At 36.6% G+C, this 65601-nt stretch overlaps 2 protein-coding genes across 3 annotated transcripts in view; one reads left to right on the top strand and one right to left on the bottom strand.

Moving 5' to 3' along the window:
* Nucleotides 1-9885: 9885 nt before the first annotated feature.
* Nucleotides 9886-44015, bottom strand: LOC106872765 (basic salivary proline-rich protein 1). Of its 2 annotated transcripts, XM_014919856.2 has the most exons (8): nucleotides 43265-44015; nucleotides 28310-28386; nucleotides 25716-25797; nucleotides 23622-23763; nucleotides 23266-23289; nucleotides 16722-16859; nucleotides 15875-16216; nucleotides 9886-14185 (listed from the first exon to the last, which is right to left on the bottom strand). In XM_014919856.2, the coding sequence occupies exons 1-8, from the start codon at nucleotides 43343-43345 to the stop codon at nucleotides 12933-12935; spliced, it is 2139 nt and encodes a 712-aa protein (XP_014775342.1). In that variant the 5' UTR covers nucleotides 43346-44015; the 3' UTR covers nucleotides 9886-12932. The 2 variants fall into 2 exon arrangements, with proteins under 2 accessions (XP_014775342.1, XP_014775343.1); XM_014919857.2 differs by lacking the exon at nucleotides 23266-23289 and having other exon boundaries at nucleotides 43265-44014.
* Nucleotides 44016-45686: 1671 nt separating this feature from the next.
* Nucleotides 45687-65601, top strand: part of LOC106872768 (proteasome subunit alpha type-7) — a 23870-nt gene continuing 3955 nt past the window's right edge. The window contains exons 1-5 of the mRNA XM_014919862.2: nucleotides 45687-45919; nucleotides 48317-48443; nucleotides 52461-52585; nucleotides 54788-54910; nucleotides 57364-57546. Coding sequence (XP_014775348.1) covers nucleotides 45818-45919; nucleotides 48317-48443; nucleotides 52461-52585; nucleotides 54788-54910; nucleotides 57364-57546 — 660 coding nt within the window. The 5' untranslated portion in view covers nucleotides 45687-45817. The remainder of the gene's footprint in view (nucleotides 45920-48316; nucleotides 48444-52460; nucleotides 52586-54787; nucleotides 54911-57363; nucleotides 57547-65601) is intronic.

The following is a 65601-nucleotide window of genomic DNA, read 5'->3' as shown; positions in this document are numbered from 1 at the left end:
GGCACATAAAAGACACCATTTCGAGCGAGGCCGTTTTCGTGCGGGTGACACGTAAAAGCACCCACTACACTCTCTGAGTGGTTGGCGTTAGGAAGGGCATCCAGCTGTAGAAACTCTGCCAAATTAGATTGGAGCCTGGTGTTGCCATCCGGTTTCACCAGTCCTCAGTCAAATCGTCCAACCCATGCTAGCATGGAAAGCGGACGTTAAACGATGATGATGATGATGATGAATGATAGTGCTCCTCCATGGAAATTTGCTGTTACTACTACTAAGAACAAATGCAGTAGTTTCTATACTAAGGGAACAAAATCTCTTTAGTGTCCAGAGTGAATTGCAAGTGCATATGTACTGATAAAAATAATGAATCTTTAAGTTGAAAATGTCGATTTGCAGTGGGAAAGGAAAAAATATTATTTCAAACTTCATGCAATAAAATTCTTAAATAATAGTTCTCCTGCCTTTGGTGTGACAACATAAACACGACCAAGTGTTTCTTCTTTGAAAACGTTCAAATGGCCTTCAAATTTTTCCTCGCTTTCTTCTTTGCCATTCTTTGTTACTATTGTTCCTAGTGAAATACATAGGTACTTCAGCATAAAATAATGTTTTTGCAAAGTCATCATTGATGCACAATGAAGAGAATTCTGTCAATGTTGTTTTCATAGGTCACTCATTAACAATCATATATATCCTCATAATTTCTGAGCAATATTTTTGTTGATCTGGTAGATTGAACTTACAGTCTCACTATTGGAGGTGCTCTTTCATGAACTGAAAATACTAATATAGATGCAACTGTTTCGGATGGTCCAATATACCTACCAATTAGATATTCACTAATCCCATTATCATAGCAGCTTGGTAATTTCCTTTCAGTGTGTACTTCATGATATACTTACTGAGGCAATGATTTCAACATTGTAGTGGCATGTTTTTAAAAGAGTCTCATTATGAGGTACAACCCATTTGTTGTTTGTTTTTCCATTCTTATGAGATTCAATTCCTCCCATTGCAACTAATCTTTGTCTATAAAGAGATAGTCTCTCTGTCTGGTTTTCTGCCTTTTGATTTAGATGATAAAGATTAATATTTTTGCAGCGTGGAAGGTGTTTATAAGCCATTTAAAACAACACACAAAAACCGTTAGATTCACTTCAACATTTAAATTTAATTTGTCAAAATATTTTCGTTGCTTTGAGACCATGACAGTGAACAGGTCGCGGTCTCAAAGCGACAAAAATATTTTGACAAATTAAATTTAAATGTTGAAGTGAATCTAATGGTTTTTGTGTGTTATTTTAAATGGCTTATAAACACCTTCTACGCTGCAGTTGTTTTCGTTCCAGCACACGATCTCAGATCAGGTCACTTGCTATGCATGTACATCTCCGATTAATATTTCATTTTAAATAAAATAGTAATTTTATCAAGTACCCATGATTCAAAAATATAGGGAGAATTTATCTCTCAAATTTACAGCACTTGCAAAGAAAAAAGTATGAAAAAAGGACGGATGGCTGTAGCTGACTCTTTGAAGTGTTAACATTTTCAACTTGATTTTTTTTCTTAAAGGGGAAATGGCTATTTTATTTGTAATCTTTATCATCTTAATCAAATGACCAGAGAACAGACAAACTTTGAGTTTTAGTATAATATAGATAATATACTTCTTTGTCTTAGTTTTACCTACTCTATACAGGGCACCAAGTGACAAGAAATGGTTGCAAGCTCTTTCATGAACTTGTCTGCTCCCTGGTAAGGTCCTCTTTCAATGTCACAGTCCTTAAACAGGTCTTCAAAGGTCTATCTTACATGTCTCTTTCAAGCTTCCACTTGAAAAAGGCTCTCCTTCATCTTTTCATGGATATGTGTAGCATATGGCTGAGTCACTTCCACCATCTCAGGATGATGGTATCCTGTATATTGAGGGTACCCAACAACCAGACTAGAAACCATTACTTGATTCCATGCCAAAAAAATCCAATTTTTTTTTTTTTTCCTTGGTGAAAATTGTGTGGGTGAAATTTCCGAGGCTTCCACCTCACCCCACCCCGTTTTCGGACCCCGAAAAGGGTTTTGTAACATATTAGGTCACAGGAATTCATTCAATGAAAAAAAAAAAAAAAATTTCCAATGATTCTGGGATGGGGGGTCCCTTCTCTCTCCCTACCCCACTTTTTCCCAGACCAAAATAAGGGATTTGCAACATATTAGGAGGTCAGGGTACTTGATTTCACACAAAAAATCCAAGTTTCTTTATTTTACTGAGTGAAAATCATGCAGGTGTTAATCTAAAAATTTACCCTTTGTTTTTCTTTTGCTCCATTGCTAGACAGGGGACTTAACTTATGTTAGCAAACTTATGGATTTCACTGACATGGAAATTGGTAAAAATTATGGTTGAAAATTAATTCTTATCACTATCTGCGGGTGCCTCAGGAAAAATAAGTTGACAAAAACACAGCCATGGTCATGACCAATGTCCTCCTAAAATTGGAGCGACATGTATGCTAATTTGTGGATGTGCATAAATTACATTCATGTATACACACACACATATTCCTGCCTTTTATAGATATAGATTATTGTTTTGGTTCTTGTATTTAATATTTGCCAATACTGGCCAACACTAATTTCCTCAGATTCTAGAATTAGAAGTAATTTGTTTGTTTTTTCACTGATAATTTATGTAAGTTACTCTCTCTTTCAAACCCATAACATTCATCCCCATCACCATTACGGAAACTATTTTATTTTATTATGTTAGTTTTTATCATAGCTATCAATTTTGAAACTATATTAATCAAGACAATCAACCCACTTCCCAGTCAGACTGATCTGGGAGAATACCAAATGGTTAAGGACATTGAATAACTTCCTTAGAAAAGTGGTATCAAAATAGTCTTTACCTCAATATATTCTGTTCAAGTCTGTTGGTCATGTATACTTAGAATTATTGTTTTACAGTGTTTGATTGCCGATCCAGTACCTGTGACGTTTTGTCTCCTCATAGGAAAATATGAACTTGTCACTATGAACCAATGTGACATGTTAATCATATAATGATATCGTTATAATTCATGTCACCCTTTGGTATGACTTTAGCTTGCTTAACAGTAGTAATGAGAGCTAAGCTAAAGGTTTTAGCTAATAGAACATGTGTACATAATTTGTTCTACAGGAGGTATGAAGTGAGTCATCCCAGTATATTTTTAGTATACAATATGCTTTCTGATACATGTGCAACAATTTTGAGATGAAGAGGGGTTAGATGATATAGTCAATCTCAGTACTTGACTGGTATTTTATTTTATTGACTCCAGAAGGACAAAAGGCAAAGTTGACCCTAGTGGTATTTGAACTCAGAATGTGAAGAATTGGAAAAAAATAAAAATACTGCAAAGCATTTTACTAATGCTTTAACAATTCTTCTAGCTCCATCCACCTGAAATACTGCACATCAAATACACACACAAAAATATCTTCTAATAATTCTATATACACCTAAAAACATAATATGCATTCTTAAGATTTAGTAAACTAGGAGATGTAGGAAGCAGAATTAGATGTCTTACACAGGAATACAATTGTAGTGATATCTGAACATATGCCATGTGGTCAGTAGTCAGCACCTTAATATTAACAACCAAATCTCTCTATGTATCCACCACTTGAACAAGACATCTGTTAATGTCCCTCTATCATACTTGCAAGAACTTCGTGACCTCACTAGTGCTGGTGCCACAAAAGAAGCACCCAGTACTCTTTGCAAAATGGTTGACATTAGGAAGGGCATCCAGCTGCAAAAACCATGCCCAAGCAGACATTGGAGCTCAGCACAGTCCACTGGTTCATCAGTTTTTTTTGTTGAACCAACTGACCCACCCATACCAGCACGAAAAAAGTGAAGTTAAAAATGACGACACAGATTTGTCTGTGTCCTATCACCATGAATAACAACCTCTATATGACACTGTCATTCAAATCATTTTCATGTGTAAATGACACAAATTTGCATATCTCTCACAATTTCCATACAATGGTCTCATTTAAAAATAACGGCCATACATGTTTTATGTTCAAACACTTCTATTGCCTACTTGTCTGAAAAGTTGACTGTACATTAGTCAATACACCGATCTTTCTTCCTCCCATCAGCTATAATGACTCATTCTCTACTGACACGAATTAAATACTTCACCCAATCTACCTTATAAAAAATATATCTCTAAAATTTCCTTCATAGCTACATTTCTTCCCCTCCCAATAACTAATCAACAATAGACTGGACAGAACAAAATATCTCACTTACTGCTATTTCTCAGTCTATAAGGAATTTTTAGTTTGTGAATTATCTCTTCTTCAGAGCAAGAATGATTTCTGACATGGATACAAGGCTATTTATTAACCCCTGTGATACTAACTGTCAGAAACTACCCTTGGTTCTATGATGATACAAATTCCATTTTAAAGTGATCTAAACTAAAACCTTTCATCTAAATTTCATGTTATATTCCAAACAATAGCTTAATAATGACAAAGTTATCATAAATTCTTTGTTATTCTCAAAATTAATTGAACAAAGGCAGTCTTTTGTCTTTTACTTGTTTCAGTCATTGGACTGCAGCTATGCCTTGAAAGATTTAGTCAAATTGAGCTCAGTAGTTATTTAAAAGAAAATCTGGTACATATCCTATCAGTCTCTTTTGTAGAGCTGCTAAGTAATGGGGTTGTAAACAAACCAACACTGGTTGTCAAGTGGTGATGGAGGACAGATACATACACATAGAAGCTTCTTTTAGTTTCCATCTATCAAGTCTACTCATAAGGCTTTGGTTGGCCTGGAGCTATAATAGAAGATACCTGCCCAAGATGCCATGCAGTACGACTGAACCCTGAACCATGTGGTTGGGAAGCAAACTTCAGTGCATTTCAACATAGATATGGTAACAAAAGAATTATTTTTTCTTTTAACTGCAACTTTAACATGTGAGAAATTATAGCTTATGTAGATTTTCAAGACTATTCCAAATGATTTCTACATATAGAGAAAAAAAAGAGGTTAAAAGGTAACTAACCCTAACCCTGAATGAGACACCAAATGGTAAAACGAAATATTTTCACAGTATAACTGTCATCAAAGTAGATATAATGTTGAAGTTACACAAGATAAATACTACCAAAGATTTTTCATTTTACTATCTTACATCTTTATAAAATAGGAGCAGTGGTTTTCAGCTTCTCTACAGATAAGGTACAGAGTTGCAATACACTTAAATCTTTCTTCAATTTGTTCAGTCAAAAATAACTAATTTAAAAAATGTTAGACTGAAGATCTGAATGTCATTAGCTTTGGCATAAGGTAGTTATTAATTTTTTTGATGAACATGCCCCAAGTGGCTGCAAGCAGTAAAAGAGTAAAGGGATGTTACTCTGAATTTATTAGCATTAATTCCTGTTTCTGTTTTTTTAAAATCTTTTGATCAGGAGGGGAAGCAGTTCTCATAACACTTCAAAGGGCCTACAAGACTGGTAGGAAGGAAGGAAAAAGATAGCCTCAAACCAGAGACTTAGTCTGAATGCTTGCAACAGAACAGATTTTGCTAAGGTAGTGATAAACTGAGCAATAGATAAAGTCCACCACCAATGAAAAATTACTAAAAAACTTAACCAAAATATTTTACTCGTGCTCCAATCAATGAAAGTTCAAGAGTAGAATATAAACAAAGTTCATTTTAATTCCTGTTAACAACAACCTTTGACATGTTAGTACTGAATGTTCCCACCAACAAAAAATTTGAAAATTTTTCATTGTAAAAATAACTGATATTTTATACTTCTTCCATCATAATCAAGATTGGGTTTCTCAACTACAGTTACATCAAATAGCATCTTTATACTCCAATATATAATAATTGACAAACATTTTATCTAGCAGTGTGAGTTTAGATCTTGGGCAAGTGTCTTCTACTATAACTCCAGGATAAACAAAACATTCTTGAATAAATTTGGTGAATTTTGTAGAAGAAACCTGTTATATATATATATATGGATACGCATAAGAGGTTTTATGTTTTCCTGACTCAGCATCATGCAATAGCTGTAAAAAACAAGGGTGGTGTTGTTTGTTTCATTTGTGAAAACAAGTCCAGCCATAAGGAAATATTGATTTCAAATTTTGGCACAAGGCTAGCAATTTTGGAGGAGGGGATATGTCAATTACATTGACCCCGAAAGGATGAAAGGTGAAGTCAACCTTAGTAAAATTTGAACTGAGAATGCAAAGATGGAAGCAATGCCACTAAGCATTTTGCCAAGTGTGCATACAATTCTGCCAGCTCACCACCTTTGGCCACAAGGGAATATTACCTTGCTTAGCAACAGGAAGGGCATCCAATCATAGAAAAAACTGGCTTCAACAAATTTTATCTAACCTATAAAGGCAAGGTAAAACGTGTCAAAATGATGATGATAATGATAAATAACCTAAAAGAAATTTTATCATATATTTTCACTGTTGATAAATGTATCTGATGCTGAAAAAGAAATACAACTTGTGCATCTTACGTGTAGTTAAAACATAGTCCTTGAAAAGTAAAGTTATAATTCGAAGTAGACTTTTTACCTTGTCATAAAAAGTTTGTGCGATTTTGCGACAGGAGCACTTGAGCCTTTTACATGATTTCAAAACAAAATATATCCGAGGAAAAAAGAAAAAAAACCCCACAATCTTTCATCTGGAATAAATTTAGGTATGTATGTAAGCATAAATATGAGTATATTTACACACACATCCTATAAACTGTCATGGATTGAATGCCTTGAGACTATGGAGAAAACTTAGTGACCACAATAATACAATATTGTTGTTAGAGGATGGCTTGTAATTCTAAAATTCCAAGTTACAAATACTACTATATACCTTTAGCCTAAACTAGCCAAATCAGGCCCAAATATTCAACCTGTTTTAAGTTCAAAACGGCCAGATCCAGCCTCTCACACCTACAGTATAATGCCATTCTAAAAATAAACAATCTCATCATTAAAATCTTGAAGCTGAGATATTGCATGATCAATTCAAAACAATGTCAATAAATATTACGTGTGACAGAATAATCTAAACGGCAAGGGAATATACGTAAAGAAATGCTAAACATTGTTCATGTATTGATTGAAAACTGCTGCAGTGCAAACCTGTAAATGAGTGCACAGCAGACTAAGCATATATTGTGTGCAGTATATCATGTACAATCAAATATATAAAATAATATAACTAAAGATGTATGTTCAAAATTAGAATAGTGAAATTTGGGAAAAGGGGACTGAGAAAATTATATAAGGAAACAACTCAAACAAGTACATATTTACAAAAGTACACTCACACACACATATCACTCCCACAACATAACCCCAGATAATGTATTTATGTAGTTGGTACAAAATCCTAAACAGGTCACTGAATGTAAGGCAAAGAGGATTGTATTTCTTGATGAAAATATTTTACAAGAAAGGCCAGTGATTCTGAAACAAACTCCCTTCTCCTTATATGTTAGTATATTTATGTTGACTAAGTCCTCCCACAGAATATATTAGTTTCAAATTTTGACACGAGGCCAGCAAGTTTGGGGGAGGGGGTAAGTTTATTATATCGACTTTAGTGCTCAACTGGTATTTATTTTATTAACTCCAAAAGGATGAGAGGCAAAGTTGGCCTGGGTGGAATTTGAACCCAGAACGTGCAGATGGATGAAATACCACTAAGCATTTTCCCCGGCATGCTAAGATTCTGCCAGCCCACTGCATTACTTACCCACAGAAAATAGTGATCACAATAACACAGAGATGTCAAAGTAGGGCTATATATAAATATATATGTACTTGTATACAAACCCTAACTGCTCTTTTATATATATACACACACACAAACATGTTGACAAATGGAAGGAAGTGGCACTCAACACATTTTGTAGAAGTTACATTTTTAATAGCAGCTTGTCTCAGCTTCATATGAGTTAAAAATCTATGAGCATGTCCATCTCATCAGTAAAAGGGAAGATGAGATAAATTCAAGATAGCTTCTAGATGTTAGGCCCCTATTGGTCAGCTCAGGTCACATGGTATTAATGCTGGCATCACTTCCACAACACTGTGACCTGGGTTGATCAAAATAGAAGCCTAACATTTAGAAGCTATCTTCAATATGTCTTAAATCTGTAAACTCTTCTGATTTGCTGAGATGGATGCATTCTACATGCTCACGAAACTTTCAAAGCCATATGGACATTCGTCAAACTGTTATTAATATATATAGTCACAATATATACCAGTGTTGTAGTGCTCTAACACAAATTACCAAGCTAATGATAATAATAATAATAATAATGATATAAATAACAACAACAACAATAATAATAAGTTAGTTATTATTGTAAAAAGATTATATAAAAAAAAATTATGTACAGTTACTGTACAATTTGCACAATATTTACAAAGTTATATTTAACCACATGGAAATTTAGAATTTTAGAAAGAAAAAACAAAAAAAAAACAAAACAAAAATAAAAACTAAAGGATTCACTGAAAAAAAAAATACCCAGTAAAACTGCCTGACAACCATATATACGAAATGTCACTTACATACTTTATTTGGTCTGGTAACCTGAAGCTTGCATGGTTTACTTCATATCTTATAATATACATGATATATATGAGAACCATATATATATATACATACATATATATATATATATATATACATATATATATATATATACATATATATATGTATATACATATATATATATATATATATATACATATATATATGTATATACATATATATATATATATATATATACATATATATATATATACACACACACACATATATATATATATATGTAAATATATAAAAAGTTAACAGAATGAGATAAAAATCCAAGGCTGTGAAAGATTTCAGAACATTTATAAAGAGAAGGTCTTATAGCTGTTTCCGGGATATTTTATATATCCCTTCATCGGAAACAGTGCAAGAAAATGGTTAAGCAATAGTTATTCTAGATCAGATATGAAATAGAGAGTGAAGTGGAAGAATGAAAATAGATGTGAGATATGCAGGGATATTGTATCTGCAGATCCATTATTTCAGCACAATGGTATACATATGTTTCCTGTACCTTGTGTGTAAGTTCCAATAGTATTTAAAATTGGTCATTCCAAGCATAGAGTTTGTAAATGGCGTTACTGAATCAAGGCTTTTTTTTTGAAGTGACTAAAAAGTTGGGAATGTGTTTCATTCCCAACTTTAAGAATAACCATTTTCTTGCACCATCGCTGATGAAGGGACATATAAAATATCCCGGAAACAGCTATAAGACCTTCGCTTTACAAATGTTCTGAAATCTTTCACAGCCTTGGATTTTTATCTCACTCCGTTAATTTTTGATATATACGCATGCTGATATATGACTGATGTTGGACTCCTCATTCACATAATCACCGAACCTGGAGCTAAACTATAGTCTATCCATAGCACTTACTCAGCATAATGCGACACCTTTGGGTCTTCTTGACACCAATACCTCCCTTACCTATATATATATATATATATATATATATATAATATTATATATATGTGTATATATATAAATATACATATATCTATATATAAATATACATAGACATATTATAGATATATATATATATATATATGTATAGATAGATATACATATATATACATACATACACATCTATACACACACACACACATATAGCATACAATTGACGGAAAGTACAACTTTTGTCTTTCCTAATATTTTTTTACACACATTTTTCAAAATTTATTTTTTCAAAACCTTATATAAATATCATTGAAGAAAGATGTTTTGTATCAGGAAGCACAGTTTTTTTTTTAATTAACTTTATTATTGTGGAAATATTTTTTTTGTTTTTACAAGAGTCGAGGCAGTATGGAGGTGGAGTAGAGAAGAAAAAAATATATAATTGGTTCCTGGCGGTTAAAAATTAGTTGGGAAATGATAATGTATTAATGGAAAATGGGAAATATTAATAATAAAATAAAAATATAAATTTGCAAAGTCAATAGCGACTCCACATTGAATTTGAAATGAAATGGAGTCCTTAGATTCAATTAAAGCTGAGTTTATTAGATTTCAATTTTCAAATTTTTTTTTATTATTAAAACTGATGTTGACCAACTCTGGCAAAAGATATAGTTTTAGGTTCATAGAGAAGCCCACCTACAATTTAAGTCCAGCACATGTTGAAGGCTAATTACCAATGAGGATGATGAGAATGATGATGATGATGATTATGATGATGATAATGAAAATGACAATGATAGTGGTTGTGATGTTGAAGATATCGAACCCATGTATCATAAATTCATTCATTCTCCCACCCAAGCCATAAAGATAGAACAAAAAAAGTTGTTTTTATAGTGGACTGTTAGAGTTAGTATGCCTGCCCATAAAAAAAAAAGAAAAAAGTCTCCTCCATGCTTGTTTGCTATTTATCTGGTAGGCACTGTGTCTCCATTTGGTAAGAATGAGAAATCTCTGGTTCCAAACAGACTGTACAACTCATGAGCTATCAATAACAACAAACAAAAAGACAAAATACCATTCCTAAACAAGTTAGGATTATTGCAACAGCTGGCCAGAGCTGTTTTTGTCTAGAGCTTTTTTTGCAACCTGGTGACACCCATCCTTTTTTGCCAGACCAAGACAAACAAGCATGAAGCACTTTTCCTAAGGACAATACAAAGCTTGTGATGAAATCCGAACTCATTATTCATGAGATGAGAGGCACACCATATCCACTAAGGTGTTATAAACTTCTAAAGACTACAGAAATAATAACTACTAATAGTAAATAATGGAAGAATATAAGATTTCTCTCATTTCTGCTCCTTTCAAAAAGTCTTTCTTATCAAACAATGCTGTTTAGGATAGAAGCAGCCAAACTGACTAAAAATATGTATTAGGAATGAAGAGGAAAAATCTTTTATTCAATCATTGCACTGTCAGAAGAAAATATAAAAATTTTTCTAAATGGATAACTGATATTAAAAAAATGATTAAAATAGTCACACACACATTTATATACAAACATACATGGTAACTCTTTGGAGAAAGGAAAAGCATTAAAAAAAATTTAAATTTAAAAATACATTTAAAAATCTCAACCCATATTCTTCTGTTTCAATAATCAGGGGAAAAAGATCTTTCAAATATATAAATACTCGCATACATTCTTTACCCACCCATGCTTAAATGCAAATAAGCTTAAAAGTTTCAAATATTAAAAAAGAAAAATAAATAAAAATTAGAAAAAAAAAAAGCTTTTAAATACTATAAATACTTTCACACTTAACTCACTCCCCTTTTAAATGCAAATAAACATAACAATTCCAAATAAAGGAGGGAAAAGAAAAACACTTTATGTAAGACCATAAAAAAGTTTTGAGCTGATTTTAAAGATAATTAATTATACAAGGCAACTGTGATGTTAATTGGTGATTATGAGAAGTTTTTTGTAATGTTTCTTTTGTGTTTATGTTTTGCATGTGGACGTGACTTGGTTAGGGTAAAATGGAATTACACAAAAAAAGGGAGTGGGGAGAAAACCTGTACAGTTTGCACTGACAGTATTACGCACAACTGAAATGCGTATATACACACATACCCATAATGCTGGTGATCACAAGTACTTCAAAACCTTTGCATTAGATTTCAGAGTCACTTTGTTTTGTTTTGTATTTCCTAGCAACATCATCACAAATGATCATAGAAAGAGAAATATATAAAAATACCTGAATGGGCCAAATCTGAGAATGTAGCACAATTAGCAAGCCATCTGAGCATGGTGCTTCAGTCCAGATCCCAACTAGGGTGTTAGTTCAGCCCCTTCTCCTCATACCACCATACAAGTTCAACAGCTTTCCACTTTCCCCACCTTTCTCGGTAAAAGTTTTAAAATGTTTAATTCATTCAGTCGTAGTAACACTACAAATAATAATGGTTTATTTTCTCTTGGCACACAGCCAAATTTGTAGGAAGGAAAAGTATAGTCGACTGAATAACCCACAATGTGCCGTTTGGTCCTGGTGAGATGAAAGGCAAAGCTGATCCTAGTTAGATTTGAGCTTAGAACAAGGCATTGAAGTGATACCAAAAACAGCCTATCCAGCTCTCTCAAGCAACTGCACCATTACTATTTTCAGTAACAGCAGTGATATAACAATAATGAATTCTTAAAGCCTTGAATTTATTGCAAGAGAGGAAAATGAATGTGGAAAGAGAAATGCCTTTTCCTTGATCCTTTATGAGGGAAATGAAACCAGGATGCACATGTAGTTCTTTGAGAACCAAATTCTGCAAACTATGGCACTCATGACATTACATAATAATGATAATAGTAATTCTCTGGATAGGCATTAGCCCAAATTTTACCCATTCCTAATATTTTAAGTAATTATTTCATCAACACTTACAGGATTTGAACTTTGAAAAGAGAGATACCAAATCCAACATTTAAAGCATCTCTTCCAGTGCTTTACCATCTTTAATAATAACAATAATTTTTCTCAAGATACATCATCAATACTTTGTAGGAAAAGTATAGGGTTGAGCTGAGATTTAACTGACACCAGTAAAATTACATGTGCTTCATATTTTACACCCCGTCCCACCCCACTAGGGATGAAAGGCAAAGTCAACTCTGGTGGGATTTGACCTAGAGCCAAGACAGCTTTTAGTCAAGTGATACTACCACTGTCCTGGCCATTGCCTTTAATTGTCCTTTACGAGAGCCATGGAAGGGAAGGTCAAAAAAAAAAAAAAGTGTGGTGAACGAGGTCAAGTGGAAGGAGAGTAGGGCATTGTATCAAACACAATGAGGTTGCTACATTAATACTGGTTTTGGTTGTAAGAGTAACCTGTCTGACCTTGACTAGACATCTGGCTATTAGGCATGTGTGATTGACCACTGTTGCTACTTCCACCACCACTGCTATTACTGTTGCTGCCAACACCACCGCTGCCACCACCACCACCCCCTCCACCCCCTCCTCCGCTAACACTGTTGCTCATACTATTTGACTGTTGCATTGAATTACTTCCTGACACTGGCATTTGGTTTTGTCCACCCATTTGGTTGCTGTTGGGATTCATTTGCCCACCACCACTAGGCCCCATTGGACCAGACATAGAAACTGGAGTAACAGACATAGAACCAGGAGGACCAGACATGGAAACAGGAGGACCAGACATGGAAACAGGAGGACCAGACATGGAAACAGGTGGACCAGACATGGGACCTGGTGGACCAGACATGGGTCCTGGTGGACCAGACATAGGACCTGGTGGTCCAGACATGGGGCCTGGTGGCCCAGACATAGAACCCGGTGGACCAGACATAGAACCAGGTGGGCCAGACATAGATCCTGGTGGGCCTTGCATGGATCCTGGTGGACCTTGCATGGGACCTGGTGGGCCTTGCATGGACCCTGGGGGACCTTGCATAGAACCAGGTGGGCCTTGCATGGATCCTGGTGGGCCTTGCATAGATCCTGGTGGGCCCTGCATGGAACTTGGTGGGCCCTGCATAGAGCCAGGTGGGCCTTGCATAGAGCCAGGTGGGCCTTGCATAGAGCCAGGTGGGCCTTGCATGCCTCCAGGAGGACCTTGCATGCCTCCAGGAGGACCTTGCATACCTCCAGGTGGACCTTGCATACCTCCAGGTGGACCTTGCATGCCACCAGGTGGACCTTGCATGCCACCAGGTGGACCCTGCATGCCACCAGGTGGACCTTGCATGCCACCAGGGGGACCCTGCATGCCTCCGGGTGGACCCTGCATAGAACCAGGTGGACCTTGCATGGAACCAGGTGGAAGAGGTCCAGAAGGTGGCATACCTGGTGGACCCTGAGGAGGTCTATTATAGGGATTATAGCGTGTTTGAGACTGACCACCGCCAGGATAGTTTGTGTACTGCGACTGTGGAGACATGTTGGGTCCAGGTGCTGGACCTCCACCAGGTCCTGGAGCTTGACTGTAACCTGGTTGTTGAGTGTAAGACTGCTGTCCTTGACCTTGAGTGTATGGTGGCTGTGAATTATACTGCTGCTGGGCGTAAGCTTGCTGCTGACCATACTGCTGACCTGCCAAGAGAAAAAGAGAATTGCATTAAGATAAATTTGATCAGCAAAAATTCATTCTCAATAGGTTGACACATCATCTACATAAAATTTTGCATTTTTACGGCATACTCCAAATAAATATTGATATCTTGGAACAAGTTTGTCATTTCTAAAATAATTATAAATGTCACAGTTGCTTGATGAGACAGAGACACCCTTAAGAATTAGAATTTACTATTTCTAATAGCTAGGGCATAAAATTTCACCAGAGTGAGGTACAATTGTCTTGTTTGATGAGACCCAGCAGAAGCAGGTTTTCAACTTGATTCATGCAAGTACTTGCTTAAACAAAGTGACAGTGCATTTAATGTTGAAATGAACAACTCGTGCAAAACACATACAAATGTCACCCTTTCTTCTTTGCTTTTCTTTCTTTTTAAAACAATTTCCAATCTAATGAACAGTTCAAAATTCATTGCCACCTCAATCGACTTTTAAACAATATAATGTTGTCTATTAAGAAATCTTCAAATTCCTGCATCCTTTTTGATTAAGGATATAAGTACTAGTCCAGAGAAATCAAATAATTTGGTAATATGAAATTATAGCATAAACATATTTCTTTTAACTCAAACTAAGTTTAATTCAGGAAACTAGATTTAAGTAAAAGATTTTACCACCTCAATATTTTCTGTAAACAAACAATAATACTCAAGTTTCCAAGAATGAAGAAGAACTAGCAGTTTTTCCATTATAGTTAATTATACTTGACTCTATATAGCTATATATTTTTTAATCATTTCATCAGGAGGGAAGGGCATTGACCATGATCTTTTACAGGATCCCCAAGACAGGAAGAGGAATGGCTACAACAGAATGGATTGTGCTAACGGCATACAAAGACCAGGAGATATTGTGAAAGTAGGCAATAGATTCAATCTACCACTCATGTAAACCACAACAGGATTTGAATTCTGAATGCAAGAAACCAGAACACATAACACTAGGCATCCCATTCGACATTCCAATGATTCTGTCAGTCCACTGCCCAAGACTGGGAGTTTTTTTGTTAACTCCAGAAGATGAGTGGCAAAGTTGACCTTTGCAAAATTTGAATTCAAAGCACAAAAAGCTGGAATAAATACTGCAAAGCATTTTGTCTGGTGCTAACAGCTAATTTATTGCCTATAAAACATTAGATTTAATCTGTGAAATGATTGCATTACTGCCAATCTCTAGGGGTATATTTCAATCCCCAAATCATACAGAGTAGGAGAGAGTAACAGAGACTTAAAAAAAGTAATACACTCGATATGTGAATATCTGTGCTACAGAAAATTTAGGGGCAAAATTATGCAGACAAAGCAAATTTAAAGGAGGATTGTTTGTTTATTATCAACTTTATGTGACTGCTTACTCTTTTAGATCCCGTAATTTCCCACAAGTTACAAGGACATGTAACTCAGCATAAGAGAAAAGATAAAGTGACAAGAGAGAATGAAAATAGACCAAAGACTTGTCTCTCTGAACTTATTTTTAATTTGATTCCAGTTAAATAATTGAAAGTAACTAGCTAATAAATACTTACAAAAAATAAAAATATTCCAAAATTTTCCAATAAAATCACTTAGGATTAGCAGGCTTTGATGGAAAGGGAAAATAAAAAGACAAATGTGTAAAAAAAAAGAATTTTCTGAAAGTGTCTTTCACCTTGCATATTGAGCCTACCCTGAGATGGTGATCTCCTATAGGCATTGGGTGGTGGCATTGCTCGCGATCCCATTGGTTGATTTGAAGGTGGCGGTCCTGGAGAAGGCCCACTCATCATAGGATTGTTGCCAGCTTGACTCTGTTGCATCATTGACTGCTGTGGTGGCATAGCCTGACCCTGAGACATTCCTGGAGGAGCTGAAGAAGATTGTGACATCATAGGCTGTTGAGGACCTGGATAACCCTGTGGACTTTGGGGAGGAGGCCCTTGTTGCTGTTGAGACATAGGTGGACCATAGCCAGGTTGATTGTTCATAGCATTTGGAGTATTCATTGGAGGACCTACAAAAAAACATTTAAAAATAACAATAATGCATAGTTTATTAATATATATGTGCACAGACAGAGAGCTAATTTGTTAGATCAAAACAATAATTTTTTTCTTTGTTTACATTGACTTTATTTATTAACAACCTGTAATAGTTGATCTTCAAGCTACCATAATCTATTCTTAGGTTAATGACGAGTATATCAATAATTACATTCTCCCACCAAAATGCCTATCAAAGAATCAGACACATGGACTGGATGATTTGTGTTTGGAAAAAGTGCTCTAAGGAGCTAGCAGTGGCAAGGGAAGAGTATCTAGAGTATTTAGGTGAAGATGTTGAATTCAAAAGAATTAACAAATAGTATATACAGATTGTAGAAAAAAAAAAAAACAACCAAATTCTAAAACAATCACAACAAAAAAATATTATTTAAAATTTGACAAGATGATATTGTTTATATTTTCCCTGAGATATTCAACAACTCACAAAATCAGAAACACCAAATTTAGAATTACCTGCACGTGATTTTCCTTGAGTCATCATAGCTTGCTGTTGTTGATTCATTTGCGGCCGAGAATAGCCTGACATAGACTGCTGAGGTCCATTGTAACCAGGCTGGCCACCAGCAGATGTCATTGGCATACCAGTACTACCTGTTATTGAAGAGTTTAGAGGTCGTTTACAGTTTTACCAAAACAAATTTATTGGGCTTGAGTTAGAATAAACAAAAATAAAACCAGTACAGAGTATACTTTATATGACTTTTTATCCTTTCTTCTTGATTGATATCCATTCTCCCATACTGTTGTTGTTGGCACTCCGTCGCTTACGACGTCGAGGGTTCCAGTCGATACGATCAATGGAACAGCCTGCTCGTGAAATTAACATGCAAGTGGCTGAGCACTCCACAGACACGTGTACCCTTAACGTAGTTCTCGGGGATATTCAGCGTGACACAGTGTGACAAGGCCGACCCTTTGAATTACAGGCACAACAGAAACAGGAAGTAAGAGTGAGAGAAAGTTGTGGTGGAAGAGTACAGCAGGGTTCGCCAGCATCCCCTGCTGAAGCCTCGTGGAGCTTTAAGTGTTTTCGATCAATAAACACTCACAATGCCTGGTCTGGGAATCGAAACCGCGATTCTATGACCGCAAGTCCGCTGCCCTAACCACTGGGCCATTGCGCCTCCACTCTTCCATACTACCATGGCTGAATTTAATTTTGTATATTTATTCTCAAACCACTAATCCATAAAGTTAGAATGTTTTCCAATAAATTGCTCATAAACTGTATGTATTAGTTCACACATGAGTTAATGACTTTTATTGGGTTGGTGCATAATTAATGACCAGTTTATTTTTTTATCAATTGTTAATTAAATTATAAAATAGTCATTAGTTATGCACCAATCCAATAGATAACAGCTGACTTCACTGCTACTGGTACATAAATACAGTATCCTATATCATGCTGATCGTTTCTGATGAACAGCATACATAAAAGATTAAACATTGTATCCAACAAAATCAAGAATTTATTCCTTAAAGCAAAAACATGACACTTTTAGGTTGGACTTCTTAAAGTCTTCTGTACTTAAATTACTTCCATCAATAAACATTTTACAAAATGGATACAAAGCACCCTACTTTAAAAGAGATAAGAACTTAAATGATATCTAACAAGTACACAGCCATACATTTTGAAACAGGAACAGGTGATTATAGCTAGTAGGTACCTGCTACTTATTTTATTTACAACAGAAAGATGGAAGGTAAAATTAGCTGTGATGGATCTTGAACTCAGAAATATAAAGAGATGTAAATAAAAGCCATCAAAGACAAGACTGTCCAACACTGTATGGTTCTCAAATGCTATTCAACAGATTAAATGAGGTAAATATCATGGAACAGCTGCTGCGAGTATATATCATACCACCTATCAAGTTCGTGGTAGCTGACAGCAACTATAATACTTAAATCTTCAGGTTCTGTAACATATGCATTCAAAATTGCCAATGCTAAATGCTTAGTAATAATGGCAAAATAACTTATATATAAAATAATAATAATAATAATTAATTCTGGTTTATTGGCCACAAGGGCTAATATAAAATCAAAAACATGAAAGGACAAACACAGGATGATAAAAACAAAGGTCCGTGTAAACATATGATAAGAGAAATTTAACAAGTAAAAAAAACTCCCAATAGGAGGAGGCACTTTGAAAGGTTACTCGTGAAAAAACCCATAAAAGCCACAGGAGCCTGGTCAAACGGGGAGAGAGCCCCTTCTCCCTTTATATTCCTTCTTTTACAGGTTTAATCTCAGAATTGGTCTGTTCATACTGGCTATTTTACCAACATTCACCCACCTTTCAACAAATTTGCTACAAGACAGAACTTTCCTCTCTACTCTCACCTTCCTTTTCAAATGAAACTTGAAAAAGTTGATGAGGCCTTGGCCAAAGAGGAAAGTGTCTGACTTTAGCCCTTTCAAATGGGTCCACCGTACCACATCTTTCACTACAGCCACCAGACAAATGAAAATTGCCTTGCCCTCCCAGTTAAAGGAGGTCGGCAGGACAATCTTCACTACAGATTCAGCTGATAGCTGGATCCGTCCTACATGCAAAAGTAGCTGTTCGACATAAATCCACAGGTCAGCAATACTCGGGCACTGGATGAGTGCACGAAGAACGGTTTCGTCGCTCTGAGTGCACCTCGGGCAGGCTTGGCTGACGGCACTTCCGTGCTGGTAGAGTTTATCCCGAACAGGCAGCGCCCCTTGGTAGCATTGCCAGGCTAGGGAATTTTGGAAGTTATCCATGGGCCCTGGCTCGAAAGTTCTGCCAAATAGACTGCTTAGTTGGTTATCAAAGACGCCTAGAGTTTCCCCGAGAACATCGTTGCACTTTTCCTGCACTAACCCTCTATAGAATGCTAGAGTGGAACTACTACCGATCGCACATTGCCCACCTGGCAGAGGGCGGTGAGAGCTTGATGGCACTCGAGGTGCCAAGCGCCCTTTCTCGGTCTACGTTTAATCCAAGATTGCAGCTCAGTCAAGTAGACGAGCTGTGGAAAGGAGAGTCTGACGAACGGCAACCACACCTGCTCACCGTCCAGGAAACGCTTGAGGTGCCGTAGCCTGAGCACGTCTGTGCATCATCAACCATGGCATGCCCAAGCCTCTGTTCAGCGGCTGTTGACAGCAGATGGAGTGCCTGACCAGTGGTATCAGACCCATCCACAGAAAGCCAAAGAGCAAGCGCACCAGCTTGGTCAACCAGTAATAGATAACAGATGTAATGTATGCATTCGCCACCTCCGCTTGACCTTTCAGAGACAGCTTTCTCTTGGCCTATTTCTGGGTGAGATTAGCCACCCTGCTCATCACCTCGTCCCAGTTTTTCTCCACATGGCGGTCTGGACTAAACCAGACCCCAAGTAATTTAACGGGACCGTCTGTCCAGCACCCCACAACGCTGTTGGACGGCATGGACTTGCCCCTCCAGGTGCCCAGTTGCAAGCCCACAGACTTTTCTGCATTAATTTTCATACCTGTCACCGCTTCGTATTCGTTTAGCGTCTTGCCAATCAGGTCGATGTGCCTGTGGCACGACACCATCGCGGTGACGTTGTTGACATAGGCAGATATGCTCCTTCCACATCCCAGATCACGCGGGACACCCTTCAAAACCTCCAACTTCTGCAGTAATGGCTCGAGAGTCATTATATGTACAGGAGGGAGGAGAGAGGGCATCCTTGGTGGACTGAATGCGAGATGTTGAACAGTTCTGAAAGGTGACCGTTCACCCGTATGACCGAGCTGATGCCGCTGTACAAAGCAGTGATCCAACCGCAAAGGAAGACCGGACCGAAACCGGCTGCCAAGTATCAATGGTCGACCCTATCGAAGGCTTTAGGCTGATCTAAATTGATCAAAGTCCCACCTGTGCCAGCTTTGTTACCCACCCTTTCTATGATGTAGCGTATGAGATGGAATTTATCGAGGATAGACCTGGTCGGCATGGCGCATGTCTGCGCCTTGCCAATCAGCTTGTCCATGACAAATGCCAACCTCTTGAACTCTGCCTTGAGCAGAGTGATGGGCCTAAAGTCCCTATCACATCCCACTTGTTTGGGTCCTTTCTCAGCAGTGCCACCACTCCTCGATAAACAAAAGCAGGAAGTCTTCCGTTTTGTCGCCAGTTGCAGAAGATATCCGCCAAGAGGCCCGCAAACAAATCTGGCATTGAAGTGTAAAGCTCGTAGGGTAGACCATCCAAACCTGGCGATCTACCTCTCGTGCAGCTTTTCATCACTTCTTGTACTTCCCAGGCAGTTATTGGTCTTTCGCAGCACTCCGCCTCATTGGCCGAGAGTCGCGGCAGGCTATCCAGGTACACACTGGAGTCTGTCCCATTGTCTGTTCCACCACTCGTCCCGAACAGTTGAGCAAAGTGCTGCTGAAAGGCCACATACATCTGCTGTGGTTCGGAAACCTCACACCCGTTCTGGTCCACCAAAGACCAAATGGTCGCTTTGTTGCCGAAATAGCGCCGCAGCACCACCACCGCCCGCTCCTGGCTGACACAAAGATAGAAAATTTTTCTATTCACCAAAAAGGGCTGCAAGTTCCCACGGGTCAGAGAGCCTGGTTTCGCTAATGGCTGCTACATCCACACTCTAAGACCTCAGGTCGTTTAAGAGGTGACCTTGTTTCCAAGGCGACCTGAGGCCTCTCACATTTATGCTACCAATTCTGAGCACAACCATGTTTCAAAAGATTTATGCAGGAGAAAAAAAGCTCTACTTACCACCGTTGTCAGGTGGGGTAGCTCCCTTGTGCTTTTATATGGGTATTTCCACCAGATTTCTGTAAAGGTTTTCTAGAAACTTTTCTTGAGCGACCCAACATTGTTTGGAAATTTGTTTCTTATTTTCTCGTAGTTCTCAGATATTTTAAATGTAAGTATGTGTATTGGTGGTGTGTTGTGTGTGGGTATGGCAAAATCTGCCAATGTAGTGTCTGTATTTTCTTTCAAGTATGTGACAAGGTGTTCATTGTTCGTGTTTATTACTGTGACATTGATATTGGTGGTGATGTCTGTATGTGTTGTAATTTGTGTTGATGTCTGCGGTGGTAGTGCTGGAGAAGGGGTTGATGAATGTTGTTGCTGCTGTTGTTGGGAAGCTCTAGTTTCTTGTGCCTCCCCACTTTGTCTGTTGTCTCTACACTTCTTTCTTTTCTTTTTCAGTGACACTGTGTGCCACTCCCCTTTATCGATATTAGTGCTCGCACTGTCCGAGCTGATTTGGTTGGGAAAGGGGATGTCTTTGGGGTCCATTACAGTTTTTTGTAATGCAGTTTTATCTGTTGTTTTTGTTGTTGAAAGTGGTGTTGTTGTTGTTGGTGTTGGTCTGGTGATGTCGCTTTTGGTTTTTGCGTCTGCTGCATTTCCTGTTGCTGTTGCTGCACTGGAGATGTCTCTGGCAACTTCTTTTTTCTCTATGCCTCCATTCTTTCCTTATAAATGGGGCAATCCACTTTTAAATGCTTTTCGCTGCTGCAGAAGTAGCACTTTGGTCTTCGCCCCTCCACAGCAACATGCAGCCTTGTGCCGTTCTGCAAATTTATAGAGTCAGGTATGGCATTTATGCTTCCTTGGTCAACTTGAACAAGGAGCTGCATACCCATACCCGACCAGTTTTGGCCGTGCAATTTGTACATTTCCAAAATAGTGGCAGTATCTTCTATGTCGAAGAGGACAGCTGCCATTAGCCAGCATATATTTAGTTCGGGCGGTACTTGTTCAATTATTATCTTGGTCAACACGAGCAGCAAATACTCAGTTTTGAGGGGTATTGTTGAATGTTGTTTTGCATCCTCTTCAGTTGGAAAGCGAACTTCTACTGTTCCAAATCGCTTCCCCTTAGTAACGAATGATTTTTTTGCCCCATATGGGCTTCAGTACTATCTCCAATTGCTGTGGAGTTGTCCTTTCAATTTTTTTATGTTTGATATTAAAGATTTTGTAGATTATTGTCATTTTGTTGGTCTGTTGTATTAATTGGTGTGGAGCGTTAAGGAAGACATTGTTTCCCTCCTTCCTTAACAACTCCTTTGCCTTTTTTATTTCATCCACTGTAACCTTGATTTCCTCCGAGCTTTACTTAGCTGCGGATGCGAAACCGTTACACTGGGTTTTGTTGTTGGTCTTGGTTTCTTTGGTAGTCATGCTATTTCTCTCTTCCTCCTTCTCCGGTGTAGGACCAATAGTGATGGTGAGAGCAGGGAATGCAGATTTGAAAGAACAGCCTTCATTTTCATCAGGAGTGCTGCATGAGGTGGAACGCTGTTTCTCTTTACATCAACATCAGCAATATCAAAACCAAATCAAATGGAAATTGTAGTTGTGAGCCCCGTGCCAGTAGCACATAAAAAGCACCACCCAAATGTGGCTGATGCCAGTGCCGCCTTGGCTGGCTTCCACGCCAGTGGCAAGTAAAAAGCACCATCTGATCGTGGTCGATGCCAGCTCCTCTGGCCCCTTGTGCCGGTGGCATATAAAAACACCCACTACACTCTCAGAATGATTGGCGTTAGGAAGGGCATCCAGCTGTAGAAACACTGTCAGATCAGATTGGGGTCTGGTGCAGATTCATGGCTTCCTAGACCCCAGTCAAACCGTCCAACCCATGCCAGCATGGAAAACGAACGTTAAACGATGATCATGATGATGATTTTCTGCTTTTTAAGGCGCCAATTGTGCAGAGCGTGTTTACATTTGACATATGACTTGACTTGTCGTCTGTTTGCAGGGGGTGTGGTGGACAAAGAAGGGAACAGCTAACTGTTCTCTTCAAAGACATTCTGGCAAAATATCTAAGTTTCAATACAAAATTTCAAATTTTAAAATGAAAATTTCGCCCCTAAAAGGGGAAAACTCCACCTAACTGACTAGCTCAACAAGAGCCCAATCAGCTTCGCTACACAAATATTCAAAAATATAAAAGTGTTAAACAAAATTTCCAATAAAAATTGGCCAAAAACTCACAGCTTCTGGAGACACGTCCGTCCGCTTTGAAAAAAAAAAAATAATAGTAATAAAACAGCAGCAGCAGCAACAGCAACAACAACAAAAATTACAATTCTCAATAGTTATACAACTGTTTGCCTACTTGGGGCCAAGTTAGATTTTTCGATATAGGTTATTAACAAATAATTGTTGGAAATGGGTCTTGTACTTTTTCGGGGTGGGGGAAGAAGAGGGGCAGGTAGATTAAGGAAAACAGTTTTATCTTGAAATAAAAGCACAATGGCTGTAACATTGCTTGAGCTGAGTTATTTATGACACACCATCGCCTCACAATAACTGAGCAACATTACTTAAAGCAAAAAACAAAAACTGACCTGGTGGCGGAGCATTCATTTGGTTTGGAGGCATATTTCCTGGCCTTGGCATCTGATTCATGGGAGCTGAGTTATTAGGAGGAGGTCCACCAGGGTTTTGCCCTCCAGGCATACCTTGGTTGGGATTCACCTGACCAGGAGCCTAAATATATAAAAGTTTAGTCATTATCACAGACTCAATGCATTCATTAATGAACAAAATTAAACAACATAAACAAGTTCTCGCTGTTTGCTTTGTTTTACTGCTTTACATTGCCATAAAAGTTAAGTGATAAAACAGTTATGCCCATTACATCTTCTAGGGGGACCATGCGAGCTGACGATATATGTTCCTTTAAAGAAAAAAACTGGAACTTTATCAATTTAAAGTTATCTATTACTGAAACAAATTGAACAAAATTCTAAGACCAGACAAACCTGTACCATTGCTTTGTTGATTTGAGCAAAGCATTCGATACTGTTAATCGAAATGCTCTATGGCTAATTCTAAGGAAAATAGGTTGCCCAGAAAAATTTGCAAACATGATCAGGGCTTGAAAAAAAAAACAGTTGTAATGCATCAACCTGCTGTTTGTAGCCCACTAAAGTTTTTGTTAAGGGTAAGTTACTTGAGGTTGTCGATTCATTCATCTACCTTGGAAGCTCTGTACAAAAGGATGGAAATCTTGATACAGAAATGCATCTGCAAATTTGCAAATTCAAAGGGCAGCAAAAGCATTTGGTTGCTTGGAGTCACACGTTTGGTGCCAGTGACATATAAATAACAATACAAAGCTGGCTCTTTACAAATAATTTGTCTTATCATCCCTGTTGTATTCTTGTGAAACATGGACTTGTTATGAAAGGCATTTTAAACTGTTAGAACAATTTCACGAAAAATGCCTTCATTGCATTTTAAAAATTAAATGAAGTTCTTTCACTCCAAACACAGATGTCCTTGCATCTGCAGGTATCACCTCAATTAAAGCTATGATTTTGAAAAACCAAATGAGATGGTGTGGCCATATTGTTCGAATGGCAGATGAACGCATGCCCAAACAGCTTGCAGAGGGGAAATGCTATTGGCGTAAACCTAAAAAAAAGGTTTAAGGCATAAGGACTACTATGAAGTCACTTGGAATGGATCCAGAGGACATAGAAACCTTTGCTTCAGATCGAGCTGGATGGTGAACAAAAGTGAGGAGTGGAGTGAAAGTGTTAGAAGAGGCCAGGATAACGCATGGAAGACTCAAAAGAGATTTAAGGAAGAATGTTACAATTGAGAAGGTGAATTGCAATGACCTTTTTGTGTGCAGAGTTTGTGATAGACCATCCCTTTCATTTGTGAAGCCATGGAAAACGAACCTCCTCCAACTATTCTGCCTATATGTCTGTGCACACCTTTGAATGCAGTGTATGCCAGAAGGTTTGCAAATCTAATGGAGGCCTCAAAAGACATTTTAAGATCCACAAAGATCAGAACTTATCTGCAACTCTTGGTGGTCCAAATCAGATGCCATGATGGTTCTAAAGTGTAGGTACAGGAGGTGGTCAATCTCTGCATAAGGAGTAGACAACCACCATATATATATATATATATAGGCCTGACTAGCCAGCAGGGTGGCATATTCAAAAGCTAAAACAAGGCAAAGTGCATTGTGACCAGCAGTGTATAACAATATCTGATAGTCTTGTGATATACACATATATATTATTAGAAGTTACAAAGTGACTCAAAGGTTGAGAGTTTCATTTACAGCACTTTCCTATCACCAACCCTCACCCGTTTCTCTATGGCCAGACATGTTTCTGCAGGATACTGAAAATTAATAATATTCATTTATAACAATCATGCAATGTCAAGACAATGAGACACAAACACACAATGGGTTTCTTTCAATTTCTAAGACCCAAATCCACTCACAAGTCTTTAACTGACTTAGGGCTTAGGTAGCAAAAGACATGTGCCCAATGTCCAAGGTGCCATGCAGTGGAACTGAACCTGAAGCAAAATGGTTGGAATGCAAACTTTTTAACCACACAGCCACACCTGCACAAATGTGCGTGTGTGTTTGATAATGAACAGAATAGGATAAAGACAAAGCCTAGACTTACAGGTAGTACTGCCTGGACATTTACATTGGAATCAGCAACAGTTGCCAAATATACAAGGTTCCGGTGCAGCATCACTTGGTATCTAAAATAAACAGTTGCAAAGTAAGTCGGCATCAAATATTACTAAAGCCTTTCTTAATCAAAGAAACATACCAGCTGTTCAACAGCATCATGTCAACAGTTTTACCACCAAAAATAAGTGTTTTGTTTTGTTTATCATTTAAGTCAATGTGTGATTTAACCCTTTAGCATTCAGATTATTGTCGAATGTAATGCTAATGCATTCACAAAATTTTACAAATTAAACATGTATTATCTCGTAGCTTCAGAATAATGTAATTATTATTTTTAGGATAACATTGTAGGATAGGTGTGAGAGGTTGGATCTGGCTGGCTTGAACACAGAACAGGTATAAGATTTGTGCTGGATATGGCAGTAAAGGTGCTAAAGGGCTAAATCATCTTCCAGAAGGTTTGCAATACTAAAATACACTCCATCATTTAACTGAGTAAATAATAACAGAAAGGAGTAAAATTGTCAAGCAACTATAGAATCATGGTAAAAATGGTACATTTCTAAAATTAACATTTTTAAAACCAAACCAGAATTTATTAGTTGCAATCTAAATTGTATTTCAAGTGAAAATAACAAAAAATTATGTAATTTATATATTTGCTAATGATGTGTTTTCTACACGCGCACACACACCTCATTTACAAAACAATAAGCAAGATTCAAGTTAGAGAGGGCTCATTTTTCTAATTAGGAAACTGCAAAGAAATCTTCACCATCATGATTATCATATAATGTCCATTTTTCCATGCTTGCTTTCCATTCTGTCCAGGTTGGACAGAATTTGTTGAGGTTGATTTTCTACAACCTGATGCCTTTCCTGTTGCCAGCCATTGCTTGCTTCCCATGACCAGACATGTTTTCATAGAAAATTGGAACTAAAGGACACTGCTTGTAAGATGTAAACATCAAAGCAAAGAGGGATTAACATACACACACACAATGATGGGCTTGTTTCAGTTTTCATATACTAAATCCACTCACAAAGCTTTGGTTAATTTAGGGGCTTTGAGGGTGAGACAAAATGTAATGCCAGTTTTATTTCATGTGAAGCTTTTGATAAAAATAACTGAAAATTTTCCCAGTTATAAATGATTAAATCATAGCAATGTATGCAGGTGGATCCATCGTCTGAAAGATGAAAAGGTGGGAACTGTGAGTGTAGCCGATAAACCCTGTTCTGGCTGTCCATCCGCTTCTGTGAATCCTGCCAATAAAGCAAAAGCAGATGCTCTGATCAGAGAAGACTCGATCAGCATAACTCTTGATGAGTTGACAGAAATCCTTGAAGTGAGCCATGGGAATGCTTACAACATTGTTGAATCACTTGGCTTTTCAAAAGTGTGTGCCTGCATTGAACTTCTTGAACAAAGTCAAAGAGACAACACCTTCTTTCGAAGGCTCATAACAGGTTGATGAAACATGGGTTCATCATTATGAACCGGAATCAAAGAGGCAGTCAATGGAATGGTGCCACTCTACGTCACAACCACTGAAAAAGTTCAAGATGCAAAAGTCAGCTGGAAAAATCATGGCAACTGTTTTTTGGGATGCTCAAGGTGTCATTCTGGTCGATTTCTTGTCAAAAGGAAAAACAATAAACTCCGAGGCTTACATTGAGACCCTGACAAGGCTCAGAGCAAGAATCCAATGAGTAAGACCCAACTTGCCAATCGACAATTTCCCCCCTTCTGCATGACAACGTTCGACCACACAAAAGCATCAGGACAAGGGAGACAATCGCCTCATTCGGGTGGACAACTTTACCGCATCCTTCATACTTGCCAGATTTAGCTCCCTCTGACTATCATCTCTTTGATCAAAGGTAGTCACATTGAAGGATGTAGGCATAGCTGTCTGATGAAGATTATTTCACAACCATGTAGCTCTAGGTTCGATTCCACTGTGCAGCACCTTGGGCAAGCACCTACTGTAGGCTAATCTGAGAATAGAATTTAGTAGACAGAAACAGTGTGGAAACCTGTTGTATAAGTGTATGTATCTTTCAGCAATGCATGTTATTGAAAATATATAACCAGTAGCAAGAAGCAAAAAAACTAGTGCCACTTCCTTTTTTGAAATATGGTACAATGTAGTCAGAGGGTAGCTTGTTTTATTGCTGAGCTGAGTCCTGGGTGTATCATAACACCACAACAAATCTTAACTCTTCACCTAGTTCTAAGAATCAGCTTAATATCGCTGGTGCCAAATAGATATCATCAACATAAGATATTAAGCTTAAAAGAATAAATAACATAGCTTGATCTTTTCTAAACTGGGTTTTGTGTTAATAATGGAATGTATCCATAACAGAAGAGACCAAAAGAAACTTAGAACTAATTCAGACTCGTGAGCAGTAGGCTTAAAAAAAAAAAAAAAAAAGCATCCAGCTGTAGAAGCCAAGCCAAAGCAGACTGGGGCCTGGTGCAGCTCTCTGGATTACTAGCATGGAAAGCAGAGGGGCTAAATGATGATTTCATTTTAAACTTATGCAGTTAAAAATGCAAGAAAAAAAGCTTACTGTGCACATTCTGAAGCTCGACCCTTGTTTTGGTAATCAAGAATAGCCTGTATCAACTGTATGTTTTCATCAAGCATCTACAAAAAGAAAAATTTGATGAGTAAAAACAAAAACAGAAAGATATTTTATACAGGAATTATCCCAGGCTGACATAGATACTCTTGATCTCTTTCTCACCTATTACCAGTGGCACATTGCAACTACCCAACATGCAGTCACATACTAGACAGAATCCTATGGCATTACAAACCAGATGACTGGCCAAAACCCTCAGTTTTATGCCAAATATTCCTAGCAACACATGTGCTTCACTTCTGAGCCATCAAAAGCAAGCTAGACTGGTAAGTGAAACTATTGTTTTTAGGCATGTCCCACATACAACAAGAATTCAGTGCCTGAAGTACTGAAGTACCCCAATTTGTTCCTTCATAGCTGCAGAATAGCTGTTCAGGCAAAAAAAAAAAAAAAGAGCCTAACTCCAAAATTGGATGGCATTCATCTGGCAATGCAACATTTGCAAGACCATTATCCAAACTGCAAAAGATGCCTCAAGCTATGGTTCCTCACAAAAGAATAAAAGGAATTACATCGACCAAAAATTTAGCATATATTCTATGGCATGGTTCCTCACAAAAGAATCTTTCTCCATTTCTCAACAATGGTGGTGCACCAGCATGACCGCAGCCACTTGGCTGAAACACATAAATAAATAAATCATTCTGTAAACAATAATGCTGTAAGGAAAGCCTCTACCTTCACTGCTTACTTTGCTGCATTTAACTCTATACTATACACTTGGCAAATCGTTTCTAAATCTATCCCTTCCATCTAACCAGGGTCTTTACACACATACTAAATGCTAAAATACTTCTGGTTGTTTCTAAGTAACAAAATTACTAGTCCTAACAATATCCCTTCCATTTCACTGAAACATTGTGTACCAGAGCTTGGCCCTATGCTCACCAATCTTTTGCCTTTGTTCTCCATTCTCTTCCTTCTTTATATCAATAACCTACTTGCTGCCATGTCCAACAATGCTCATTCTTAAGCAGATGATATCACCAATTATTCTTTCTAAACCTTTCCCAGCCATGTGTTATCCACAAGCAGCCTAGATACCACATGCCAAACTTGCATTGATTCCATGAATGGAGAACTTGAAAGTGTCCTTTAGTGAAGCTATTGCGAATCTTGTCTCTTTCAACAGCAAAAGAATACAAGCACTACTCATATAAAAAGTAAAAATTAAAAAAAACTTGCACATGAGTAACACTGAGCAGGAGCCAGCAAAGTCTCTTGGAATGTTAAACCTTACTTTCAGTAAATATCTCACCTAGTGACAGAATGTCACAGTTAGATCATGTTCCAAAAACTGGCATTTCTGTTTAATATTAAAAAAAAAATTCCAGTAACCCATCTACCTAAGAAATTACTGACACTTTACAAAGTTCAAATAGGGCCCACATGGAGTATTGCTCCCACATCTGAAATGGTGTAGTTGCTGCATACAGAGACATTCAAGATCACATCCAGAGAAAGGCCACTCAACTGACTGGTATAAAATCACTGACAGATATGCCCCAACCTCAAACCCCAAAGTGTGCTATCTTCTCTCTCTGGTTTTTATACTGTTACTATAATGGCCTCTGTTCCTTGAAGAAGCTGGTCTAATGCTACTGCATTCAGGCACTCTCAACCCACTTGTCTCTCTCTTATCACCCATGATGTGTTGAACCCCACCAAACACTACACTAATCATGACAGCTAGCCCTTCCCCACTCAAGAATCTTCTCCCTTTTCAAAAATTAATAATAAAAAAATATATATACGAAAAATATAAAATAATAAAATTAGAGCACATTTATTATCATCATTGTTTTAACATCCACTTGTCCATGCTTGCATGGGTCAGACAAATATATTGGAGGCAGATTTTCTATGGCCCATCCTGTTGCCAACCTTTACCTGTTTTGTTCTATGGCCAGACAGGTTTTTGCAAAATACTGGAAAAGAATAACAGTTTTGTAGGTCAATGGCATTCATTTACAACCACCACTTTGTATCATGACAAGGACACACAAAACATACAAACACACATATATTATGACAGGCTTCTTCCAGTTTCTGTCCTGCAAAGCCACTCACGAGGCTTTGATCAACAGGATCTAATGATTCAGAAGACTGCACCGAGCCCTAATGTTTGCTTTCGCATGCTTTCTACAGCTGGATGTCCTTCCTAACACCAACCACTTTACAAAGTGCAATGGGTGCTTTTTTTTGTGGAACCAGCACTACTGAAGTAACAAAGTAACTGGCAAGACAAAACTGCTTGACAAAGTTGAGGTGCAGTATTGAGGAAAGTGACTTTGTGCTGGGTGTTGAGAGACTAAAGTACAATAGAGGGAAAGGAACAACTGCCTTGGTGTAGAGGAAATATATGATTATCCCAACACAAAAGGAAGAAAGGATGCTGGAGATGAGTGTTGGGGCATACCCTCAAGGTACTAGAATATATTATACAAATATGATACTTTTTAAACTTCCCTACATATCCCTCCACATTCTCATAGTTTCACATATGCATGCCATAGAATATATACTAAACTCTTGGTCGATGTAATTCCTTTTATTTATATCCCTAGCATTCACTTGAAAATATTGTCGCAATTTCTTACAGCTCTTGACTAAAATCTGATTCATCCCACAAAATGTAGAGAACATTATTCTATGGAAGCAAGCTTCTTAGCATACTGAACTGAAGCTTTTCTGGGTTGCACCACATCAAGCAGCAAGTAAAATGCAACTCTACGGATTAGAAAGCTAATTTATCTCAAGTTTGTTATCAAAACAGTTCCATCCCAAAATTATGAAGCAATTCATTATTCTATTAAACCTCTTATTCCTTTAGCATGGAGAGTAATAATAGATTAGTAGGAAGTTCAGGAAGAGGTAAGTAGTTTGTATTAAATTTTCACAATGGTGTCAAGTCTGTGGTCAAGTTACCGAACTGATTTGATTCAATCCTACTTGCTGTACATAGGCACTGCAAGGTAAGAACACCTTAATGCATCAAGCATGTTGATTTGACAAGTAAGTGATTTATTAAGCTCACCACACCAAGTCAACATCCTATCTGAGGTGAGGGAGTTTAACTCTCATTTGCTAAATGATACAAAAACTGTAACAAAGTAGTAGACTTATGGATAACTTATTTAAGAATTTAGCTCCATGTGCTGCTTTTTGTAGTCAGCTGGGCATCTATTTTAATAATCCTTATGAACCTTAAAGTAAAGTGATCTAGGCAGAATCTGCACTGGAAAACAAAAAGCCTAGAATCTGTGATTTGCAAGTACTGTTACCAAATATTGTAGTAACTAAAAACTATAGTTTTATTACATTATCGTTAGACAGACATACTGACTGGTTTCAAATTTTGGCACAAGGCCAACAATTTCGGGGGGGGGGGGAATTACATTGACTGGTACTTATTTTATTGACTCCGAAAGGGCAAAATCCAAAGTCAACAGAATTTGACCTCAGAACGTAAAGACAGATGAAATGTCGCTATGCATTTTGCCCAGTGTGACAACAATTCTGCCAGCTTGCTGCCTTAAGTTGGACAGTCATAATCAAGTGATAAACTACTACAATAAATAATTTATACTCCTCATCAGAACAGGTAAAGGTAAAGACCCCCTTCTGTCATGAATGACCATGGGATTGCAACCAGAAAGTCTCTGAAGCACAAGGTTGTTTATGGAAGATCAGCAGTGCCCATGCATACCAGCCTCCCCTCTCCATACTACTAATGTTATCCAAGGGAAAGGCAAAGACCGATACAGTTTGGCATTAGTGATGTCGTAACTCATTTTTACATTTGCATGAACTGAAGCATCATGAAATAAAGTGTCTTGACTAAGAACACAATATACAGCCCAATCCTGGAATCGAACTTACTATCTCATGATCGGGAGCCTGATGTTCAAACCACTGAGCCATATGCCTTCACACTAGTTAGAACAATACAATATATAAAGTAATAACTGAAATTTTCATATAAATATTAATTAGTTTTCATTTGTAAATATCATTTGAAGGAAAGAAAGAAAGAAAGAAAGCTACAATTTCTTTGACAAATATCATAATAGTCAATAGACACATGATACCCCAACAGCAACATGTGTCGTTGGATTCATTTGATTAAACAAATACTTCAAGAAATCCATAACAATTAACATTCGCAAAATAACTTGAGCCGATTCCACATTAAAAGCACCCAGCTCACACTGCAAAGTGGTTGGCATTTGGAAGGGCATCTGGCCGTAGAAACCAAGGCAGATCAGACTGGAAACTGGTACATATGAGCATATGCATGTATACATACATATATGTACATACCTACATCTACATGTATATATAGATGCATATCTGGGTACAGGACGTCAAAAAACGTGGACAAAAAAGGAACGGGAACATAAACAAAGCACAAAAAACGGACTTTTTTTGCGGACAACAGAATGAACACATAGGAAAACAGACAAGCCACATATGGAACTTTTCCTTCATCAGCTGCCTCTATTCTAAACTAGGCGTTGCGAAGATAGAGAGCGAGAGATACACAAACATGCACACACATATAGCAACAGGAAGGCTACAGATAATGACTAAAGAAATTCCGTCTGATCCAGGCAAGCATGGAAAAATGGACGTTAAATGATTATAAAGATGATGACATAAGTGTATTTAAGACTATAATCCAAAATGTCTTATTAAATTTCTTCCAACTACTTCAAATTTCAAATTTCCACCAAAATTTCATCGTTAATTTCTAGGGAAAAAAATGAATGTGATTTTTTTTGTCATCAGCAAAACTATATATATATATATTTGAAAATAATCTGGTGAGAATTTGAAATAAATCAAGTGGTTGAGAGAAATTTAACAGGATCCAAGTCTTTTCCAGATAAAATAAGTTTCAGTTAAGATACTTGAAGATCGATTCAGTTAATCATACCCACCTCCACAACACCAAAGGAAAAACATTACTTTGTGCCCAGTCAAAAATAAATGTTTTAATAGAAAAAGATTAAGAATGTCTAACACAGACAATATATACATATATAATGGGTTACTTTGTAAACTTTCATGTTCTAGATCTAACGAACATACGAAGTAATAACTGCGGTTTCAATGTCTATTTTGAACAGTAAACAACCACTTGATTGTTTTATGTTTGTTTACAACAGTTACTTGTACAAACAGGTTGCAATTCAAGGCAATCAATTTTCCAGCCAATGACGTGTACTCGTTCGTTTCTAGCTTAACATTTAATGTTATACTTTTCGTATATATATATATATATATATATATATATATATATATAATAATATTATTAGGGACAAAATCCAAAATTACAGGTAAAAAACTCAATTAAAATCAATTTATAAAAAATTAAAATTAAAATTAAAATTAAAATTAAATTGAGCCTTATTGATGAGTTCTTGAAAATTGGTTATTTTCCCTAAAACTATATATATATATATTCTATTATTTAGTTGAGAGGTTCTCAACAACGTGTCACAAACACTGACTAGGGGTACCGCGAGCACAGTTTCCACTCTCAGTAAAAAACAAAACTCGTACTTGGTAGTAAGAAAAGGGAAAAATGAAAGCGAAAATTCACAAGCCTATTTTTTAAAAATAATTATTTCAACTCTTGCTTGAAGGAATTCAAAGAATAAAGTTAGTTCCCCTGAACTACAATTTCAGTGTAATTTAGTTATTTTGAAGCGGTCGATTTATTTAACACCTTGTTGGCATGCTCTTGGCTTTTCAGAGTAAAATCCAATCAAAATGGATACATTTGTGAAGAAAGTACAATTCTTAAATGATGACAGACAGAACAGTGGAAATGTGGAAGTAGCCCGTACACACGGGTAATGAGCTTGAAAAATGTTTACGAGGGCCAGAAAAGTAGATTGTTTTTCAAATTCTGTCATTCGGTTTCACTTGACGCATGCAAGAAGAAAACTGGTTTGCCGAGAGTCTAGCTAATGGGAAAATATTGAGCAATGAGACAATTGTGCCAAGCAAACTGCATCGCCGTTTAACAAGTAAACATTCATTTGGCGGGAAAACGTTTGATTAAAAAAAGGCTTCTCACAGAACTTCAGTTAGAGTTCGATGTTTTAGAGCGTACTGCCAAGGAAATAAAGGCCCACAACATTCTAAAAAAGCGGAACGTTGAAAACATAACTTGCACACTTGTAAAGGAGTGCAAATTATGTTTTGAGAATGAGGTGGCCAATGAAGTTAAAAAGTTACATCTCTAATACCTAGACTTAAGATATCAGTAGATATAAAAGAAAATATTTAGAGAGGCTGAAGGTACCTTTATATGCTTTTCATACTAATAAAAACAGTAGGTACAATTGGCAAAATGTTAAGAATTAGTTAGATTTATTCAGAAAGATGATACTACCAAGCAATTTTTGTTCCAGAAAAAGCTTAAACCAACTGCTACAGATACTTTTGAAACTGTAGACTTATCTTTTAGATCCTACAAACATCTTGGTGAAAATTCTTTCGGAATTTACACACACAGTAGTGTTCCATATTCAGTTGGTATTCTCAAAAGGTTTACAGTGTTGGTGAGAAACATGAACAAAGATAGAGATATGTCACTATTTCAAACCTTGTAAAGTTCTAATGACAAAGGCTTGAATAATGAATTGTAAGCAGTTGATGACATTCAAGATGGTTCACAAAATCAAAGGCAAATCCCCGAGAAGTCATATCTTTACATAGACAAGTGAGTCTACAGATGCTTACTTCAGATCCCTCTTATACTCTTCTAAAGTAGTAATCTTGAAGTAAAGTTCTGTAATACGTACCTCAACTAATGAAATTAAAGGTTCTTTTCCATAAGTAGAAATGAAACAAAATATTGTGACCTATTCATCAATGATTATTGGTGTGCAAAGCTGGTTTAAGCTTGTTGATATATTTGAGCATATAAACAAAGCAAATCCTCCTCATCATCATTTAACATCCACTTTCCATGCTAGCATGGGTTGGACGATTTGACTGGGGACTGGCAAACCAGACTCCAATCTGATCTGGCAGAGTTTCTACAGCTGGATGCCCTTCCTAACGCCAACCAATCCAAGAGTGTAGTGGGTGCTTTTACGTGCCACCAGCATGAGGGCCAGTCCAGCGGTACTGACAATGGCCATGCTCAAATGGTGTTTTTTTACATGCCACCTGCACAGGAGTCAGTCCAATGTTTTGTTCACATGCCATTAGCACGAGTGCTAGTAAGGCGAAGCTGGAAACGATCGTGTTCAAATGGTGCTCTTTACGTGCCACTGGCACGGATACTAACATGAAATGGACCAATGGAGAACATGTGGTCTTCAACTGACAAAATTGCTACTTACTGGAATAAAATTACCAAGTTGTATCATCATACAGGAAAGAGTACAACAGGCATATTTCCCCCTACAGTTGAAGAAAATCTTATATAGGTATGTAAGAAAAGTCTCCAGTCTGCCTTGAAATTGTACTCTGTGAGTTTGGATTCTAAGAAGTACAACTAGATTACAGATCCTGTCTCAGAAACTGAAAATGAAAGATTTCAAATTTCAAGAACAGGAACTTCTGGATGTTCATAAAAATGAATACTTGCATTTGTCAAATAAAGTAGTCATTGTTTTGCTCCAGTTCTCAACTTTCAGGTTCTCTGAGTACAGATCTTTTTTTAACACATATAAAAAAAAAAACAAAGCAGAATCTAGTATCCACCAATGTAGAGGATGTCTAAGAGTGTGTTTGTCAAGTGCCAGAATGCTGAAATATGGCAAAAACACCACTAACAGTGTCAGAGATATAATTTTTTTAATCTTGTAGGTCTTTCAATTTATTATGAATTTATCAGTTATAATGTAATATAAGGATATTTTGTCATCTTAAATATCAGTTATTTGCAAATACAAGACCCGAGAAGCTTTTACCCACTTTTATGCTTAGCACCAACTATGTGATAGAAGTAAGGTACTATGAAATTTGTTGCATTAGAAGATACTATAAAATTTGGCAAGAATAGGAAAGAGTGAGATAGAACTTGAAGAGAAAGTCCAGTCTTTGGGGAGCAGTTATGGCAACATTATAAATGTATGGTTACCACGAAAAATCCTCTGAGAAGCTAAGCGTTTATAACAATTCAGAAGATTTTAGCTGAATTGAGAAGATAAAAAAGCCCAATGAATGAGATCATGGACTACTGGTTAGAACTTTTTGATTTCAAAACCCACAACAGGTGTATATGAGTATGATATTCAATTTAATTTCATGAAGCAGTTGAGAAATGACACTAGAACTTCTGCAAAAGTTGTATGCGATTATCACAATGATCAGGATTAAGTAAAAGTCCAGTCATCCACTGAAGTTCAAAATAGAATTATTATTCAGAAATTGAGACACACCAAGAGTTTTTTTCTTTCTTAGATTTAAAACAAGTGTGTATATATTCAGAAAAGCGAGCAGTAAGAAATATCTCAAATGAGCTAATGATATGGATTTTAATAATTCAAATGATAGGCAAATGAGACAAGCCTCAATGTTTTCTAGATCAGACCTATGCCTGTCTGTTCTTCTAAGTAACACTTGATGTTGATGATACAGAAATGATAGTGTACCACTTCAGCTGTATGAATTACAAATGGGATAACAGATACATTTATTAACTACCACAATCTCTTTAATTCAAAAGCTAGGTCAGTGTATTTCGTTGTTTTCAGCCCATTAACTACCGTAATATGATGAGCATTTTCAGGCAGAGAGCTGGCAGAAACGTTAGCACGCCCGGCGAAACGCTTAGCGGTATTTCGTCTGTCTTTACGTTCTGAGTTCAAATTCCGCCGAGGTCGACTTTGCCTGTCATCCTTTCGGGGTCGATAAATGAAGTACTAGTTGCGCACTGGGATCGATCTAATCGACTGCCCCCTCCCCCAAAATTTCGGGCCTTGTGCTTAGAGTAGAAAAGAATATTGTAAACATTTTATATTGCCATGTCAATGTATTTCTTTAATTGCAAATGGGGTTTGTAGGACAAAAACAATGTTATCTTTCGTCTGAATATAAAAAAACATTACAGTGAGTGATAGAAATAGACATTAGGAGCCAGAGATACCCTAAGATTCCTGGTGCTGACGATGAATAGAGGGTTAGGCTCCATAACTCTACCTCATTAACTGAAAAGAAGGGACATGCCATTTCCATGTACACCTTTACTAACTTCCGCCACTGATTACATAAGACGTCAACCGACAAACCAATTATTATAACAGAAATAATCTTTGTTTCTTAATTTACACCCCAAGTTTGACGACAATTATTTGTTCGAATATCTCAAGAGTAATACACGCGTAAGGAAACTATGTATTTCAGTATGAAGTTGACCTTGTGATGCAGCGCTAAATTCTAGGCAGTCAATTAAAACCGCATCGCTTCTTTTAATTCGATAATGTACCCGAGAAAAAGAAGCATGAACGTCGCAGTTTGCTTTTGTAACAAATCTGATGTCTCGAGCAAAACTGTTAAGAACAAGATGAGAGAGAGAGAGAGAGAGAGAGAGAAGGATGGGGGAAAGAAGAACGACTGACTAGTACGGACTGGTTGACCCTCTTACCCAACACTTAAGGTTGAATCTAATATGTAAGTGCAATCTTAGTACAGGGGCGTGTACGCTTTCATATACACTTTTTTTTTTTTGCTTTGGTCTAAAGGAAGGGGGGGGGGACCCAAGGAGTTCGTGGACCCCATGAGACAGATCAATACACGTTTGTGAAAGGACGCATTATCGAGAAGAAACTCCAGGGAGAGCTGACATGTAAAACAGTTAAGAAAATGATACACCCCAACATCAAATATAAAGTTGCAAATAGTGAGGGGATTTAATGTTCATACCTTTCCCCTTAGAAAACAATGTGACACAAGATAGAACTGTAATGCAGCAGTTATTGTCGAATTAAACATTGAAAGAAAAATAAAAAAGCGAAATAATTAAATAATTGTAAATGGCAGTAAAGGTCTTAGTAGTAGAAGCGATGAAACAAATGCAAGTCCACAGTTCAAATCCCACTGAGGTTGATTTTGTCTTTCATCTTTCGGGGTCGATGAAATAAGTACCATTTGGGCACTGGAGCCGATGTAATCGACTAGCTCCCTTTCCCACAAATTTCAACCTATGTGCCCATTGTAGAAAGGATTGTATTACATACACACATTATACACACAGATAGATAGATAGATGACAATATAGGCGATTGCTATAGGCATCGTAGACACTATTTATTGGAGAACAAACAATTCGTGTCGCGGACAAATATCTCTAGCTTCGTGTATTTCAGCTTCCTTTCTTTCCGTACAAAGAATATATGAGCGCCTGATTGATACCAGGTGTGCGAAATTGTAAATATGTGATCGATACCCAAGTTCCATGTAGATGTTAGGAATAAAGAGGTACACGGACGAGAGAGGATAGATAGGAAGGAAAAAAGGAAATGAGGTTAGAATGAGAAATTTGGGAAAGTAGTAAAATAGAGAGAATGGATAACAATGAGAAACAGAAGATGGATAAAGAATAACGGAAGGTGATTAACAGACACACAGTAGTGATGTGGAGAAGTGCACGAATATGAACCTATAAGAGTTTTAATATTAGTGTTATATTCTAGAGTCGGAAGAAATGTTGCTAAGCATTTTGTCCGGAGCGTAAACGATTCTGCCAGCACACCGCCTTAAAGTGAGTAAATATAATCCTTTCTGATTTATATACAAGACCTGCAATTTTTAAGAAAGAGGTATGCCGATTACATCGATTCCAGTGCTCAACTGGTATTAATTCGAGCATTGGGATCGATGTAATCGACATATCCTTCCCTTCAAACTGCAGGTTTTGTGCCTAAATAAGAAAAAAAAAAAAAAAAAAAAAAAAAAAAGGCGGTGGGCTGACAGAATCCTTAGCGCTTTAGACAAAATGCTCAGCCTTTCATTCTTTCGGGGTCGATAAAATAAGTACTAGTCGAGCAATGGGGTCAATGTAATCAACTAGTCCTCTCCCTCAAAATTTCGGGCCTTGTGTAGAAAGGCCAATAGTAGAAATATTAATGCTATATATTTGGATATAGTTTCCTATGCCTTTGGCAACGTATCCCATTAAAAATTATTTCTCCCCCCACCCCAAAAGCTTAAATTGTCGAAAATCGAGGGTAAATGTTTGGTGTGGTTCAAAAACTATTTGGAAAATAGTAAACATGTTTGTCTTGATTGTTCTCTTAGTAGTTTGGTAACGGTTACAAATGGAGTTCCGCAATGCAGCCCTATCCAGTCAATAGGTTTCCTTGCCCAATGTAATTTTAATATTGTGTGTAGGCTAATATAAATTTAAATTTTGTTCTGTAGCTGTCTCCGGATATCCAGAAATGAATAGTCTTACATCTTAGTTGGGAAAATTTTAATATTTAAAATTTCTTGAATGAAACTAAAATTCCAAAAGTTGTCAACATTCCTGACCTAAGAATTCTTCTGGTGACTAGAAACTTCCATAACATTGTGTTAGAATCGCTGCTAAAGGTTTTCAAATGACGGACTAGACTGAAACTTTGTTGGAAATGTTTAAAGCTTATGTCCATTCTCAACATAAGTATGCCATATTGATCTCGAGTCCCCACATGTTAGATGATATCGTCTACGTTGAATGAATGCAACGTGCTTTTTTCCAACAAGTTAGCCTCAGTGAACTTTTGTAATCCTGCTCATCCAAATATTTTAAAATTTGAGTCCCTTGAAGAATCAAGAATAAAAAGAAACCTATGGTTTTAAAAATAATTTTATGACTGAACTGAAGTAAACTTAATATTACAATGCCCACTATGGGTTAAATAATTTGATGGATATTTTCCGTAAATGATTTCGTTTTCAAAACTTAGAAATTCTAGTAGAAGAGACCATTCTAAAACGAATTCCAGAAACAAAGTAGTCAATTGGTAGAGACGTTAGGACGTTGGATAGATTGCTTTGCAGCAATTGTTCCAGTTGTCTGCGGTAAGGGTTCAAATTCCGTCGAGGCCAATTTTGCCGTGTGTTGCTGAAAATAAAGTAAATTTGCCAATCAGAGTCGATTCTTCTCTTTCCTTCGCTCTCTTCCTTCCTTTTCTGGAAGGAAATCAACTATGGCTATCAATGAGTTATTTTCCTTGTTGTCACTCGTAAATATACCTTAATGTAACTGTTTAAGGTGCAAGGCACTATCTCGACCTCAACAGGATTTGAACTTAGAGCGCAGAGAACCAGAACAAATTCAGCAAAGTATTGTAACGTCTCTGTCAATCGACCGTTTTAGATTTTGTTCTAATTATGGCAGGCCGGAGTCGACTTAGCCTTTCATCCTTTCAACGTCGATAAAATAAGTACCAGTTGAAGGCTGGAGTCAATGTAATCGACTTACACCCCGAAATTGCTGGCCTTGCGCCAAAATTTGAAACCAATTATGGTAATTTTTAATGCAGTATAAAAGCTACTTTATTCTCACGTTTCTTGTGTTGTTTATTGTTTTATTTCATAATGAACATATTTATTTCGGTGATAAGAAAGCGAAAGAGGAGCAGAAGAAAAAAGATGCAGCTATATTATTTATCTCTCGATAAGTTTATCTGAAATAAGTGAAGAATGAAAGAGCGATAAAGAGATGTAGTGAAAGAAGAGGATAGGAGCCCCCAAGCGAAGTAAGGAGCAGACAACACACAAGTAAACAGCAAGCATGTGCAGCAGACAGCATGAATAGCAAATTTAAGAGATCAACAAGAAAAAACACACACTGTCACGTTTCTCGGTGCACATGTGAGTCAGGAAATACAGCAAAACAGCAATTCCCTAGCTCGTCAGATCAAATGCGCAAAACACACACACATGTAATTGCACCAGATCATTTTGTTTTCAGCATATTTTATATCATACTGAGACCCGAGACAGCAAAAGCTTGGTATAATAGAAAACAAATATAAACATTCTTTAGTAGCTTTATGAACTGATTTTTTTTTTATTTGCCCTAGTAATGCATTTTTTCTATGGACGCTTACATGCGTATTGGAGAAAGTGGGTTCGATCCCATCTGACTTATTGTGTATTTCCTATTTAGAGATGTCCTCCCTCTCTCTTTCTCTCTCATATATTTGAGCCAGCGTGACGCTTAGGAGTTGAGGGGGAAATGTGCAGCAATAGCGTAGGTGCCAGTTTAGAAGTGCAATAAAAGAGGATGCCACACGAACCAAGAATTGAAACTGAATCGAAGCAGAGTATTTACTATAACTAAAATAGTCACAATATTCCCCACACAATAAATATAACGAGACAAACCACTTGTACAAATACTCAGAACTGTTTAGCTACATCGTCTATTTAGATATTATACATACATGCCCATCGAAGGTTATACTGTATCTTTATTCATACAAGTCATAAGATCTAAGTATATATATGGCTTGAGATATGTGCGCCTGTACACATACATCAAAGATCACATGTATACCTTTATATATATATATATATATATACACACACACACACACATTTTTTTAAAGATCATGCTTCTAAGTCCTCATTTAATAGGAATGTTCTCAAGATTTATGCTTATGTATATATGATAATCACAACATTAACAACAAAGTCGATACCTTCGTGCAATATGGAAGCAAATTCATAGAAACTGCGAGACTTTATTTTATTCCTTCTTTCGTTATCATTCGTGTTTACGATAACCTCAAGCAAGTCGGTTTTAGGCCTAATTACATTCTCCGTTTTGTTGACAACCAGAATTAGGGAGAAAGGATTTTGCTTATTATATAATACACAGTATGACATTCATGATACTAGATTAAGTAACCCCGACTATGTGCAAAACACTAAACGGATCTTAGGCCTGTTACCATGAATAGAGAGCAAGCCATAGCTATTTTGCATAAGGGTTGGTTGATGTGACATGCATTACATACATACACACACTACAAGGATTTAATATAACAGCTGCCTATCTACCACATGACGTAGGATGTGCACAAAATGTTAAGTGTATAATGGAGACAAAATGAAGGACGAGAAAGAAAGCTCCTTGTCGAGGTGGCCGAAATCTTAAGGGTCAAAATGCCCACTGCTTGAATATACAATGTAGGTGGGTAAGTTAAAAGACGTAATGCGGAAGATATAGATTATTTCCATGGGAACTCATCAATCTAACTTAACCTAGGTGGATTTATATTTGTCCTAAAAATAATGATGAAAAATGAAATATTCTTTTGCTTTTAACTTGAAAAATAAAACAGTTGGGGTGTAACTGGGACTGAAATGAACATTGAGAATGGGACATTTTTGTTTGTTTTCAGACAGCAATCTTTTTAGGCAAAACAAATCGTAGATACATAAATCGCGAGTTTTTTGTTTTGTTTTCATTGAGAATAGATTTATTGCGAAGAGCCAATTATGTGTGTTTAGAAGGTTACAGATCCGAAAATAACGAACAAGCCTTACTTTTATGAGCGACACCACACCAATTTTAAAACCAGCATGTATCGTAGTATTTATAGGGATAACAGGAAACGAGATAATGAGATATTCATGTATTTTTGAAGATCAATAATTATGCAGTTGATAAAACACGATAGATTTTTAACAAAAATATCTCAATATAAAAAGAAGTCTACGAAAAAGAGACAAAATTTAAATATAAACATGAAACCAGATGATATATTTCCATCGAGATATAAAACTGAAATAAACCCAAAATATAAACACAAATATACATAACACAATATACATATTTATATATATATCTTACACAATTGCCTTAGTAAATAACGGGTGAAAAAAATTGTGATCACAAAATGAAAAAGAAATACTTACCTTTTGTATTGTGTTTGAATTTGGCGGTGGAGGTGGCTGAGCCTTTCCTTTCGGCTGTGATTGTACGAAAGTCAGCGACATGTTGTCTATGTGGCCCACCACACACACACACACAAATATAAACAGAGATATAGAGAAGACAGAAGGGTGACAGATAAGAGACACGGAGATGATTATGTGATGATGATTGGGGTTTTAAAGGATGATCAGGAGAAAAATGAAAAGAAGATATTTGCTATGTTGATCTCTGTTTTTCGTTAGGGACAGTGATAATTGATGATGGTTTGGTTGCTGGGTTCTTGGCATTTGTTTCCCCTTTTCTTAAAGTTAAATATTCCGTTGCTGATCGTGGCCGGGAGGGAAAAGAAATCGAGGGTAGTTTTAAGAGATTATAGGTTTAAATATGAATATGTACACTGCATAAATCACTCACTTAACAACCGGCATGAGTAAGTGAGAAGAATAACAATTTGAAAGGGATAGCGGCGACACCTTGAGTATGAATATAAGCAAGACCAATGTTAAAATGCTTTGTGTTTTTCCTTTTTGCGAAATGCGTAAGTGTCTGTGATATGTGCGTAAGTCACTCTATGTATACGTGTGAGTGTGTGCAGTTTTCTTTCTGTTGTGACTTTTGATGTATGCGTAAGCCTACTTTAGTATGTGAGTGTGACTATATGTACGATATATATGTATGCCTATGTATACATGTTGGAAGAAGAAGCAGGACCGCAGTGAATGGCTGCACTAATATAAAATAAGGAAAAATTATTTTTAAATATCCACCAAAGAAACAAATATTTTTATGCTTAGTATGAATTCAATCAAAATTACGTTTTTATTCAAATCATTTTATAAGGATAATAATAATAGGATGGAACTATAGGATAAATTATTTTAAAGATAGAACCGTAGGATAAATGATGAAAAGAAAAAAAAAGATACCATAAAAATATATATTGAGAACAAGAAATAAATACTTTATTCAGTTGGCTTATTTTTTTTAACCATAGTAGCCACAAACTAAATGAAAAAGAGTAAAGTAATAGTTAATAGGCAAAGGAATTAAAAAAAACAACGGGAAACAAATGAAAATTTTTTAAAATAGGTTATCTCCCTTATAAACCCATTTCTTTGAACGGTCTTAGTGTAGATATAGTCACAACAGTTGGCTTTTCAAAATAAATCGTGCTTATGAGCATTTTGCGGCCTTGTTAGTGTAACATATAACATAGACCAACCTTAATAAACACAGGGTAAAATAAAATCATGATTGTTAACAAAATATGGTTGTTAGTCGTGTCGAGTTCAAATATGTGTTGTTTCCCTGTTGACAAGAATTCAGTGGTTGAATTTATTTTATTTTTTTGAGTTATCACTGAAGCAACACGCACACAGATTTATCTATCTATCCATCTATATATATAGTGCGTGTGTTTAATCTGTCTATATATATATATATATATATGTGTGTATATGCATAAATTTTCATGTTTGCAATATTTTCCTACGACAGCATTTTAGATTGTAAAGTTCATGTGTTAGCAGTTTCTTTATAATGATAAACATTATTGATTTAATATTTACAGAGAAGCTAACCTGTCGGGTTATTTTATCTTGATATACGCGTTGAATCGAATATCTGAAAGAAAATAGGAACCTCAGCAATATACCAGGATGCAGGTTCAATAACAAATAAATAAAGTTTTAAAAGTTTTTTTCTTTAGCAACAATTTTTTTCAAATAAATGGTTGCTACTGTATTGTAAACTATTTTTATGAGATGAAAATGATTCAAATTTATTTAAATAACATCACCAACGTCAGTTGAGAATGGCGAAAAAAAATTATTATTTAAGTTAAAAAACCGTTACAATTCCAAGTGTTGAAGCACCAACTAAATAAAAGAAAAAGGATGTAAAATATGAAGAGAAACAATTTTAGTTTAGAAAAGATTTTATTATAAACATAATATTAAAACAAAGGATTATATATAAGGTTCCTCGTGGCATAGTAACAATTTTTAATTTATCTTCCAATCCAATTTGCTTCCATTATAAAAAGAAAACTGTGTCCTGAATGAGTCATTGCAAAACATCTAAACAATAACTCTTCGGAATTTAACCCTATAAAAATCTAAATTTAAATTATATTTCACATTTCTGCTGTTGCCCGGAATTAGTGAAATTTAAAACAGATTTTCATCTGCATCAAAGAAAACACATCAACGTTTGACTTCGCTGAGTCACGGTGAACAGTTTCTACTGTAGCAACCCTACGGATTAAAAAAAAAGAAAAAAGTGTTTTCTTTTTTACTTTATAATGTTAGTTATATTTAAAATTAATATTTTTCGTTAATTGTTAGTGCATAGATGATAAATATTTTGAGGAAATTTTATTCTGTAACAAAAAAGTCTATTAATATTAACTGCGAAGCTATTGTTAATGGCGGTACGCTGTTTTCAGCACATTTGATATTGTAACTGGAAACTATTACTTCGAAAAATATTGTAAAACAAAGAGAAAATTCACTTTACATTGTTGATTAATAAACATGACTTCTCGTTATGATCGTGCAATCACTGTCTTTTCGCCTGATGGACACTTATTTCAGGTTGATTATGCACATGAAGCGGTGAAAAAGGGTTCCACGGCGGTGAGACGATTTTTTTTTCTTGCTTTGTCATCATGTCCATTCATAGAGTAAAAACAATTTTAGACACATCAGTATTATTTAAAGACAACTATTTGATCTGAATACTTTATTTATCTGAAACTTCTAGTTACGGCCTAAATTATCGTATCATTTAATTAAAATGTATTATCATAAAAGTAACCTGTGCAGATTGATTTCTTTTTAAATAGGTACATCATCAGTTATTGTAGGGAAGAAAATAAAGTCATTTGTACCGGTGTACATTTCTTATATCATAAGTAAAAGTAGAAATGAAAGGTAAAATCAAGCCCAGTTGGATTTTGACTATACGAGAGACGATTCCTATTACTACAAAGCATTTAATCCAGTCCGATTCCTTCTGTCATTTCTATATATTAACGAAAAGTGGATACTTATTTGGTGCATTGCCTAATGTCGTTTTAATATCATTTAGTACGTTTTAAAAGTATTCAAGTTTATCTCCAGAATCTTATTGCACATATGTGTAAGGGCTTTTATTTGTTCAGCCTACGACCTGAACAAAAAGGGGAAAAAGTTTAAACTTTTGGTTTCCTAAAGTGCTTTCTCGCCCTTTACTTGTGAAGTCAACGAGGGAATCTTTACCTGGGTGCTGAAACTGTTAAAAATTGCAGCCAAATCTGCCTCGGATCACATTCTATCGTAAGGAGGGATATATTAGCGTAATTTTAGACATAATGGTCACGACTGGAACACCTTTCATCATGTTTTACTTGATCAGGATTGACATAGGGTTCAATTATAACAACCTAATATACTCTAGGTAATCTTAGAAAGTTTGTTTCACATTTGCTTACCTATCATATTCTGTTTTTTTTTCTACTGCCAAGAATTCAAGAGTTTTTGAGACAATTCCCTCCAGCAAGTAATTGTTGATTATATCTGATTAATTTATTTGTTACATTAGTCGATATACATATAGAAATATCAGTCTGATGTACCTTTCTGAGTCGATCTTAATGTCAGCAAGAATTCTGTAACAGTGCAAAGCTGCTGGAAACTAATAAACAAGTTTTCTGCTTTATATGTTCGAAGTTTTTGTTTTCTGCTCGCTTTGTATTTATTAAAAAAAAAAAAACTTAATCTTTTTACCCTGATTAAAAGCTGCCTGTCAGATTGGCAGTAATTAACACACCAACCACTATTTCATAGATGTATTGTCTCTTCTCGTATTATTAGAACTACATCTGCTCTGAAATAACAAGCTATGTACTATCTCTTGAATACTCCTAATGTCTCCACCTCTTCGCCTCTCATCATCTTTAGTGTGTATTCACTCTACAAACTCCACAACACATTTTAAAGTCTGATAAGCCATTAAAAAAAGGCTGTTATTTATAGTGCCCTCTTGGTTGTGTGAAGAATGTAAAGGACTTACCAGGAAACAAAAAAAAAAAAGATTGGTTTTGTGTAGCCTGTATGATGTATGTGTTTTAACTGTATAATCATGAATACAGTAAAATATGGTGCTGTTAATTTGATTTTAGTTTTTGTTTTGATGCTGTTAACTGTGATCAAGTCCCATTAAAGATGTCTTGATGGTTTCTGTTCATGACAGATGTATAGTTATAGTAGGAGCAATTGAAGCTGCATGTTGACAGGATGAAGGTACACAGGGCAGTACAAACAGTGTAGTGTGCGTGTGTGTGTGGTTTGTAGCTTGTTGATATAGCAGGTAAAAGAGTAAATAGATAAAATGGAAGAAATTGAGTCCACAATTACACCAACATCACTTAATGAAAAAAAAAAGCACTAAAGGAAAGAAATTGATATTAGTTTGGGCTTATAAACACGCTACCACTTATAAAATATCTGCCAGATTTGTTGCTTTATTACCTGTTTCTAGTGCACCTGTTATTTTGATTATGATAGATCCAGTGTTAGTGACCCAGGTAAATTTCTGTCAGCATGCTAATTGTGTATCCAAGTAAGACACAAAAAAAAAACAAATAATTGTAATTATGATGTGAAGATAAGGAAAGTAAAAAAAATTCATAGTTCTTCTTTGTCAAGATAGAAGAAAGAAGATTTCTTTTTATAAAACAGTACTTTTTGCATAAAACCAATTGACTAGACTCTTAAATCTAACTGGCAATTATTTATCTTACTCAGACAGAAAAAAGTAAAATTCGATCATAGATTTCAGATCATAAGAATTTCACAGATTAGAATCTCTGCTTCTGCTTCACTTTCTTATTCAGTGTTACTGTAGAATAAGATATTATTCTTAACCTTTTTGTGATTTTAAACCTTCAAATAAAAAAAATATATACTTTATTGAATTATAATTTACGATATTTCATTAAATATCTTCAGAAATTGGTTAATCTTTTATCTAATTTTTGTCTTTTTTTATAGGTTGGTGTCACAGGAAAGAACATAGTTGTGCTTGGTGTTGAAAAAAAAGCTGTCGCTAAACTACAAGAGGAGAGAACCCTTAGGAAAATAGCACTACTTGATGAACATGTTGCTATGGCATTTGCAGGTTATAAACAATAATCTTATATCTATTTTAACTTGTTAGAATGAGTAATATTAATTTTGAAAAGCTGGGTATTTCAGTACAAATTGTTAAAGAATTTATTATTTGAATGAATTATGGAGCCATTCTTATTTTCAGTCAAGCCAACTGAAAAGAGATATAATTTTCAGTCAAGCCAACTGAAAAGAGATATAATTTTCAGTCAAGCCAACTGAAAAGAGATATAATTATAAGTTATGAAATGACACCTTCAGAAATTGGTTGACTATTAATATTAAGTGTTATTACTCAAAACATATTTCAATTGACTTAAACCAATAAGTTAAGTACATACTTTGATTCTAAATGTAACTTTGCATGCAAATATCTGAATTTGTCCAGCTGTCCAACCTATGTTGGATAGCTACACATATGGATTTTAAAAAATATTCTGTAAATAGAAATTAGTGTCTGCTTAAAAATATACTGATATTGCCAACATCCAAATTATAGTTACTATTTTCCTAATGCAAAAAAAAAAAAAAATGATTGCAAATTGATTTATAAAATGACTGTTGTTGCCTGTCCTAGCGTAGCAGTTTATACAAATTATCTATTGAGAATCACAATCTGATGATCATAAATTACAGTATGTATCTTATGGAATTCAAAAAATTCTTGAAGAATTCATTCTAATATAAGCTGCTGACTTTGTCAGATCAAACAATTTGCAGGAATAAAGTTTTTTAGTGTCTTTTAGTTGTGTAATATAGTCAAAGGCCTGATAAGTGTACATGGAGACATGTAAATGGATGATAAAACTGGGTGAAACAGTACTACAAGTATGTGGTAGAAATTACTCATTGTAGATATAAATTGGAAGAAACCTGTCAAATAATAATTAGATCAGACTTAAGAATATTAAACTTTAAAAAAGATATATTAGACACAGGTTCAAGATATGTAGAGAAAAATGAATGCTGACGCATTATTATTCTGCCAGAAACAGTAGGATGTAGGGTTAAATGAATGTGTTACAGTATTTAAAATTTTTCTATGTTGTGAGTAAACATTCTACTGATTGACTGCCTTTTAATCTTCTGAAGTCATTGAAATTATAGCAAAATTGTCTACACTTCTCCACCAGTATTTGTATGCTTTGTGCTGAAATTTGAAATTATTTTTATATACCCTTTTAAAATCATATTTGTATCCAATTTTCCTATTTTGAAATATTCAGTAATACTTATTCTTCTATACTTATTAAGTATTCTTTAGGTGCAGGCATGTCTGTGTGGTAAGAAGTTTGCTTCTCAACCACATAGTTTCAGGTTTAGTCCCACTATGTAACACCTTGAGGAAATGTCATCTACTATAGCCCCCAGGCTGGCCAAAGCCATGTGTGTAGATTTGGCAGACTGAAATTGAAAGAAGCACATCTCAGATATATATACAGGGTGCAAGGAGTATTTGAGGACAGTTTTGGTATACAATAAAACAAGTATATTTCAGCATAAATAAATATGTATTTGAATAAGCATTTGTGCAATTAGTCTTGATAATGATTTTTTAAGCAAATTATTCTATGAAACTGCCTTCGGCTTTGATGACTGCTTCAATACAGGACCAAAACCACTGGCATGCTGACACTATATGGTCCTTATTCATTTCAGACATCACCTAGACAATAGCGGCCTTCAGTGAAGCTATGGTATTATGAGGATGACTGTTAGTCTCCCTTCTAACAGCGCTCCACATGTAATAGTCCATGGGATTCAAATTGGTGAGCTGGAAGGCCACATATTAGGGGTCACAGAATTGTAAAGATTGTCTGACAACCATTCTTGGGTGACTAGGGCTTTGTGAGAAGCTGCTGAGTCTTGTTGAAACACGTATGGCTTTCTATTGCATACTTCATCAATCCAGGGCTTGATAACAGTTTCGTAGTACCTCAGTGAATCCAGCAGTATTAATTCTAAGACCCTGTGGAAAAAAGTGGGAGGCATCACATGACCTTTGCTATTCACCACTCCTAAGACCATCACAGTTGTTGGAAATTTCGTGTGCATCACTCTGGGTACTTCAGAAGGAGCTGTACACAACTACCTGTCATTTCTTCTGTTAGACTTTTGAACCTGCTCAAAGTTTTTTTCGTCAGAAAAAAAACAAAGCATGCTTTGCTCATGAGGGTTTTTCACTTTACTAAGTAACTGATTTCAATAGATGAGATGGTTTGCCTGTGTCTTTGCAGATACAAATTGGCCTTTCCTCATTACATAGGACTTGTGTTGAATATCATGATGTACCACAGTTCTGATAGTCCACTCTGACACCTGAGGTTCTTTGGCAATGGACCTCATTGATCTTCTGGGATTTTCATAGATAATGTTTTGAACATGTGGTATAAATTCTGGTGTCCTTTTAGTGTCTAAGCATTGTAAGTGTTTTTTATCTCTTTGTTATAGGTGAAACATGACCGTCACATGCCTCCAATTCCAACCAAACTTTGTGTACAACTGATCTTGCAACATTTAGAAAGTTGCTTATTTCGAAATCACTGTGGTTTGCATGTATAGCAACTATGACTGCATGTATTTTCATTTTTTGAGTTAACATGATATCTTGAAAGAGATACATTAAATCATTTGAAGGTGTAATGAACTAAAAACAAAATGTCCTCAAATACTCCTCGCACTCTGTGTGTGTATGTATATATATATATATATATATATATATATATATACACACATATATATATATCTCATCATCGTCATTTAACATCCATATTCCATGCTGGCATGAGTTGGACAGTTTGACAGGATCTGATTAGTCCAAGGACTGCATTGTGCTCCAGTTTTTATGGTTGAATGACTTTACTAATGCCAAACACTTTACAAAGTGTACTGGGTAGTTTTTTCATGCCACTGACTGGAGTGAGGTCGTGATGCAGCTTGCAAGATTACAAATCCTGTAGAGGGAGTCAGCTTTATACTAGAAGATGAGGGGTTTAAAGTCGGAGAGAAGGGAGTAGGAAAGAGCAGGTTCTTGTTGTAGGGGAGCGACATGGCTACGGGCTACATACATTTAGAAGAGAGGATGAAAATGATCAGAAAGAGTGTTGCAAAACGACAAAATAAAAATTGTGGTAATGAGGTATCCAAATGGCCCCTCAAGGTACAAGGTGAGTAGGGGCAGAGGAACTAGGAATGTGGGGTGGGTGCAAGAGTGTATGGAGGAGCAAGAGTTGAGAGATGGGATGCGAAATAGGCATTGGGTAGGATTGAAGGGTGAATGTAGGGGTGATAACCAATGATGCATAAGTTGGGGAAGGTAGAGACAGGGACCATGAGAGCCTGTCCAATGCATTCCAGCAAGGAAAGTAGTTGTAAAATGATAAGGATATTATATTTTGCTTATCTGATAGACTTCATTTCTAGATTTTTTCCACATCAATTTGATCAAACTATTATTAAGACCTTTTTCTTCATATTTCCCTTTATAATAATATAGAGAATGAAAATAATCATTTTAGCATATATTTATGATGACCTTTTGATTATTTTATTGTCCACTTTTCCACACTCACATGGGTCAGACAGAATTTACTGAGGCAGATTTTCTGTAGACAGATGTTTCCTCAGAAGATCAGCAACAAAAGACTCCATTTGTATGACAGTGATGTTCATTTACAACTAACATGTGATGTCATGACAAGGAGACACAAGTGTGCATATACACACACATGCACTTCTACTAAGTCCATTCAGCGATAGTAGTAACTCTTGCTCAAGGTACTGAGTGATAGGACTGAACCCAAAAGCATGTGGTTGGGAAGTGAATTTCTCAACCATGCAACCTTGCCTAACTGTTGTATGAAAAATGCATTATATTCAACCATCAATCCACCTACCCATCCATCTATCAACCAACTAACCAATCAAAAAACAATAATAATTAATACCTTGCACTGCTTTATCTTTATTTTTCATTTCACATCCTAGATTACTAGCTTTTATATTTTTGATTTGTGTTTGAATATAGGTTTGACAGCTGATGCTAGGATATTAATAAACCGTGCCCGAGTGGAATGCCAAAGCCATCGTTTGACTGTTGAAGATCCTGTTACTGTAGAATATATTACAAGGTTTATAGCTCAGCTCAAACAGGTCAGTAGACTTTCATCTTTCCCTTTACAAACTCACTGCAGCTATTTCTATTTCCATTACTCAGTGGATCATCAGCCTTTCTTTTTACCATTCATGCTGTATTCCTCACTATGACCCAAATGTTTTCTGAATGAAATACTTCTTAACAGTTATGCAAATAGAAGTACGACAGTCAAGTGAATAAGATATTAGATTATCTGCTCATGTTAGTGACTTCAAAATATCTTGCACAAATGATTTCTTATGTATTTTCTGTTGTAAAACACATTCTTTAACATTGTCCCAGTTTGCTCAGCTGTAACAGTAGGTGAGTGTCCTGTCTTGGAGATATTTACATTTATGTCTGCATAGTATTTCCTTTGTTGTCACTAAACAACTATTTAAACTCTCTCTAGAACATCTTTCTCAATCATGCATTAATACCTACTGTTACACACACACACACACACACACACACACACACACACACACACACACACACACACACACACACACACACACACACACACACACACACATGCCTGGCTTAAAATCAAGATTATAAACGATGATGAAAAAGTGCATTGCTTTATACATACAAAATGTTTGGCTGCTATGACATTATTGAGTGACTTGAATGTTGTATTAATGGTAGTCTCTCAATAAGAGAAAGATGGTTCTGTATTTTCTTACTGAACAGCCTTCACAGACAATTTGTTTATAGTGATCAAATGTTTGTACTGCACATAAGCTCACTTCTGCCATCAAATTGACATTGCTTGTACAGGTGCACAGTGTGCCATGAATCAAATATTGAAGCGATTGCAGAGCAACTTGAGAAGGAGTGTTTTGCTCAACAAACTCACAATCACAAGTTCATGCATTGTACTAAATGTTGTATATAATGTTGTATTGAAAGGGATCGTTTAGGTGGATAATTTTGTCAAATATTCAGTTATAAGTAAATGGCTCTCTAAAAGTCTTTGCTGAGTTATGAAGCTGGTATACTGTTACCCTTCTATACTTTAGTACTGTGGGTTTCCACTGGAAATGTTTAGACAATGATTCTTAAGTTAAGAGAGGAGTTAAATATGTTCTTGTAGACTCTGAAAAAGAACTTCAAAGACATTTATTAGAGTCTTCTTTGAAGGTTACATATTTAGCTGACATTTTTTGTAGAATTAGATAATTTAAACTTCTCTATGCAAGGTTAGGTGAAAGTCTTGTAACATGTGGAAGCGAAATCAAATAATTCCTTGAGAAGTTGAATCTTTGGGGTGATGGGAGACAGAAGTGGGATATTATATTCACTTTCCAAATCTAAGTTATTGAACAATCTCAAAATATCCTATAAGAAATTGTTTTGCATTTATAGAAGCTGAAGCAAAAGTTTCAGTGCTATATTCTAGAGGTGGTGCAAGAGAATGTCCTGATGAGCAGCCCATTCATAAAAATCAACAAAATTTCAGGCCCAGTTCAAGAGGAATAGTTCCCGACAATAGTTCTTCATTCCTCAAAAGCTTTTAGTTCCACATATCAAAAGCCCTATCTTGGTATTATAGGTCATGCATTCAAGATCCTTCTTTCCTTTGCATCTACGTATTTTTGTGATGTAGATTTTCTTCACTTCTCTACATTAAATCAAAGAATAGAAACTTTGTTGAAATGTGCTTTAGTGCGAACTCCTCCAAAAATAGATGACATTGTAGCCACCAAACATATTTGAAAATCATCTTCATCTTTAAGCAGTATTAAGCATTAGGATTTTGTCAGTATATATTTATGCATTTGTTTATTTTAGGTTGCATTATTTGATGTTTAGTTGAACTTGTTTTATTTCATACTCAATTGATCCATCAGAGTATTCAGTAAATCAAAATGGCTCATGATAAACTACTTTGAGAATTCTTCTTTAAATGGCATCTGCTTTACTTGCCAGGCCTCACCTTCTCTGTTTATTGATTTGACTGATGTAAATTATTTAACTAATTTCAAATTATTTCAGAGCTAAACCAAATTCTTACACTGAATTAATAAATTCATTTGTGAATGTTGTACTATATTCCTACATTTACATTAGTTGTTCATCTGACCAGTAATCTTAAAATTTCTGTTTTAAACCATTAGATCTTGTTTTTTTTTTTCCTGCGTCTTGAATATTCCAGTTAGATTTGCTTGAAATTATTTATAGTTTTCTAATTTCTCTTTGTCTTATATTACCAGAAATATACTCAGAGTAATGGCCGTCGTCCATTTGGCTTGTCTGCTCTAATTGTTGGATTTGATTATGATGGCACACCCCGTCTCTATCAGACTGATCCTTCAGGAACATATCATGAATGGAAAGTAAGTAGTTTTTTTTTTCTATTTACTTTGTAATCCAGTGTATTTAATCCATTTGTTTTTGAGAAGCCCTACAACTCGCCATTCTAACATGCTATTATGACATGGTAAATACTGATTGTAGAGATGCTTGATCAGAATTCTTTCTGTGATTACCTTTTACTTTTGGAAGGACATCTTGTCCTATGTCATAAGGCCTAAAACATTTTGTCCCCAGTTGAAAGGCAATATTACCAAGGGAGATTTTGCTGTTTCACCGAGTAGTAAAACATCTAATTAAATAAGCAATTCCCAACCTGTGGATCACCGCCTAAATTAAGTCATGGTCATCATCATCATTACCATCATCATTTAACGTCTGTTTTTCATACTGTCATGGGTTGGACGGTTTGACAGGAACTGTCAAGCTAGAGAGCTGCATCAGGCTCCATTGTCTGCTTTGGTATGGCTTCTATGGCTGGATGCCCTACCTAAAGCCAACCACTTCACAGAGTATACTAGATGCTTCTATATGGTACCAGTACTGATGCTTTTTATATAGCACCAACACCAGTAGGGTCACCAAGTTGAAAATCTCTTAGTTGGGAAAAGGAGTAGAACCGAGGTAAGTGGCTTTGTGCCAGGTTAGAGATAGGATAGGGATAGGTGTCTTACTATAGAGGGGATACCTGGTTATCCTAGTAGGGAGAAAAAAGGAGGGATAGTGTTAGAGAGAAAGATAGAAAAACAGTCAGAGTGAGAAAGAAATGATGTTGGAAATGCATCAGGACTTACCCACAGGGTACAGTGAGGGAAGAGGATAAGTGGTACAGAGGGCATAGAGAGGGTGTTCCATAAGAGTGTGAGCAGAGAGATGTTTAAGGATAGGGAAGAGGTGTCTGTAGCAAGTGATAGTGAGAGAATTTGGAGTGGCTGGGAGGTGGGTAAGGTTGATGTGTGAAAGCATGGAGAATGTGCAGATAGGCACATGAGTGGCTGGCAGCAGGTGGTGGAATGTCAGGTATTGGGAAGATGAGTTGCAGGGGAAATAATGACAGTGGGTACATTATGTGATGGTGGGGGTGACATAGCTATAAAGGAATGCTTGTATGTATGGATGGCCATACTTTTACTTGACTTGCCATGTCTTCTGAAGCACTGAAAATTACTAGAGTCCAGAACCTTGTTAGCTCTGTGAAGCTCAACGTCTGAAGATAATTTCTCACCACTTTGTCACATGTCTTCCTGGGTCACCCACTTCCACAGGTTCCCTCCACAATTAGAGATCAGCACTTCCTTATGCAGTTGTCCTCATCCATATGCATCTTATGATCATACCAGCACAGTCTTCTCTCTTGCATTCTACATCTGATGCCTCATACCCAATTTTTCTCTTAAAACACTTACACTCTACTGTACATGCACACTGACATTGCACATCTTGCAGAGCATGCTAGTTTTGTTTCTTTCAGGCCATCGCATGTCCTCTGCAGACACAGTTCACGTTTCACTATGTACACAGGCTTCATACAATCTGCCCTTCACTCTGAGGGAGAAGCCCTTTCTTACCAACAAAGGTTGTAGCTCTCTGAACTTTGCCCAGTTTGTTCTTATTCTAGCAACTATGCTCTCAGAGCATCCTCCTCCACTGCTAACTTGGTTATCTAGATAACAAAAGTTATCTATTACTTCTAATTCCCCTCCCAGACATTTGAGGAAGTCTATTATCTGTACATTCTTAGTGTTTATTGTACTTGCACATTTGCCACACACAAAGACTACTGTCTCTTTTGTGTTGTGTCTAGGGAGAGTAATTATGCCAATGTTATTAATTCCTGTGTATAAATCTAAAAGGGTCATGAAAATAGAATATTAGCTCAAATATTCCAGAATATGCTTTATGCAATATGCCATAAGCACAAGGGCTCTAACACTACATTTATTACAAATCAAAACTAAGGAATATTTCCAACAGTATCAAATGTTATATTTGCTCCACTGGAATATATTAAAAGATGGGGTTGTGGATAGTTATTGATTTTACAAAATGAGTTGTAGAGAATTATTAATTTACTAAAATGGATTGCAATGATAAAAATGTTGGGATAATTTGTTTTGGCTTTATTATTGTTTGTAGGTGTTAATAATGATGTTGGTATGGTTAAAGAGGGTGAGCTGGCAGGATTGTTAGCATACCGGGCAAAATGCTTAGCAGCATTTCATCCGTCTTTATGTTCTGTATTCAAATGTCGCCCAGTCAACTTTGCCTTTCATCCTTTTGGGGTTGATTTAATCAACTTGCCTCTTCTCCCAAACCTGCTGGCCTTGTGCCAAAACTTGAAACCAATAATGATGCTAATATGGTTACTAGGATGATATTTGAACAGAATTCTGTGGTTGGTAAAAACGATATGAAAAAATCCAGTAGCAGCAAGTATTCATTAGGACCATTATGTATTTCTATTTCTTCCTTCTAGGCTAATGCCATCGGCAGAAGTGCAAAGACGGTACGAGAATATCTAAAGAAAGGATACACTGATGAGTTGGCCGAAAAAGATGAAGAATGTATAAAATTAGCTCTTCGTGCTTTACTAGAAGTTGTCCAGTCAGGTGGAAAGAATGTAGAATTGGCTGTAATGCGAAGAGACAGTCTACTTATGGTAAGTTGTTTATATATTTCATTTTGTAGGAGGGTGATAGTTCTAGAATAGCACTAGAGCTACTAGCAGTTAGCACCTTTTAATGTCATCAAATAGCTTTTTTTCAGTGTAATACCTCATTTCAGTAATCCACTGGCCAGACAGTTTTGTCTTGGTATTATCTCTTTGGAAGGACCTTCATAGATCCTTCAAAAAGATCTGCCTTTCACTCTATTATCACCTCTTCTAACTAATATAAATTCCCTCAGTTTGGTATTTCACTAATCCACTGTTGATAAACTCATTAGATCAATCAATTGTTATATTCTTAGTTCAATTCACTGATCAAATAACTATAATGTCTTCAATTCAAATCTATTGACAAGTCAATGGTAACATCTCCAGTTCAACTGCCCAATATTTCTTTAATGGTGACCAACATTATTAAGATATCACACTATTCAAATTCAGGACCTTACTTCATTTGTAAAAATTATAACATTTCACTGAAGGAGACACTTAACCCTTTCAATTTTAATCAATGTAGCTAAAATTAAATTCCAGGTGAAGACCAGTTTATTGCTATGGTGCCAATTGTATTGTTTAATTAACTGTTACTAAATTCAAATTTGAGTGAAGAAACTTTGGCTCATTTCTACAGTCTTCTGGGCTAGAGATAGAATTTCTAACTGGAGTTACTGATTAAACATCATGGAGACTTTGTTGAATGTATACTTATGTCTATTGAAAAATCTGGTTCGTACCATGAAACCATTGTGGTAGTGAATATTATAACCTGTCTAGTTGTAGAGAGATTACTGAAAACATTGTCTCGAAGTAGTATTTCTATTATTAGTCATCTTGCAGGATCTCATTCCTCTCTATGTAAAATCCACGAGAGGATTTGATATGAATACTGTTGTAGATTTCAATAATGAAATATACCACACTGTAGTCACTACTTGGTTAGTTATTTGTTGAGAACTTCACATTTTGACCATGGAAACATCATAGCTGACCATTTAGTTGATTGTCAGGAATTCTACTGAACTGGCCATCCATGGCCCATTTATATTACTATCCTCAACATTAAAGTGACTCATCATTTACACACAAGAAGTCCTATATAATTTTTTCAGATCATGAAATCACAAGCTATGTATCTCACTGCCCCTCATTAACTCTTCCGTTACTATATTTCTAATCAACATATACCCCTTATGTGTTTCAGTTAAATTCTAATATAATCGTGAATTTAGACTGGTTTCATAAAACAACCCAACTTTTTTATTTATTGATACATTAAAGCACCCCACTTTACAAAATGCATCCTTGTAGAATGCACATTGGAAAGTTGTTTCAACTGACCATCCACTGGGAGCTTACCTTTTTTTGATGAAGACATTCACAGTACTGCCTTTCACAACCCTTGATTTTTCCTAATTTATGGAGATCAACTGAATTCAGAGTGATATCCCTCTGGCAGGCTTTAGTTTTCTCCCTACTCTCAACTGTGTTACTACATCTGCTCGAAACTGCAGATGGCCACATAATTTTTCAGCCCCACCTGATTTTGTATATAGTATAAATTCATTGACAATACTCATATTTACTATACACCAAACCAGGTATTGCCACTATTTATTACCAAGTCTATCAACCAGGTTATAGGTCATTTGTTTCAGCTGATCTACACTACCCATAAGCAGATAGAAAATAAATTTGCCTCTTATCTCTATATGTGGTTGCTATCAAATTTCATTTCTGCCATTGAATTATTTTAATTTTATGATTTTATATCCAATGGCATCCTTTTTCAACTTGCAACCACTGTTGCAGATGTATATGCTGCCATGGTATCTGAATCCATTGCAAATTTGACTGACACACACACGCACACACACACACACACACATATATATATACACACACACACACACACACACACACACATATATACGCACACATATACATATCTATTTATCTATCTATCTAACTATCTATCTATCTATCCATCTATATATATATGTGTGTGTTTATATACATATATATATATGTATTTATATACATATATATGTATATATATACATATATGTATATATTTGTATATTGAGGCCTAAGTATTCTCCCAATTCTCTGGGCCGACCCCAGAGCTATATGCTCGCTACATAGACGATTGTATAGGTGCCACCTCCCTCTCCCGTGAACAACTCTGCCACTTCATCTCTTTCCTCTCTCTCCAATTTACTTCTACCATCTCTAATACCTCAGTTAACTGCTTTGATATCTCTCTTACCATTGGCCTACCTTCCCACTCTCTCACCACCTCTGCCTTCTTCAAACTTCTCTACCTCAAATTCTCCTCCCGTCCCTTCCATACCAAACGGGCCATCTCCTACTCCCAGTTCTTCCACCTCCAACACTTGTGCAGCCAGGACCAGGATTTCGAGACCCAGTCCCGGTACTTTGCCTGCCTGTTCAGGCATTGAGGATACTCTTCGACCCTTGTCCAAACTGCCCTTGCCTGCGCTTGTCGAATTGATCGCACTACCGCCCTCTCTCCTTCCCCACACCAATCCCCTAACCACACCCCCTTTCCTCTCCTTTTCCACCCCTCAACCCTACCCCTTCGTCGGAGGATCCTACAGGCCTTCTGTCGTCTCCAGCTTGATCCCACCACCTACCCCATTTTCCTCAACCCACCCTTGTCCTCCTTTAAACACGCCTGGAACCTACGTGATCTACTGGTCCATAGTACCTTCTCTTTCCCCCAGCCCCACCCTGCCCCTTCATCACCAACACTACCTCCCTCATTGGTTCCAACCAGCACACTCTTCACATCACAAATTCCTTCTCTTGCACCTCTTCTGGCCTTAACCTGCTTCCTCTATTTGTGGCGATGACAGGCATTGTTCTCCCAGTCAGTCTCCTGCATATCACAAACCTTTAATGAGCACTTGACACAGTCCTTAAATCACAGCCTTGGTTTCTACTGCGGTCTCTTTCTATTTACAAGTTCCCCATATAGCATCTGTTTAGGGATTCTGCTATCCTTCATTCTAATAAGGTGTCCAGTCCAATGTAACCAGTGCTTGTGCACTATCGCCTCAATACTCAAGCTATCAGTTGTCGTCAGGACCTGTGTGTCTGGAGTTTTTAAGGTCCAGCCAACATTCCAAGGACCTTTACAAGACGTTTGTAAAAGGTCCATGTCTTACATGAGTAAAGGAGTGATGTCAGTACACATGCATGGTACACAGCAACGTTTGTTTGCCTTTTGATGCCATACTAGGACCAGACATGAGACTGAAGAGACTGGAAGGTATAAGTTGCTCTCTGCAGCCTGAAAGATATTTCGTCATCAAGGGAGCAAGAATGGTATGCCCAGGTAGACATACTTGTCTATCACTTTCAGAATTGTTCCTTCAACCAAGATAGCTGGTTCCACATGTGGATTTCCTGGTGCAGGCTGGAAAATTTATACAGTCTTGTCCGGGCTAATGCTAAGTCCAAATGCTTTGCAAGAAGCAGAAATGCAATTCATGAGTATTTGCATGTCATCCATTGTGTGAGTGACTAAGTCACAGTCATCTGCATAAAGGAGGTCACGAATAAGAGACTGGAGAACTTTTGAATTGACAGCAAATCGGCGAAGATTAAAGAGGTGGCCAGAAGATCAATATCTGACATATATTCCCAGAGAGCTAACCTTAGCAAAAATATGAGTAAAAGCAGCAGCAAAGTACAAAGAAAAGAGTGTTGGGGCAAGGCTGTCACTCTGCTTGATACCATTCTCTACAGGAATGGGTCCCGCAATGCCACCACCAACATTGACCCAAGCTTCCATCCAATCATGAAGTGATTTAATTATAGATACAAAGTGATCCATACATCCAAGTTTGCCAAGTATTTTCCATAGAAAGGCCCTATTTACTGTATCAAAGGCCTTTGTTAAATCAATGAATACCTGGACAAGATCCATATTCTGCTCATAACACTTCTCCTGCATGTCTTGCTGTGAAAATCATATCCATTGTACCTCTACCAGATTGGAAGCCACATTGAGATTCAGATAGGACATCATTTACGAGACATCCATTCAGGCGGGTAAGAAGAATATTTGCCAGAACCTTGCCAGCAGCTGATAGTAGAACAATATCTCTATAGTTATCATATGTTGTTCTGGATTCTTTTCCTTTATTGAGAGGAAGAATAATTGCATCCTTCCAGTCCTTAGGCATTGCACCATCCCTCCAAACTGCACTGATAAGTTCATGAAGGGGCATATGATGTAATCACCACCAAATCACAAGACCTCATCACAAATTCTATCCTTTCCAGGTGCTCTACAAAGATTCAGTTTACTTATTGATGTCATTACTTCATCTATTGAGGGCGAGGAGTCTAAGGAGCCAATGATAGGTCTTTGTTGCATAGTATCAATCACTGTTTCATCCACAACTGACTCATGGTTTAGGAGATTAGAGAAGTGTTCGATCCAGCGACCTGTGATTTCTGTTGATTTAGTAAATAGAGTGGAAGACTCCTTAGAAAGCAAAGGAGTTGATATGGAGCTCTTAGGCTCATAAACTTGCTTCATAAGATGGTAAAGCTTCTTTCTGTCATTTGCATCAGCAGCAGCCTGAACATCACGAGCAAGATCCTCCCACCAAGTGTTCTGCATCTTCCTGAGATGAGAGATCACTGCAGTAGTGATTTTACACTGCTTTAGTGGGCAAGTGCTAGATTTCGCTGCACAGCAGAAAGTCCGCTGTGTAGCAATACATTGTGGGCATAGTACTTTACAGTCAATAGTCGCTGAACTTCAGCATCATTTTCATCAAACCAGTCTCTGTGTCTGGCAGTAGCATATCCCAGTGTTTCAGCAGCACATTGAAGAACCTGGTCTCGACAATCCTCCCATGTTGCAGCAGTTTCAATGCTGGACAAGTGAGTCTGAATCTCTTTCCTCAACACAGCATCATATATCTTGTGGACATCCAGACGTTGAGGAATGCTGACTGGCCCTCTTCTCTCTTTCACTCTAATTATCATCCAGAACTTTGCTTGCACCAGACTGTGGTCTGTCCAGCATTCCGATCCATGAAAGGACTTGTCATTACAAATGTCATAGATGTCACGCTTGTGGATGATGACATAATCCAGCAAGTGCCAAACTTTAGACCTTGGATGCATCCACGTTGTTGTGTGATCACCTTTGTGCATAAAATGAGTGCTTGCGATTAAAGTCCATGTTCATTGCAAAGCTCCAGCAGCATGAAACCATTGCTATTCATTTTCCCAACTCCAAAACGTCCTAAAGAGTTCTATGTTTGCCAGTCTGTTCCAACTCTGGCATTGAAATCCCTCAGTAGAATGACTTTATCAGAATTGGGGATTTTCCTAAGTATGGCTCTCAGCTGGGTATAAAAAATAGTTTTATCTTCATCACAGCTAGTCAAAGTAGGTGCATAGGCACTTATTAAGATTAGCAAACAGCCCACCTTTCAGGTGTAATCGTAGAGTCATTAGACACTCATTTATAGGAACAGGATGCTCCTCCAACTTCTTAAGAATGTCAGATCAAACTGCAAAGCCAACACCAGCCTCTCTGCACTCCCTCTTCTGCCTCCCCTTCCAAAAAAGGTGTAACCATCTCCTACTTCCTCAAGTTGACCATCACCTTCTATATGAGTCTCTGAAAGTGCAGTTGTATCAATGTTATAACTGTTCAGCTCACGAGCAACAAGTACAGTTCGTCTTTCAGGCCTACAATCACTCTTGTTATCCAACAGAGTGCGCACATTCCAACATGAAATATTCAAGTTCCATCCAGATTTTGCAAATAAAAGTCTCTTTAGTTTTCAAGCGCAGGGTGGACATCCATCAGTCATGCTAAATTGACCAGATATAGAAAGACAGGCAATTTTTGGTTCACCATTTCTAGAACCTCCCCGGCCTCTGGGTGAGCAGTGCCCTCTCCAAATGGAGCTGCTCAGACACCCATGCAGCAACCGAATCCTACTGCTGTCTTGGGCGACAAGGAGATGACTTTATATCAAGCATGGCCTGCCTACATGCAGGTTGCTGACTACATGCTTCCAACCCGTCAGGTCTGCATGCTTCACCACTTTCCTATTGTCACAGGACTTCCAAATAAAAAAATAAAATAAAAATATACTAAAAATATATAAATATATATTAAAAATTTATAAATATACATTAAAGATAGATGCATATATACTAAAAATAAAATATACATAGAGAAAAAAAAAAGCACATATTGAGCAGAGGTCAGCAATGCCTGTGCAGAGTTTTAGGTTCAATAAGGCTTGCATGACACCTCATAGACCTCTCCACTTTATTGATATTATCCAGAGACAAGCCGGAGCAAGATGTCTGGTGCCAATATGAGTCGTAGGCTCAGGGATGTGGGAGCGCCATGATCTCTAGCACAATTCAAAGATCCCCAAAATGTCCAATGCCATTCCCTGCATACCTGGTTTTATATCAGAGTGACCTTCTCCTAGAGACATACTTCAACAGAAGCTGAGGGGTGCCTCACTCCCAGTGGTCTTTCAGCACGCCGGACACCATCCCAGAATTTCTGCGTACCCGTGCTATTGCTAGATAGCCGTTGAGCCTACACTAGGTTCATCTGACCTTTCAACATGTCTTGTTTTTAATCCTGCTGGGTTTCTAGCAACCTTCCTCACTAGGATAGCCTGGTCGGGGTGCCAGTTAAGTTGCCGGCAATCTGACCATGCAACAGGTTGTACTGGATTCCATGTTACCAGTAGCACTTATGAGATCCTCATAAGTGACCTGACACACACACACACACACATATATATATATATATATATACACATATATATACACATATATACATATATATATATATATATATACCGTAAATCCTCGAGTATAATCCACACTTTTTCCCAAAATTTAAAGGTCAAAATTTCTAATGCTTACTATATACAAGATTAAAAATGAAAATTATTTTCTATGCAAAATTTTCTAAGTAAAGGCAATTTACTTAATATTTATTTTTCACTGACATTATTACTGTTATTTCTTTATTTTCTGCAAACAAAGTGCACAAAAAAGCTACACATTTCCATTATGTTATATGTACAATAATAATGAAGGAAGTTACCGTATATACGTTTACAAACCAAGGACATTATATAGACCTCCTTGACTCAAGTTAGAGAAGGGGTGCGTATTATACACAAGGTTTAGGTTTTTCATAGGTACAGCCCTCTAAAAATACCCTGTGTATTATACTCAAGGGCAGACTATACTTGAAGATTTACGGTATATATATACACACACACACACACATATGCTCGAAATGAGGAGTAGATAGAGAGGCGACAACTGATGTAGGGTCCTTTCTCTGTGCTTACTTGTCCTGTTTTCCATTTTTTCTCGTTGTTTATGTATTTCACTCATTTTACCCTCGTTTGTTTCATGTTATTTGCACTGTTGGTGATGTCCTATACCCATATATGCATATATTTATTATTTATACATATATATGCATACATATATACACATAATATACATATATATACATAATATACATATATACATACATAGTGAAACTATTTATAACTGTTACTCTGTCGAAAGCTTCACTTTTGTTCTTCAAGTTAATCCGCCACAAATTTACATGTTGACACTCATGGGGTCTGATAGTATTACCATGTAAAGTTTGATTTGATTTGATTGAGCCATTTGAGAATGCATTGGGAACAGAGACAGAGAGACAAAGGAATATATATATATATATATATACATATATATATATCTATACTATATATAAAACAGAGATGTGTGTATAATCGCTTTTCACATGAAATCGACTTCACCAAATGCTTCCATACTTGTAATGCATGAATAATTTGACCTCGGATAAATCTTAGGCTCTTCATTTGATTTTTTTAATTAAAAATAAATAATATTGCTTTATATTTAAGATTCACTTCTTTAAAAAGGTTCCTCAATGTCAACTTCCGGTATTGACGTAACAACCGCAAAAAGCTTCACTTTCTATTTTGTGTGTTC

This window comes from Octopus bimaculoides, chromosome 1, assembly GCF_001194135.2.
Source record: "Octopus bimaculoides isolate UCB-OBI-ISO-001 chromosome 1, ASM119413v2, whole genome shotgun sequence".
NCBI classification, from domain to species: Eukaryota; Metazoa; Mollusca; class Cephalopoda; order Octopoda; family Octopodidae; genus Octopus; species Octopus bimaculoides.
The sequence above is the reverse complement of the archived record's forward strand: the minus strand, read 5'-3'. Positions and strand labels throughout refer to the sequence as shown.

What these genes read in the sequence shown, in the direction of transcription:
- LOC106872765 (XM_014919856.2), bottom strand. Translation starts at nt 43,345, where the DNA reads ATGTCGCTGACTTTCGTACAATCACAGCCGAAAGGAAAGGCTCAGCCA. An exon ending in ATTCAAACACAATACAAAAG is followed by an intron (nt 28,387 to 43,264) that starts GTAAGTATTTCT and finishes TTCTTTTTGTAG; the next exon opens with ATGCTTGATGAAAACATACA. An exon ending in AATGAATGCTCCGCCACCAG is followed by an intron (nt 23,290 to 23,621) that starts GTCAGTTTTTGT and finishes TTTTTTTCAAAG; the next exon opens with CGGACGGACGTGTCTCCAGA.